The following is a 72,089-nucleotide window of genomic DNA, read 5'->3' on the forward strand; positions in this document are numbered from 1 at the left end:
AGGCTACTAGTACCCTCAAAAAGTGAACTAGGGCACGTTAGTAAAATAAAACTAGACAAAATTAATAACTCTATTCGGAAAAAATTAGGTTTACATCAGTGGAAAAATACCACTGATGTTATAGATTGGTTTTCTAAAATTAACAATAAAAATGAATGCACATTTATACAATTTGATATTATTGATTTTTCACCCCTCAATTACTGCTGAAATTTTAGATAAAACAATAGAATTTGAAAAATCCCATTTAGAAATTACTGAGGACACTATCCGTATAATTAAGCACTGCAGAAAAACTTTACTCTATTTTGAAAAGGAAACGTGGAAGAAAAAAACCACGCACGAATGCTTTGATGTAACAATGGGAAGTTACGACGGAGCAGAAATTTGCGAACTTGTAGGTTTATATATTTTAAATACCCTAGCTAAAATAATCCAAATTATTCAATTAGGTCTTTATCGCGACGACGGTTTAATAATAATGCATAAAAAATCAGGGCCACAACTCGATAAAATTAGAAAAGATATTATTAAAGTTTTTAAAAATATTGGCTTCCAAATTGAAATAAATATAAATTTAAAAATAGTGAATTTTCTTTATGTCACATTTAACCTCTCAGAAAGTTCCTTTAAGCTCTACAAAAAACCTAATGACGAATTATTGTATATTAATGTGAATTCGAACCATCCCTCTCAAATTCTAAAACAAATTCCAATTTCAATTAACAATAGGCTAAACCAAAAACTCTTCTAATGAAAATATTTTTAACTCCTCTAAACGCGTTTATGAAGATGCCCTTAAAAAAGTGGCTTTCAAAATTTTGAGCAAAAATTTGAAAAGAAAATTGTAAAAAAGCGTAATAGAAATAGAAAAATAATTTGGTTCAACCCCCGTACAGCAAAAATGTTTCAACAAATATAGGTAAAATTTTTCTAATATTAGTAGACAAACATTTTCCTCCCTCTAATAAATTACATAAGATTTTTAACAGAAATACCATTAAAGTAAGTTATAGTTGTACAAAAAATTTAGAAAGAATTATAAAAGGCCACAACTACGCGTTAATTAATAAAAATGAACATATAATAGAAAAAAACACTGATTATTGTAGTTGTAAACAAAAAATAGATTTCCCTTTAAATGGAAAATGCCTTTCGAAAAATGTAATTTACAAGTGCATTGTTTCCTCACAAAATAACCCTGATAAACAATATATTGGCTTAACCGAGGGGAATGGAAAAAACGTTATGCCAACCACAAACAATCGTTTAAACACAAAAAATATTCAAAAGAGACTATGCTATCAAAATATATTTGGGATTTAAAATTTTAATTTACAATGGTCTATTCTAAAATCTGCCCCTGCCTATAATAACATTTCTAAAAAATGTAAGCTATGTTTGCAAGAAAAATTTGAAATAATTATTTATTTAAAATCAAGAAAATTTATTAAATAAAAAATCTGAATTAATTTCTAAATGTAGGCACGAAAATAAATACCTCTTAAAAAATTATAAAAACAAATGACCAAATTAAACTATCCCCATTCCAAAGAAAATTATTTAATAATTACTTTCTGTAACTTCCCATTAACAAAAAAATATATTAATTAAAAAATTTTTTAAATTAATTTATAACTTCCTGTAAAATATTTTTTTCTATAAATTGAATTTTTTTTGAGATTTAGTAACTCTTCCTGATGATCCAGCAATGGTGAAACTTAAAGTTGAAGATAAAAGTTAGATAAGTGTTTTTTACTAATTTATTATTGCTCTGTTCTTTAAGAACATTGAGCACTCTATTTGTAAAATACACTAGCATAATTTACATATACATATATATACATATATATATATATATATATATATATATATATATATATATATATATATATATATATATATATATATATATATATATATATATATATATATATATATATATATATATATATATATATATATATATGTATATATATATGTATATATATATACTTAATTACAGCAAAATATATATACTTTAGGGAATATTAAACAAACTTCATATTAAAAAGATTGTTATATTTTTTTCACTATTTTCCTTTAGATGCCTAAATATAAACGTAGTTTCCGGAATATTTGGTTAAATAATGATAGTTACACTTCTTGATCTCAGAAAGATAAATATACCAGCCTTGCAAGATGCAAAGTTTGTTTTAAGTTGTTCTCATTAGCAGGCATGGGTATAAAGGCTCCTGATGTACAGCGATTGCCTAAAGAGGGTTATGTTGTTGTGTTCAAAGAAACTTTGCAATCAGTACCACAGAAACCTACCTCATCAAAGTAATGTATCCTTTCAGATATGCTTCAGAAGGAAGCAGTTTTGAAAGCAGAATTAATTTGGTGTTTAAATATTGTTCACAGCAAATACTCTTTTAGATCAAGTGAGAATAAGTGTAAACAATTTGCTTTGATGTTTCCAGATAGCAAAATTGTCAGCGACTTTTCATGTAGACGAACAAAATCTGGCTATATTGTAACTCATGGTCTTGCTCTATATTTAAAAAAAATTCTGATAAATGATTTTTACCTGCTGGATAACTTTGCATGTCTTTTTGATAAGTCTTACAATAAAGTTGTAAAGAATGGTCAAATGGACTTACATGTGCGCTATTGGAATGAAGAGAGGAATACTGTTTGTACAAGATATTATAGTTCAGAGTTCATGGGAAAAGCTGCAGACCCAGATATTCTAAATATGTTTAAATCACTCATGACTGGTTTAAATGCTGAAAAAATGCTTCAGGTTTCTATGGATAGCCCTAATGTAAATAAACTGTTTTTGGAAATGCTCAACAAAGAACGTCATAACAATGAATTAAATACACTCATTGATATTGCCTGTGGTTTACATACTATCAATGGATCCTTACAAACTGGTGCTAAAGCTATAGATTGGAACTTAAAGAAGTTTATGTCTTCAATGTACCAAATGTCTTCAATGTACCAAAATCCATCAAGAGCAAGTGATTATGAAAGAATAGCCGAGGCAACAGATTTTCCTTACATATTTTGTGGCACTCAACGGGCTAAAAATCAAAGTGTATTGCCAAGAAAGCAATAGAGGTTTGGTCAAAAGTAGTCTTGTTGACTACTGGAAGTCTTTACCAAAGAGTAAGCAACCTGGACTTGGTAAATCAGGGAAAAACACCAACTTTGAACAATTAAGTGTTCGAACAGATAAAGTTTTAGTTCCTTTAAAGTTAAAGTTTTTTGAAGAAATTTGTGGCAATCTAAATACATTCCTTGGTAGGTAATATTTGATCCAGATACAATTTTATTGCTTTTTATGTAATATATTTTGTTTTATTTGAAAAGTATAGAAATATTCTGAGATATTCTTTTCATATTATTTTTTAAATTTTGAGAAAAAATCACAAAATGTTATTTTCAATCTTGCTATTTTTTTTTCTTCTAGTTTCTTTTCAAACTGATAAACCAATGACTTCTTTTCTGGTGGTAACTCTTGAAGAACTACTACGCAACTTTTATGCAAAGTTCATTCGGTTAGATGTTTCTTTTAAATGACAAAACTACAACGTCTTTGTTAAAAATAATTTCTTTAATTACACAAACTGACTTTCAACGAGCAAAATTAATTTTAGTTTTTCATTGAAGTATTATCTTCAGCAACTCTAGAGAAAGACAAAGATTACTGATGTTCAAATTGACAAGTTCAAAAAGGAAATATGTAATTTTCGTGTATCAATGTGAATTCATATTATTGGGAAAAGCCCTTTGTCTTCACTGGTTGCTTGCTGTCTGGTGTGCATTTCTCCATCATTTATAATTGAATATCACAGAAAAGTGTAATTATTTTTTTTGACAAACTATATGAGAAGCTATATGTTAAAAAAAAGAAACTTGTTGGAAAAAAAAAATGAACTTATATGTTGACGACGATGATATATATATGTGTATATATATATATATATATATATATATATAATATATATATATATATATATATATATATATATATATATATATATATATATATATATATATATATATATATATACATATATATATATATATGTATATATATATATATATATACATATATATATATATACATATGTAAATATATATATATACATATATATACATATGCATAAATATATATATATATATATATATATATATATATATATATATATATATATATAAATTAGTAAAAAACACTTATCTAACTTTTATCTTCTACTTGAAGTTTCACCATTGCTGGATCATCAGGAAGAGGAAGAGAACTCTTGCTGATGATCCAGCAATGGTGAAACTTAAAGCAGAAGATAAAAATTAGATAAGTGTTTTTTACTAATTTATTATTGCTCTGTTCTTTAAGAACATTGAGCACTCTATTTGTAAAATACACTAACATAATTTACATATATATATATATATATATATATATATATATATATATATATATATATATATATATATATATACATATATATATATATATATATATATATATATATATATATTCATTTATAATAGTTTATCTATTTATATTTAAAATTTATGGAAAAAAGAAAGATTCTGCTTTTAATATAATTGTTTTCTCCTTAATTCTCCTTACTTTTTCCTTCAAAAAGTTGTTGTTCGCGACCGAATCTCCTTAAATATTAGGAAAATATCACCTTAAATCTTCTTAAAATCCTTAATTTTAGCCCCAGTTTTAATAGTGGGAACCCTGAATGAGCATTAAAGTCACCGACAACAACTATATTAGCTGATGGATAAAGAGAGAGGGCTTGGTCAATATGATCAGAAATAACATTAAAAAGAGTGCAGTCTTGAGATGAAGGAAAACGATATAGAACAAATAGAAAGGCAATAGAGTGAAGTGATGCTAAGTGAAATCACATGAAAGAACATTCTGTGGATTCAAACCTAGTTTTACGACAAATGGGTGAATTCTTACGAATGTAAATCCCCAGGCCAAGCATGTGACTATTGGAGTCTTTACGAATTAAAGGAAAATAACCATCAACACTAAGATCGCTAGATGAGACAGCTGAACTCATATTAGTCTCACAAAGAGCAAGTAGGTCTGGTGAACTTTGTAAGAGATAGGACTCAACAGAAGAAAAGTTACTTCGAAGACCACGAATATTAGTGAATGATAGGTTTAGAGAACTTGGTGATGATGATGATCTTTTGTGTTTTATAGTTTTTGGTACTTCATTTATTTTAAAAATAGATTGAAGAACTTGACTCAAAGCATAGATAGTACTCAGAACACTGTTTAATAGCCCAAGCAATTGCCTCATTATTACTAATAAACCCTAAGCCGTAACAAAGGGCTCCAAATGTGACCTCGGCAATGCACACCAAAAATACAAACAGGGACACCATCCATGCGCAACATGATAATACTTTGTTATTTTACAAGTGTTGATGGAATCAGCCTCTCTGAGAGCTGCCACAGAGTTGGAGAAACCTGACTACCAGCCGGCCTCAGAACCATAAAACTGAGTTTCAGAGCTATACCCTCATTAAGAGAAAATAGAATGAGTTGCCTAGTCATAAAAACAGAGGCACAAGCAAAACCCATGATTGAGTCAAGAAGATCCAGCGTTCAACATCCTAAACTGAAAACAAGATATTAAAACTACATCAGCCTAATAGATAAAGAAGGGGTCAACAGATAAAATCTGTTTTTCTATAATTTTACTACGAAATTTTTTTCTATAAATTTTTTTGAGATTTAGTAACTCTTCCTGATGATCCAGCAATGGTGAAACTTAAAGTTAAAGATAAAGGTTAGATAAGTGTTTTTTACTATATATATATATATATATATATATATATATATATATATATATATATATATATATATATATATATATATATATATAGAACCCTTAGATGTTGTCCGAAAGTTTTTTCGATATTTTGTTGACAAAAAGTAAAAATTAAAATGCAAGACCGGAATTTTTTTTTTTTAATAATGATAGACTGCCTGCCCCAACCAAACCCTAAGTCGATGTAGCAGCACTCCCTTGCGGGTCAGGCTATTTGTCAGTCGATGTAGCAGCACTCCCTTGCGAGTCAGGCTATTTGTCAGTCGATGTAGCAGCACTCCCTTGCGAGTCAGGCTATTTGTCAGTCGATGTAGCAGCACTCCCTTGCGAGTCAGGCTATAAGATAGTCGATGTAGCAACACTCCGCGCATGATTTACAGTAAAAAAAATAAAAATAAAAACATTTTATTAAAAAAAATAAAAATAAAAACATTTTATTAAAAAATAAAAATAAAAACATTGTTTATATTGTTAAAAACATTCAAAATGTTATAAAAACATTCAGAATGTTTTTAAAAACATTCTGGTCAATTAAATTTGCGTTTTTGTGGTTTTTTTAAAAAACGATTAATTTGTAATTAAATTAATGGTTTTTACTTTCGTCCAACACGGAAATGTTGGACGAAAGTCAAAAGTAATTAAAAGTGACGTATGTGTTGGCGTAAGAATCACTTTTTTCCTTCCGCTCTTCCTAAAGCCAACAAACTATAGAACTATATATATATATAATTATATATATATATATATATATATATATATATATATATATATATATATATATATGTATATACAGCGGTGGCCAAAAATTAAAGACCACTCATTTTTTAGTTGGTTTCTAATTGACATATTAAATATTTTTTTTTTTAATATTTTGTTAATTAAAACATACGTATTAAAGTGGTATAAATTTTTTAATCTAATTCTAATTAAATAGCGTTTAACTTATTAAAAAACTGATGAGTACTTATAAATCTTCTTTAAATAAATTGGACAAAATTTAACGACCATTTGTCAAATTTAACGAAAATTTAACAAAATTTGCACTTATTAAAAATAATAATCCATTATTTTTTTTAACTGTCTTAATTGCTTATTACGTTGGCTATAAAATAAAATGTCGAAACCTGAGTTTCGATATCAAATAAACATTTATTTTTTGAATTGCAATAAGGATATAAAAATATTGCAAAAATGCGTGCAAAAATCGAAGAAAAAGACAGATACGCGGCTCTTGTATTAAAAGAAGAAGGCTATAGCATCAGACAAATAGCAGAAAAGCTCGGAAGATCTCACTCTTGCATTATTAACATAATTCAACGATACAAAGAGACCCGGTCAAATAATGATCGTCCTAGGACTGAACGCAATAAAATTTCAAATGACCGTGATGTTCGCTCGTTAGTGAGATTAATGAAAGAAAACAGACAAGCATCATCTACAGACTTGTCTACAAAATGGACACTGTCAAATGGTCTGAAAGCAAGCCCTAGAACTGTGCGAAGGGTCCTCCATAATTGAAATTATTTATGGCGTGCTGCTGCAAATAAACCACGCTTAAATAAAAAACAAAAATTTGCCAGGAAAGAGTGGTGCAAACTACATAAAAATTAGTCAACAGATCAGTGGAGTCTTGTGGTCTTTAGTGATGAAATGAACGTTGAGGTAGACAACAGAAAAGGTCGCGTAATGTTATATATATATATACATAATGATATATATATATATGTATATATATATATATATATATATATATATATATATATATATATATTTATATATAATGATATATATATATATATATATATATATATATATATATATATATATATATATATATATATATATATATAATGATATATATATATATATATAATGATATATATATATATATATATATATATATATATATATATATATATATATATAATGATATATATATATATATATATATATAATGATATATATATATATATATATATATATATATATATATATATATATATATATATATATATATATATATATATATATATATCATTATATATATATATATTTATATATATGTATATATATCATTATATATATATATATATATATATATATAATATATATATATATATATATATATATATATATATATATATATATATATAGATCTATAGTTTGTTGGCTTTGGGAAGAGCGGAAGGAAAAAAGTGATTCTTAGGCCAACATATACGTCACTTTTAATTACTTTTAACTTTCGTCCAACATTTCCGTGTTGGACGAAAGTAAAAACCATTAATTTAATTACAAATTAATCGTTTTTTAAAAAAACCACAAAAACGCAAATTTAATTGACCAGAATGTTTTTAAAAACATTCTAAATGTCTTTAAAAACATTCTGAATGTTTTTATAACATTTTGAATGTTTTTAACAATATAAAAAATGTTTTTATTTTTATTTTTTTTTATAAAATGTTTTTATTTTTTTTTTTTTTAATAAAACGTTTTTATTTTTATTTTTTTTACTGTAAATCATGCGCGGAGTGTTGCTACATCGACTATCTTATAGCCTGACTCGCAAGGGAGTGCTGCTACATCGACTGACAAATAGCCTGACTCGCAAGGGAGTGCTGCTATATCGACTGACAAATAGCCTGACTCGCAAGGGAGTGCTGCTACATCGACTGAGGGTTTGGTTGGGGCAGGCAGTCTATCATTATTAAAAAAAAAAAATTCCGGTCTTGCATTTTAATTTTTACTTTTTGTCAACAAAATATCGAAAAAACTTTCGGACAACATCTAAGGGTTGTATATATATATATATATATATATATATATATATATATATATATATATATATAGATCTATAGTTTGTTGGCTTTGGGAAGAGCGGAAGGAAAAAAGTGATTCTTACGCCAACATATACGTCACTTTTAATTACTTTTAACTTTCGTCCAACATTTCCGTGTTGGACGAAAGTAAAAACCATTAATTTAATTACAAATTAATCGTTTTTTAAAAAAACCACAAAAACGCAAATTTAATTGACCAGAATGTTTTAAAAACATTGTGAATGTTTTTAACAATATAAACAATGTTTTTTTTTTATTTTTTTTAATAAAATGTTTTTATTTTTATTTTTTTTAATAAAATGTTTTTATTTTTATTTTTTTTACTGTAAATCATGCGCGGAGTGTTGCTACATCGACTATCTTATAGCCTGACTCGCAAGGGAGTGCTGCTACATCGACTGACAAATAGCCTGACTCGCAAGGGAGTGCTGCTACATCGACTGACAAATAGCCTGACTCGCAAGGGAGTGCTGCTATATCGACTGACAAATAGCCTGACCCGCAAGGGAGTGCTGCTACATCGACTAAGGGTTTGGTTGGGGCAGGCAGTCTATCATTATTAAAAAAAAAAAAATTCCGGTCTTGCATTTTAATTTTTACTTTTTGTCAACAAAATATCGAAAAAACTTTCGGACAACATCTAAGGGTTGTATATATATATATATATTTATATATATATATATATATATATATATATTATATATTAGGGTCGCTCTTAAAACAACATTTTCGAACAAAACCTGTTCCTACCCCTTTACTTTGTTCTATATAATACTAAAACACAAGGTTTAAAAATTTTTTGAACAAAAAATTATTTTAGGGGTAGCTCAAGACCCTTAAAAATTTGACTGGTCCCTAAAATTTTGAAAATAAAAGTTCTTTTAAAGTATGTCAACCTGGTACTCAAAAGAAGCGAAATTATATAAAAGCTTCAAAAACAGAAATCACTTTACAAAAAAAGCATTCTTAAAAAACTATTTTTTTTAAAACTTAAAAATAATGACTTTTTTTATTTTCAGCTTAAAAGCAATAATTTTTATGCATTTATTTAAGAAAAAAGATTTTTTTTTTTTTGTAAATTGATTATTATTTTTAAAGTTTTAATATAATTTTGCTTCTTTTGAGTACCAGGTTGACGTACTTAAGAAGAACTTTTATTTTCAAAATTTTAGGGACCAGTCAAATTTTTAAGGGTCTTGAGCTACCCCTAAAATATTTTTTTGTTCGAAAAAATTTTAAACCTAGTGTTTTAGTATTATTTAGAACAAAGTAAAGGGGTAGGAACAGGTTTTGTTCAAAAATGTTGTTTTAAGAGCGACCCTAATATATAATATATATATATATATATATATATATATATATATATATATATATATATATATATATATATATATATATATATATATGTATATATATATATATATATATATATATATATATATATATATATATATATATATATATATATATATATATATATATATATATATATATATATATATATATATATATATTAGTAGAAAATCACTTAACAAAATTTTTTTTCCATTTTTACACTGTGTTTCATCAACAAAGATTCATCAGAAAAATTTTGTTAAGTGATTTTCTACTAATATATAATTGCTCTGTTCTTTTAAGAACATTGAGCACTCTATTGTGTAGAATACATTTTGAAGTTGTTTAAATATATATATATATATATATATATATATATATATATATATATATATATATATATATATATATATATATATATATATATATATATATATATATATATATTTAAACAACTTCAAAATGTATTCTACACAACAGAGTGCTCAATGTTCTTAAAAGAACAGAGCAATTATATATTAGTAGAAAATCACTTAACAAAATTTTTCTGATGAATCTTTGTTGATGAAACACAGTGTAAAAATGGAAAAAAAATTTTGTTAAGTGATTTTCTACTAATATATATATATATATATATATATATATATATATATATATATATTATATATATATATATATATATATATATATATATATAATATATATATATATACATATATATATATATATATATATATATACATATATATATAGTTCTATAGTTTGATGGCTTTAGGAAGAGCGGAAGGAAAAAAGTGATTCTTACCCCAACACATACGTCACTTTTAATTACTTTTGTCTTTCGTCCAACATTTCCGTGTTGGACGAAAGTAAAAACCATTAATTTAATTTCAAATTAATCGTTTTTTAAAAAAACCACAAAAACGCAAATTTAATTGACCAGAATGTTTTTAAAAACATTCTAAATGTCTTTAAAAACATTCTGAATGTTTTTATAACATTTTGAATGTTTTTAACAATATAAAAAATGTTTTTATTTTTATTTTTTTTTATAAAATGTTTTTATTTTTTTTTTTTTTAATAAAACGTTTTTATTTTTATTTTTTTTACTGTAAATCATGCGCGGAGTGTTGCTACATCGACTATCTTATAGCCTGACTCGCAAGGGAGTGCTGCTACATCGACTGACAAATAGCCTGACTCGCAAGGGAGTGCTGCTATATCGACTGACAAATAGCCTGACTCGCAAGGGAGTGCTGCTACATCGACTGAGGGTTTGATTGGGGCAGGCAGTCTATCATTATTAAAAAAAAAAAATTCCGGTCTTGCATTTTAATTTTTACTTTTTGTCAACAAAATATCGAAAAAACTTTTGGACAACATCTAAGGGTTGTATATATATATATATATATATATCATTATATATATATATATATATATATATATATATATATATATATATATATATATATATATATTTATATATATATATATATATATGTATATATATATATATATATATATATATATATATATATATATATATATATATATATATATATATATATAAACAACAGTATTCTACACAATAGAGTGCTCAATGTTCTTAAAAGAACAGAGCAATTATATATTAGTAGAAAATCACTTAAAAATTTTTTTCCATTTTACACTGTGTTTCATCAACAAAGATTCATCAGAAATGAATGATCAAATTAATATAACTTCAATTTATACCAAAAATTAAATTGCAGGAAGTTGCAAATGTCTTAACTACTGTAAATTTTCACACCTTTGTGGAATTTGCTGACACTATTATAAAAAGAATTCTTTAGAAATGATTACTTATGCAATTTTTCAAAACGCTTTTTTAAAAAGGGTTAGTTAATGTAAATATTAATTGAACTCATTTATTTTTATAGTTTTTTAGGAGAAACTTATTTTCGTGTCTACATTTAGAAATTAATTCCGATCTTTTGTTTAATAAGCATTCTTGATTTGCATGTGTAATTATTTCAAATTTTTCTTGTAGGCGTAGTATGCATTTTTTGGAAATATTGTTATATGCAGGCGCTGTTTTAAGGATAGACCAATTCAGTATAAAATCATCAATATTTTTTTCTTTCAATTCCCATATATATTTTGACAGCATGGTGTCTTTTGAATACTTTTTATTTTTGAAACATTGCTTATTATTGGCAAAACGTTTTTTCCATTCACCTGTACCTGATAAACAATATATTGGCATAACAGAGGGTGAATGGAAAAAACGTTTTGCCAATCATAAGTATACATATATATATATATATATATATATATATATATATATATATATATATATATATATATATATATATATATATATATATATATATATATATATATATATATATATATATATATATAGATGATTGGAGCCTTGGAACAAAAAAGCCCCCAATTTTGTGCCCCCCTCCTGCCCTAAACGTGAATTATGACCATATAAAATTAAAATATATAATAATCCCCCTCAATAAGAGGGGGCTGCAAATTTTAAATGATCATAGTTTTTAAACGCTGAAAAATTATACCATGAATTTTAATTTTCTGGATGAATATAAGGCTATTTAAAAATAGTACAAAAAATAATTCATCAACTTGTTGCTCTCGCATTTGGGTCAGGAAGGGGGGGAAAAGTTTGGGGCGTTTTTGTTTCCAGGCATTAATAACCGCAATTTTTTTGATAGCATCTTTGTTTGACATAAGTATAGACATATAAATGTTTGGAGTTAGCTCTATGTCTAAAAGTTAGATGTCTCGAAGACAAAAAAATGCAGGATCCGCCCTTGCGTTGATGCTCGTTCATTACAATACAAAAAAAATTTTCTAATTACCGATAATTATACATCAAATTGATTTTGAACAAAAATCAAATTAAATAACAATTACAAAAAAATTGTTCAAAGGTGATAAAGAGGCTCTTGCACTATAGTTAAATTTTAATTTAACGAACATTTTTTATCATTACATTTAAATAATGATTTAGAAAAATAAATTTTTATATATTTAGCATACATGCTTATACCTTTTTATAAATAAAAACCTCAGAACTGAAATCGAATTATACTATTCTTGTAACATATTAGTAAGTGATTATATTTATATTTCAAAATATTTCAAAATGTTTCAAAATATTTTAAACTTGTGAATGACTAGTAAAATAGTCTGAAGAAAAAGTTTTTCTGAAGAAATTGATAAAGCAGTACTGTATAAAAGATTTTTAACAATTGGCTTAACTATTCAAATTATTTTAGGTTAACTGTTCGAAAATATCTATAAACAAAAATAACCTGATAGCAGATCTCGCAGTTTAATATTATTATTTTATCATTTTATGAAAATTCTTTTTGTTATTTACCATTTGTTGTCAACATCTGAGTTAAAGAATAATATATATTGATGTAAAAAGTAAACTTAAAACGGAAAGAGCAAATTTGATTTCATTTTTTTTTTTGTATAAGAAATGCAAAAAAATTATATTATAAACCGTATTGAAACCACCACTTTAGGTAACTTTAGTCAGTCACTTTAAGTTTATGGATGTAAATTTAAAAAATGAATGAAATTGTTATAGATAATAAAATAAACCACACATTTGTATTATTTTAAAATTGACAGATATATATTAAACGTTACTGTTGGTTCAACATGCCATATAATATGCATAAGGTTTTGATACGAGGGTATCAAAACCTTATATAGTGAAAGGATTGCTTTTGTTTATGAGTGTAACATTAGAGAAAGTTCACGAGGTTCCTAATAAAGAATTAAGGACTGCCACCATACCGTACAAAAAAAAAAACAAAAAAAAAAATCATAACGCAATAAAGGTGTGGTAAATAAAATAAATTAAAAAAACAAATGAAAAATCTTTTTTTATTTGGAGTTTCAAAATATATACATTTCATTAAGATTTTTGTACATTCTGTAGATTAAATAAACTTTTTTAAACTAACAATTAATTCTTTAATTAAAAGCAATGATTACATATTTTTTTATAAAAGTCAAGTTTAAAACACATAACAATACAACAAGACATAAGTTTAGAACGCATAACAATACAACATGTTCAGAACGCATAACAGTATAACATAACATAAGTTTAAAATAAAAATAAATAAAAATGTTTCGAAGCAAGTTATCAATTGCGTGTAAAATTTTGACTTTTTAAACAACCAGAAAATTTTTTTTATACAAATTTAGTTACTTATAACAACAAAAGTAATACTTTGTGTAAGTGTATTTATTTCATATATCGAGTAACATCTGCTAAATGGAAGAACGGGACTTGAAGACAATTAACAATTTTAAAAGTCGTTAGTTTTTGAAAAACCTTCTCTCGTGAGACAACAATATAAATATCATAATGGTTTGATACCTAAATTGTAACAGCATTGTAAATATTATAATGGTTTGATACCTACATAGTAACAACAATATAAATATCATAATGGCTTGATACATGAGTTTTCAGTTTCCAATAAGAAAGTTGTAATAAAACAAAAATTCATAAGTCAGTTATCTGGGCCGATCCAGGGTAAGATGGTTTATAAAAGGATTTTCGTTCCAATATTTTTTAAATTTTAGAAGCTAATAATTTATGTTTCTAGGAAAAATCCCCATTAGAAATAATTCTCCGGATAAAATCCCCCAACAAAAAAATCCCTCAGGTAAAAATCCCCCAAGAATATAATAACTTTCCGGTGACAAAGTTACTCTTTATAACCAAAACTAAAAGTAAAAAAAACAAACTTGCCAACATATAAGTTGAAGAATCCTCCACTATATTTTTTGACTGCAATATCTTGAGCTTCTTTTAAAACCTGAGTTCAATTAAAATTAGATAAAAGAAAAAAATACAAAAATAATTACATTAAAATGCAAATCATTAGTTGTATGAAAACCATTGAATTTGGTTGAATACTAAAGTTTGTATTAAAGACATGTCTTAAATCATTTTTAAAATAAGGGGTTTGGTAAGGGTTAGGGTTAGGGTTATGGTTCTATCATATTTAACCCTGAAAGTATTTTTTCCGTGGGAATTTTTTCTTAAGAGATATTTTTTCGGAGAGATTTTTTCTTTGGGGGATTTTTTGAAAAAACCATTTATAAAAATAAGCAATTTGTTAGCATTTAAAATACCTTAAATTTTGTATGCTTTTTATTTTGGATAAACCTTGTTTCGTCGGGATACTATCGCAAATAGGTTCTTACTTTAAAATTAGTTTTTTAACCAAGACTTACATTTAAATTCACTTTTAAAAATCAAGGTTTAGTCCGGCTAAAATACAAAATTTTATAATTATTTATTAATTAGGAGCAAATTAGCAAAATTAAAGAAAAAAGTTTAAAAATTATACAAAATTATGTGCGATAAGAGAAAGCGTTTATAAAAATTATAAAGATTTAAAAAAAAAAAAACTAAAAAATAACTGGAGGTTTCAAAAGAAAATATTAGTAAGTTGATATCACCAAAGCTTGAAAATCAAAAAAAATTATATTTAGGTGAGACCGGTGAACTATTAAAAAATCAAAATATGAGAAAATATACACCACCAAGACGGGCTTTTGTCCCGGGTGCAATCAATTAGAGGGGCGCCAAAAAAAAAAAAAAATGAGAAAAAGTGAGAAAAAAATACTCGTTTTTTATAAAAAGCTTTTTTACTTAAAAAAAATTGATTTTTTACTATAAAAAAGCGCCTTTTTGCTATTTTGACCCCGGGTGCTTATGACCCTCATTTTGCCACTGATATAAACAAAGAATAAGAAACGAAAACATAAACTTATTTTCAAAAAATAGTTAATTTTAAATAATTAGTTTTAAAAAAGTTTACAATATATTAGAGAAAATAAAAAGATTTTTTTTTGAATCGTCATAAAGTGTCGTCCACAAATTATGTTACAAATTACAATACAATTACAAAATTAGAAAATTAAAAAATTACAAATTACAAAATACAAATTATGTCACGCAATTTTCAACCGTTTTACCCTCTCTCCCCCTTCCTCGTCACAACATCGTAACTCTTTAGTAACAAATTACGTTTAAGTCGTCACACAACCACTAAACTTCCTTACCCTCTAGAATGCGTCTTTACTTATGAACGACCCCTAACTAATCGTTTTAAAACAATAGACCTTATCGCAAATTCAACTTCTAGTTCGGCAAAATAATAAATGTTTGGTGCAATGTAAAGGTACATAAAAATTTCGAGCAACTAATGAAAACAATGTCAAGCTTTGTGCTAACTTGTATGACTTGCATAACTCTATAACTTCATAACGTGTAAGAAAATTGCATTTTGATATTGCGTAACGTATTGTAAAGAACGCATTGAAAATAATAAATAAGATACTCTCTTCGAGCAATTGCGGTTTAATTTGTTCAGACCATTATTCAAAAAAAATGTTGGCAAAAGTAAATAAATGATAAAATTCTTTGCCACAAGAATTTAAAGCTTTTTGTATGAACTCGTTGGAATGGAATCGTTTCCAAAATAAAAATATTAAAGACCTAAAAAGCATTTCATCGTTTAAACAACAAACTAAAATGCATCTCCTTATTTCCTGACATATATTATAGTTTACAGTATTTGTTTTCAGATTTTTTGTATTTTTTCTTTTTATTTTTTTTTATTTTTTTTTCTTCTTTTTATGTGTTTTAATTTTTTGTTTTGTTTTTTTGTTTTCAATTTTTTACGCTAAAAAAAAAAAAAAAAAAAAAAAGAATTTTTTCTTATTAAATTTTTACTTTACTTTAAAAATTAAAGTATTTTTTTATTTTTATTTTAATGAGTGACTAAAGGGGCTTTATGAAAAGGTTGTGAATATAAACGCATCATCCTTACCTTCTTTGAGTCCCTGACTGATTATAACAGTATATATATATATATATTATAAATTAAAAAGATTAAAAACGTTTTTTATAAAGGTTTTTTATGCTTACGATGTAATTTATTTTATATGAAAAATTGTAATATTGTTTAATCAGCGAAATAAAAGTTAATAATAATAACTATTTGCTAAGCATTGTGAAAAAGCACAACTTAGAGGTTCCTGCTGGTAGTATAGTATAAAATTTAAAAATTATATTCATACATACATATGTATTGGTGGGAGTATTTTAAATACCAAGTACTTAAAATACTATTTTAAATACTTTCGCTGTATTTGTACTTGTATTTTATATACTTTTGTTGGAAGTAGTTAGAATTCGTACTTTAAAATACTTTTTATTAATATTTTGTATTTTATACTCATCGAAAATACTTATTGAAAATTATAATTCAAATATTGCTTAAAGCATTTATAATGCATATTGTTCACTTTGTCGCTGTTTATTCTGAAGTGTCACTTAGCCGCTATTTGTTCTGAATTATTTCTTGTTTTTTTTATCTACCTTGGTTTCATTAGGGTAATTATTAAATTATATTGCGGGAATTATTTTAAATTAAAGATGGCTGCGGTTAACAGCGAAAATAAAAAGACTTTTATTGAGCCGTCGACAGCGACCAATCTCAATGTGACCACTGACAGCATAACTCAAAATTTTGTTGTATATAATGATGATACTCCAAATGCTGGTGCAAAAAATGGTGCTCATCAAGAGATGCTTGTTGTATTTGAATGATAAAGATACAAGATTGAATGCTCTGGATACTGAATACTCTGAATAAGCGTAAGACTGTTCGGTCACTGTTTGTCAAATTCAATACCACTGTACCATCGTGGGCTCCAGTTGAACGACTGTTTAGCACACCGGGACAAATACAAACGCCTTGGCGTAACTGTCTAAGTGATATGATGTTCGAAAAACTGCTGCTGCTAAAAACAAATGTGGACGACTGAATGAATGATTTTTTATATAAATGTAGTATAATGACTAATAATTCCTTTCGAGCAATGACAAAAATAAATTTTGAAAATTACCGTAGATGTAAATTTTGGTAAAGTTTTTGTATTTAGTATTTTAAATACTTTTTTAAAAATATTTTTATTTTAAATACTTATATTATTTGTATTTGTATTTTAAATATTTTTATAAAGTATTTTACCCAGCACTGCACATATGTATAAACATAGCAAACACACACATATATATAATTTTTCAGGTATTTCCATGTTATATATTTCCGCATGTTTTTTCAAGTGCAGTTTCAATTGATAGCTGATTTATGTATGTAATACAAACTAGTTTACGTTTAAAAGCGAATAATATACTTTCACAAAAATAAATAATATTAAGTCTCCATTAGCTTACGAAAACCTAAAACGCTATATAAGTTTTATTTTTGTTCCAAGATTACCGTAAAAACGGGGCTAAGCTAAGATGTTAATAATTTTAATACAAGAGTATTATTTATTAACATTTGCACTTTAAATAGAGAATTATTATATTGTATGTTTATATAATTTTTTATGAAGTAAACAAAATCATAATTTTTAACATTTAACATTTAAAGAAAAACACATTGCTATTATACGTCATTCTATAATTTGCGGAGGTTAAAAATCAAATAATGCTATACCGTTTATTCTATTTTAAAGCACATTTGGCCCCTGATATTTTTAACTTTTTTTTCGTTTGCTCAAAAAAATATATTCCGTTGTTCGGCAAACTTTGAGTTTGCGAATAGGTCTATTAACTTTAAAAAGTTGAGTTTTGACGTATTTAAAACAGCAAATATTATTTAGCAAAAGAATATATAAAGGGCGCAAGAGAAAAGCAGAGAATGTCAGTTTTTGAAAATATTGAGATTTTTTTATTAACATGTTGTGCAAATCATAAACTACCTTCAGTGTTAAATTTGAAGCAAATAAATAAAAATTAACGGTCTAATTTATTGATAAGGAAAGGAAAAAACATAATGACTTCGAAAAATAATTTTGATTTATCTCAGTTTGTGAAAAACTGACATTCCCTGTTCTTACCTTGCACCCTTCATATGTTTAAATCTATTTATAACGGAAAAACGAAGACACCTTTAAAGCCTTTGTTTAGTCTATTATAATTTTTCGGTAATACACATAAACATCAGAAGCGTAATAATAAATATTGATAAATTTTTTTTTTTTAATCATTACTACTTTTTTATTTATGGTGCTTTATTTGAAAACTAGAAACCTTTTTTATAGACATTTCATTTTAGATTATTTTTGCTTTATCAAACTTTACCAAATTTATTGAACTCTTTCTTGCCAAACAAATTGAAATTGAAACTCTTTTAGATTTATTAAACAAAAAGTTTTGATAAAACGTTTTTTTATTTAAAAGAATTTTAAAAGTCAAACATCAATAACAACAGCGTACAGTGGTCTGAAAAACTAAGGGTATAGCACTAAAAGAATCTTTAAAAGGAGACAACGGGCGCTTTACGTGTTTATTCTAACCTTATTATCGACTATGGAAGTTTCAAAATTTAATTGAATGAAGCCTTGGCATATAACTTTCAGGCTAAAAAAAGTAGAAACAAGATATCTTTTATCTGTGCAAAGATCTCGCCTTTGAAAAAACGGTGTTTTGTGGTTTTTATGCTTTTTAAAGATTCAAAGTTACATCAAATAACAAATTTAGTAACAATATCATGTGACTAGTGGATTTGGGATTCTATGGTTGTTAGACTTCACATTTGTGTGTACTTTGTCTGCAGAAAGAGTACTTTTTTTGCCCAAGTTTGTATAAAATATGCGGCAGAAAACACATAGTTAGAAACATTTTTTCTAATTGTTCTGGATTTAAAACACATAAAAACCTCTTCATATTTTAGTTGTTAAACCCACAGGTTTACTTTGTCGTTTTTGTTTAAAATGATTGACCAAATATTGGAAAAACACACAATAATAACAACTTTTTTAAATTTAAAAAAGCAGTATATCTTTACTGAAATGGGTTTTAACAAGATATCATACAAAAAAACATCCCATTTAACCTTAATTTCCCATTGAAAAAAATAAACTTAATTTTTTTTTGACATTTTCTTAAGTTTCTGAAACATTTTCAGCAACAGCAACAAGTAGCTGACGTTTGGCACTTGTTTCTTTCTAATGTTCTACAGTCAGTAAGCTTTTGTCATTTGAGGCTGAACTTGTTTTTACATTTTGACATCCACCATTAGAGATAGCACTCAAGCTGAACTTGAGGAAAGATCCTTCACCATCAATACCTAGTTTGATAAGAGGCGGTGAAGTGATTGCTCTAACCCTGAGAATTGAGTTATAAAAATCTCCTAAACTCTTGCAGTGAACAACCTTCGCCAAATAACCAGTTTTTGCTGATGACTGTGTCTTATTATTATACATGTATATATATACAGCCCTATCTTATATATTGGCGCCGGTCTTAAGGTATAATATATTATGAACACAATATGGCGCTACGAGTATATAAAGAAACGTGTGGAAACTAACTGTTTTTTGTTTAAAGATTATCTTGTTTAGTCTTTTGAATCGTTAATTAAAAATAAATAAAAAAATGACAGAAAGTGGTAAGGGAGGCGTTTTTCCTCTAATGTTAGATTTAACTGTAGATAGATTCGCTACATTTTGCTTATGGGTTGAGAAATGGCATGATTATGTTTTATCATCAGATTTAGAAAAGAAACCACCAGCATATCAAGCTGCAATGTTAAGATATACAGTTTCTTCAGAAACTCGAAACATTTACGAATCATTAAACCTAACCGAAAATGAAAAAACAGATCCAGTTACTATGTTGAAAAAAATGAAAGTGTTTGCTAAAGGTATTATTAATGAGACTTTAGAAAGACATAAATATTTTAAACGTTTTCAAGAAGATGGTGAATGCTTTGATGATTTCTTAACCGTAGTAAAATTATTAAGTAAAAAATGCAACTTTTGTAAAACTGAAGATTGTTTTGGCAGTTTATTAAGAGATAAAATTGTATATGGAATACGGTGTGATAAAGTACGTGAGAAATTACTTTCTGAAAAAACTTTAACACTCAATAAAGCAGTAGAAAATTGTAGTTCTTCAGAAAAGCACAAGATGGTTCATCTGAATTGCGAAATAATAACAGTGAAAGTATAGATCTTATACAGTTAAAACCAATTTAATTCACCCACACAGAACAGTGATAATAGAGATTTTAAATTGAGTTCATAGGTATGTAAATTCTGTTTAAAAAAGCATCTTTTTATTCGGGGATCATGTCCAGCATGGGGTAAAAATTGCAGTGACTGTAGCATTATGAATCACTTCTTAAATAGTTCAGTTTGCCCAAAAGCAAAACCAAATATTTCTGATAGATATGTTGATCAACAGAACGATAGCAAAAATTCGTCAAGTATGCAGCATCTAGGTGAGTTGCTTTTAGGAAGAGTTGGAGCAGATTGTGCAAAGAGACCTTGGGAAATTCAATTAAAAATAAAATATGAAAAAAATAATATTTAAAATTGACACAAGTGTTAAGGTCACAGTTATAGAAATTAACCATTTAAAAGAGTTTGGAATTAAAATTGAACATTTATACACTACTAATAAACAACTATTAGGTCCTGATTATAAGCAACTCAACTTTCTTGGATACTTTCAAAAATCATTCTCTATAAACGGTCAGAACAGTGAATTAATTACTATATATGTTTGTGATAATGTGCAAACTGCTTTATTAGAAAGACCTGCCATACAAAAGTTTAGCCTAGTTAAAGTAGACATTCCTGAACAATTCATGTGTGCTATGGTTTCAAAATGAAAAATTAACATTATAGAAAAGTTTCCTTCAGTATTTAAAGGGTTAGGGACTATTAAAGGTCATCCTGTACATACAACAACATAAGAAAGTACAACACCATACCACATTGGAGCGCCACGACAAGTAGTGTTCCCACTACTAGAACGGTTGAAGCTAGAGCGTATGAAAGAGATGGGTGTTATCAAAATAGTTGATCAACCTACAGACTGGTGTCATCCAAGAGTAGTTGTGAAAATCCAAATGGACTACTTCGTATCTGTATTGATTTAATACAATTAAACAAAGACACCAAGCGTGAATTCTATGAACTGCCATGTGTAGACAATATATTGGCCCAACTTGGAAATAGATGTATATATATGGCAAAATTTGACGCTAACTCAGGATATTGGCAACTACCAATGGATATTGAAAGTCAGTTAAAATGTACATTTACGACACCTTTTGGGCGGTTCTGCCCAACGAGGGGTCTATTTGGGTTAACGTCACTCCCTGAAATTTTTAGAAAAAAAATGGATCAAGTTATTGATGGTCTAAAAGGAGTGGTCAAAAGTATGTTTTTTTTTTTAGTTTTTTGAAATTTACAGTAATGGAATATAAGAAAAATCTTTTAGAGTTGCTAAATAGATTTGCTGAAAATGGAATTACCCTTAATGTAGAGAAATGTTTATTTAATCAAACAGAAGTGGAATTTTTAGGTCATAAAATTTCAGCTGAGGGAGTAAAACCATTGACCAAAAAAGTTGAAACAATAAACAATTTTCTAAAACCAACAAATATTACGTCTTTACGTACTTTTCTAGACATGGCCCACCAATTATCAAAATTCAATCCATCACTTGCTAAAGTAGTTTAACCCTTGCGAGATCTTTTGAGTTCAAGATCAGCGTGGCTTTGGACTGAAAATCATACTAGAGCATTCAATGAGGTAAAAAATAGTTTAACCAATCCACCCATTTTTGCAAACTACAAATTTAAAAAACCTGTAAAAGTAAGAACAGATGGAAGTTTATTAAATGGACTGAATGTAATAGTTTACAAGAATTATAATGGTATATACAAACAAATTGGTTGCGCATCTAGATTTCTCACGACAACTGAAAAAAATTAGTTGTAGCAATAACATGAAGGTGCACAAGCATCTCAAAATACTTGTTTTGTTTGTCAAATTTTATATTAGAAACAGATCACAAATCATTAATTCCAATATTAAATTGTCGTTCAGCTATTGATATGTCTCCAAGAATTCAACGTTTGAGAATGAAGTTATTAAGATTTTCATTTGCTGAAAAGCATGTTGCGGGCAAGTCTATTACTGATGCAGATACAATATCTTGTGCACCTGTATCTAATCCTACAAAAGAAGATGAGGTTGCAAAAAATGATCTTAATGTGTATGTTAATTCAATAATAAAAAGTATGCCTGCTACAGAGAGTCGTTTAGAAGAAATTAAGCAAAAAACTGCAGAAGATGAACTTTTAAACCAATTGCAAGAAAGTATCATTTATGGATGGCCAAATTCCAAAAAACACTGTCCGGCAAAACTCCAACCTTATTGGGATTTTAAAGATCAAATAGTTAAAATTGATGGACTCTAGTTATATCAAAATAGAATAATAATCACAGTTAGTACGCGAAAAGAAGTTCTTTCAAAAATGCACGAAGGTCACTTGGGAATAGAGAAATGCAAACGTCGTGTACGTCAGAGTATTTTTTGGCCAGGTTTAAATAACTAATTTGAACAGTTAATTCAAAAGTTTGAGGCATGTATGAAGTACCTCTTATCAAAGCCAAAAGAACCTCTGCTAACTCCTGATGTCCCAACACGGCCATGGCAAAAACTTGGAACTGATTTGTTTCAACTATTTAATTATTGTCGATTATTATAGCTTGTGGACTGAGGTGTTTCTGCTTTCATGCACTGGATCGGCAAATGTTATACAAGCATGCAAAGAATATTTTTCCAGAAATAGTATCCCTGAGGAGTTAAAGTCAGATAAGGATACATAATATAGTTCGAAAGTGTTTTGTCAATTCTCTCAACGGTGGCAATTTAAGCGCATAACAAGTAGTCAACACTATGCACAATTGAATGGTTTAGCAGAGGCAACTGTAAAATCAATAAAACTGTTGATAAAGAAATGTTATATGAGGACATTTATAAAGGAATCTTAATTTTACGTAATACTCCAATAAAATGTGGTTTATCTCCAGCGGAACTATTACATGGGTGTCAACTGAGAGATAAATTAGCCAGGTTTCAATCTCGAAATAAGGAACAGTAAAAATTTGCAGAAGAAATAGTCAAAGAGAGAGTTCAATCTAAAAAATACTATGATAAAAATATTGGTGCTTTGAACCATACGTCTATAGACAAGGTCAAACTGTTGCAATTCAAAATGAAGTAACTCGTGATGGAGTCTTAGAGGTAAAATAATGAAATGCGTTGCCCCTAGATCATATGAAGTAAAATCACAATAGGTATACCCTTTGTTGAAATCGGATTCAACTTTTATGCTATATTTGCTCCATGCCGGACTCAAGATAACGTGGTTTTAATGCACAGAAGACAAGCTACTCTTTCGTTTGAAGAATGCAATAGTGGTACCACGTCATTGGAATTGGAGAGCGAGAATAATAAAATAAATAAAGAGAACAATTTAGTTGAAAATACAAAAGAAGATCAAAGAATTTGATTATCAAGTCGTGAACGAAGAATAAAGAATAAAATACCACTCAATTATTTAAGAATTATCAATTAATTTGATTTCTTGACATTTATATAAATAGTTTGTTTATTAGGGACATGTGTCATATTATTATACATGTATATATATACGGCCCTATCTTATATATCGGCGTCGGTCTTAAGGTAGAATATATTATGAACACAATAGTGGCCTTTTAAGTGAGATTTTGAAAAATTTGAATAAATTTTCAACCTTTCGACCAGCCATTGTAAAATTTTCCCTAAATTTTGTTTCAACAATTTTTGAATTTGTAATATTTTTTAATGTTACATCCAGTTCTTGAATCTTTTTATTTGAAAGACCAATATTCATTTGAACTTGAACCATGTCTATAGTAGTTAAAGAGGTTCTTGATATGCACTGAGCTCTGGAGGTACCTGAAGTAATAGTTAAAGCTTAATCACTTTCTCTGTTCAACCTAATTGTGCCCTGTGGAGAGGATACCTTTTGAATTATTACAGAGGACGCAGTTTTTTCAGCAGTTCTGGAATCAGATGCTACCATTTTCTTTAAGTTTTCAAACTTGGTAGCTTTTGAACAACCATGTGTTATTCCTCTTTAGCTACACTGAGACAGTTTGAGCATAGTTTATCAAAGATACTTCATGGTTCTTTCAAATATTGATCGGTTGAAAAAGTGAGCTTTGTAGAATGTCCTTTTAGTTGGCCAACCTGGCAAATTAAACAATTACAAGAATCAAATCCTCTGATCTGTGGTCTAATAATCACTTTATTAAAGTCATGTAGCTTGGGAAGAGGCAAGTATGTATTTCCTTTGCCATGCTTTTGTACCTTGCTCTGCAGGAATTGTATATTCCCAATGGAACTTTATCATCCTTAAAATCAATGGAATTTCCAGAAAAAAATACCTAGTATTCTTTTCTTGATGAAATCAGAAATATGCCTGTCACATTTTGAGAAACAAAAAAAGCATACAGATTGCCGACAATCTTGATGAGTTTTTCTTTCATATGGCATTTCAGTGGTTAAAACCTGATCTTTGAAAAATAACTTCAGTACATGCTTGTGTTGGTAAAAAATCTTTTTAGTTGTTTAGGCTGTTGACTGCTTAAATGTAATTACTTTTATAACGTGGCTATTCCCAGAAAATAAGAAACATTTGTTTTCACATTTTTAAATAAAAAATAGAAAAAAATTGGTCAAAGCAATAAAAGATTTTAGGAGATACATCCATACAAGAAAAAATAGCACAACAAGGTTGTTCATATTTGATTTATATAAAAAAAACTTGATTCTAACATTAATTTTGAAATTATTTTATAAATTACCAATAAATATTGAATTTACAACTCTAAAGCAATTTTTACAATATGAAAAAAAGTTTTTATTATATCCAATATTTGGTCAATCATTTTAAACAAAAACAACAAAGCAAACCTGTGGGTTTAACAACTAAAGTATGAAGAGGTTTTTATGTGTTTTAAATTCAAAACAATTTGAAAAAATGTTTCTAACTATGTGTTTTCTGCCGCATATTTTATACAAACTTGGACAAAAAAAGCACTCTTTTTGCAGACACACGTAAACACAAATGTGAAGTCTAACAACCATAGAATCCCAAATCCACTAGTCACATGATATTGTTACTAAATTAGTTATGTGATGTAACAATTTTAATTTTTAAAAAGCATAAAAACCAAAATAAGCTGCTATATTTTGACCGTTTTTTCAAAGGCGAGATTCCTACTTTAGGAACTATATCTTTGCACAGATAAAAGATATCTTGCTTCTATTTTTTAGCCTGAAAGATACATGCCAAGGCTTCATTCAATTAAATTTTGAAACTTTCATAGTCGATAATAAGGTTAGAATAAAAACGCAAAGCATCCGTTGTGTTTTTTTAAAGAGGCTTTTAGTGCCATACCCTATACTTTAGGTCCCTGTAAACAAACCACAAGTGTTAAAGAGCTGATTTTTTGCCAGGTTTTAGCAACACATATATGTAAAGAGTGATTGATATTTTTTTAAAACTCCATAACCCAAAGTGAAAAAAAAAACTAAATAGATTTACAACGGGGCTACAAGTGCCATCAGTAGAGCAAAGTGCTATAAAACTTTATAGTGTGTTTTTCTCCTTCGGCTATAGAGATTAGATTTTAATTTTTACATCTGGTGATACCCGAGACCTTGCAGATTAATGCCCCATTAGTCACTTTTTTTGGTCCTCAAAATTGATCTAGTCAAATATATGGAATATTTTATAAAGATAAAATAAAAATAAATAGTTGAACTATTATTAACAATTTAGGTAGCAAGTGCGATTGTATAAGGAAAAATAAATGTTTTTGAACATGTGTTTATAGAAATAAAACAAAAATAGAGACATAAGTATTTTGATAACATAAAATAAGTATATTTTGGGAGCTTTAAAGTTGGTTTAAATAATTATATCTGCAGCTGATTTTTTTTTTTTGATAATTATATGCAAATTAGGATTTAATAAAATCATATCGATCAAGTCCATGCATGCGGACTTTAATTTAAGGAAGAAGTTGCAATTGAAGCAAAAACTTTTGTTTTATGGTAGTTTCAAACATAAATAACTCGTGCAAATATACAATAATAAAAAATTATTATTATTTCAAATTAAACTCTATTCTATAAAATTTGTTATAATAAAAAAATCTATACACATGTGCATATATTTTTAAATCTATACACAAAAGAAAATGTTGTATTTTTCAAGAAATTATTCATCGAATTTTAATCGCTCTTGGATACGGTTATTGACTTTTCTTTCAAGAAAAAATATCAAATATTTATTTTGGAAAAGCCTGGATAATGTTGTGTTTAAAAATGATAACAATAAAAAAAATTACAAAATTTTTTTTTTTTAATTTTGGCCAAAAATTAAATTTTTCAGACCACGGTGCAGCGTTTTAATCTAATCATTCAATAATAACTTTTTCAGTGGCTTCTTGTAAGTATGCGGAGTGTTTATTTCTAAATAATTAGCTAAAAAATATTTTTCAAATATTCATAACTTTATGGTTAACCTTTATGGGCTTGTACATGGGCCCCACATGGGGCCCATGCAAAAGTGTCCGCGGGGCGCAGATGGGCCTGATATGGGCTGCCCCAGTGGGCAGCCCATGTAGGGCCCATATGTCGTCCCCAAACACTTCGCACGGGTCCCAGATGGGCAGCCCAAGTGGGGCCTATATAGTTTTTTGAAAACTTTGTACGAATTTAGGATAGCCTATATAGCATATTAAATATCAAAATTTTATAATTATTACATTAAATTGTGATAGTCATTAAGTTACAAGTTTATTTAACAAGATCACATTGCATATACGTATGTATACAGCTTTAGCCACCATAGGAAAATAAGCATCATATTAGTAATACCAGGTGATACATAATGCTTACAGGCAGAACAAGTCATTAAAGTTAGCTGCATGTTATAACAATATATATGCAGGTAATACAATTGCAGAAACAAAACTTGTGTTGTACTGTTACATTTTGAAATAAAGCATTTATAATGGGAAAACAGAAAATAATTTGACTAAATAGTTTTTTTATGTATTTACTCAACCAAGTTTGCTTCATATATAACAATATATTACAGCTAGATTATGCATAAAATCCAGAAATATTACAACTAACAAGTACTCTAAAAACAAAAGTTGTTTTTAGAGTACTTGTTAGTTGTAATATTTCTGGATTGACATCACGGCTTAGAATACTAGCTATTGTTGTGCACTCGTTGGCTACAGATTTATTTAAAATTTGCAATTTTCAACAAAGTAGTTCCTTAAAAATATAACTTTAGAAAAAACAAATAACAGATAATCAAAATAATTTTATAGACGCAATTCTAATAAAATGACACTAAACTTAAAATTGGCTGGACTGTCACTTTAATGCTCAATACAATTTGTATCTATTACTCGTAAAGAAAGCATAATAATTGTTCATAATGAACATTGAACAATAAAACGAAATAATAGTATATATCTGCATGTGCACGTAATAAGATCAAGTCCAATCTGCATCAACACTATTTGTTTTCTTTTGTTTTTCTCTCTTATCTCTTTCTGTGCGACCACCGTCCCGGTCTCTGACACCTCCCAACCATTTTCCCATTTGTTGTTCAACATCTTTTCGGTTACAGTCCCTTGTGCAAGCACTTTTCTTGATGGCTTCTAACATTAATAATAAAACAAATAATTAAAATGTAAACAGCAAAAATTAGTAATAAAATGAAAATATTACATTCATGTTCAACAACCAAATAATAAAAATAAATTATTATTTTTATTATTTGGTTGTTGAACATGAATGTAATATTTTCATTTTATTATATGAATATTAACTTTAGCAATTATTATTTATTTAAAGTGTAAAATAAGTATTCAAATTCTGACATTTAACTGATATTCTAATTCAATAACAAAGCTAAAGAATGTAACATCAGTTAGAAGCAAGTATAACTACATTGCTGAACGATCTTTTGCCTTTAGTTCCCTGCATGTTAAACAAGATAGCCAAGTTTTTTACCATGAAGAATTTCATAATCCTTTTTGTTGTTTCCCAAATATCACGCCCACCCAAATCACTCAAATAGCCAATCTATGCACAATATGAAATATATTGGGCAATATTTTTTATGTAAAAAAAACAAACAAATTTTTAATTATAAACAAAATCTACATAACTAGCGATAACTGTAAAACATCAATACATTGGATGGACAAATTTTAATATTAACTATATTCAGAATTGATTTAATGCAAAAAATTTCAAGCATTTTTTTAATAATATTTTAAAAAAATTTCTTAACTTACTAATGCATTAGCAAAGTCATTATTTTTCAGCCGTTCTTCTATTTCTTGAAAGTTATCCATTGATTGCATTGGAAAGACTACATCATCGGGAAGCTCTGTCTTATCTGCACTCTTGTTGTAATGTTGCAGCAATATTTGCAGCATGTTGGTCTGAATGCGTTGAGTCTCCTGAATTTCCTTTTGAGTTTGCTTCATCTCCTCCATTGACGTTAAAATTCGTAATATTAATGGAGTCAGTATTTGCCGATTTTGCTGCTATATTTGAAAAAAAAGCATAATAGTAATGAATTCGTAAATTTTGTCTTACATATAGATACACTGCTAAATGGAAAAACAAAACAAAAATTTTAATGCTAACATTGAACAATGTTCTGACGCTTCTGGGTCAGTATATTCTTTTGGTGCCCCGCTGGTGTAGTTTGGTTTGATAGTAGTGGTGATGTTTGGTCTGCATGAACTATTCTTCGCAATACACCACCAGAAGCTGTTCATAAACAATAATATTATATAATCAAAACTATGCATCTCAACATTAAAGTTGTATGCCATAACAATTACTTTTTTAGGCATTAGTAAAAATAAAATGTAATCGAAACCGTAAAATAAACATACACTTAACATGTTCACTTTGCTGCAATAAAACTGTAATAATTTCATAAATGGTAACACGCTTAAAGAGGTAGTCTAGAAAATTTTAAATTTCAGTGAAGTAAAACTATTTAAGTGTTAGATTAATGTAATGTAATTTAACACAGAAATAATTATTTCTTTTAGTGTCATCACCAGACCAGATCGATAATAATCATTTCAAAGTTTGGTTTATAAATATTACCTTTTGGATGACCTTGAATTAAAAAGTAGTCAATTAAAAAAGAATTAAAAAAGCCATTATCTTGTTTTCGTTAGCATATTACATCTTTTTTGCATATTCAATAATATGTGTGTATATATATATATATATATATATATATATATATATATATATATATATATATATATATATATATATATATATATATATATATATATATATATATAAATAAAGTATAATTAAATTATAAATGTCTGGATTAGCCATTCAAAATTACAAATTATGCCAAGGTAAAATGTTACATCAATATATTAATTAATATTCCGTAACTTCAACAATGCAGAATTTATGTACACTCTTGTTATGAGAAATCTAATTAACAAAACTGACCTTGTGAGGTTTGGTGTGGCTGCACGGATAATTCAGCAGCAGATATTGTCTTAATAAATTCAGTGGGGGGTGCTGGAGGTAAAAATTCAGTTTGCCGGTCAGATAATTTATGACATTTTTTCTGTTTTTTTGATGTCATTTTTGAACTTGTATCACTATCACTGTTAGTATCATCTGCCGGTGCAATAATTTTTCTAAAAAGTACAAAGTGTTTGTGAAAAAATGAGACGGTACAGAAACTTGATACAAAGCTAGTTTAGTGATCAAATCAATTCTGCTATAGTTTTACTAATTCGGTTAACAAACCTTTTGCCTTGTCAGTTATTTTATAATAGCTCTAATATATAATTTATACGACACTTGAAACATGCCGACTGTCTCGATACCATGCGAATTGCAATATATAATTACATTAACCTTTACCACTGGCCTATGGTAGTAACACGTTTGTAGGTATTATACTAGACAGCACATAAGAAATAAACTTTAAAAAAGTAAATCAATTTAGTTTAGACTCTGAATTTATCATTGTTTGCTCTGTAATATATTACTTCAATTAGTTAAATTGTAAATTTAACTAATTGAAATAATGATGTGTAATTGAAATCTTGTGATGTATTTCACTAATGTGAAATACATCACAAGATTTCTTTTATATAATATGAATGCAGAAATGTACCTTTTATGTCTTTTACCATCTTCTCGATCTGTCTGCAAATCAGACAAATATTCAGCTACTTTGCATTTTTCCACCGCTCTCTGATACGTAACTAAAATTATTGTAAAGTATACCATGCATGCGTTTCATTTCTATAAAATTTTATATTTATATTATTATATAATTAATTTAACTGCAATTTATAAATAAGTACAAAAAATTTGTATCACTTCGAAAAATAATTCTGTATTACAATTTCATTAATAAACTATATATACAATATTACTACATTCAGTTATGTAAACCTGCTTTTCCAAGTGTTCTAATTTTGTACTTATTCCAATTCATATTGGGATTAGCACTGGTCTGCACTAACTTCGAAACCATGTTTTGCCTCTATATATATATATATATATATATATATATATATATATATATATATATATATATATATATATATATATATATATATATATATATATATATATATATACATATATATATATATACATATATATATATATATATATATATATATATATATATATATATATATATATATATATATATATATATATATATATATATATATATATACAGATATATGTATATATATATATATTTTTTTTTTATTTTTTATTTTTTTTTATATATATTCGTCATTATTAATATAAGTTTGTACAACATTTTACCATGAAATATATGACTGGAGCAGTAGAAGACAATAGTCTTATCATCTTGCCCCATTTTTGTCGTTGACAAAATATAACAAAAATATAAACCAAATACAAATATAATAAAATATTTATAATACATATAATTTTTCTTTTTTACTTCTTTTACAATGAACATCATTAAATAACCAAGCAAGTAATATAATAGAATTTCAAGAAAAAAGGAAGATTTAAATTGAAAAAGTAATTTGTCAGGGTTAATATATATATATATATATATATATATATATATATATATATATATATATATATATATATATATATATATATATATATATATATATATGTATATATATATATATATATATATATATATATATATATATATATATATAGTATATAGATAATATACAACCATAACCCTGACTTGCGACGTTCAGACGCCGTTTCTTTCAAAATAAAATTGTCTGTAAACAGAATTGCTAAAAATGCAGGCCTCAATCACTTTTGTTAAACATAGACAAACACTTGAACGAATCATGTATTTCAGGTGAGCGGGATTTCTACATCAATAAAATTTAGTCTACAATGGATTTCACAAAAAAGTGCAAAACATACTTTGATTGATAATACTAAAACTGTATCTTATTTATAATATTATTCTATTTTTAATATTTAATATTTTTAATTGAAAAATAGCTATTGAGTTTAGTGACCAAAACTGAGTTTTAGGGTTATTTTTAAAAAACTAAAAATTTAAAGACCAGAAGCATTTCCAGATATAACAATTTGCCTCACTTTATTAATAAATCCAAAACATTATTTAATGATTTGTATGAAACATAAGGTTCTCAAGTTGATTGAAATTTGAAATGGTTATTCAGCAAATCTAAAAACCTTTGAATTGTAAAAATTTGTTATAGAAAAATAGTTCTCAAATTTTGTATAATTTTTCCTTTGAAGAATTGTGCTTAGTACGAAGGATTGTGCTTAATGCGAAGGATTGTGCTTAATGCGAAGCATTCTGTTTAATGCAAAGTTAAAATAAAAAATCTTTGAAATATTTACTCATATAGTAAAAATCGAAAAAAAAGTTCAGGAAACTTACACAAAGTGTTTGTTGTATTTTGTGCCAAGTGTTAAAAAATGTAATGTTAATATCTTAAAAAAAGCCTTCAAAACTAAGTTTGTATTCTATTAAAATTTCCAAGAAAGTTTAATTAACTATAAACTTTTCTAAGAATAAAACTTTTTAAAAGTAAAAATTTACTCATAAAGTAAAAACAATTTGATTAAATTATTAATATATAAAAATTTATTTATTATTTTTTATTAAGTTGTTAATAAACACAGAAATTTGCAGCTTGTAGATTTTTTTCTTTTAAATGAATAAAATCTGGTCTGACCAATTCATTTATTGCTGATGTCAATAAAAATAAGCGCTTTTGTAGAAGAGACATTTTAAGTTTTGCATTTTTCCTTATTTTAGTTTAAAAAAAGAGTTAATTTATAAAAACAACAATCAATATTTGCAAAAAAAACTAACAAATGTATAAATATCCAATATTAATATTGCCAACAACAAATATATAAATATATATTATTATTATTATTGTCATTAAATAATAATAATAGTAATAATAACTTGTTTCAATAAATTTTATTGAAACTAATGATTAATAAATAAATTTTTTATTATAAGTAAAAAAATATCAAAAATATGCTGAATATATAAGGTGACCAACATCCTCATGTAGAATTATGCTGTAAAAACCATATATATAACTACAATTAAAATCTTATAATTGTAAAGTAACACTTAAAAAGTCTTACTTATATTTGTTTTATTTTCAAAACAATGCTATTATTAGTGCTATAAAAATCTAATATGAAAAAAGTATATAAATTTAAAAATCATCCAGAAATTTTTAAAAACAAATTGCTCTAATAAATCTAAAAATTGACAGTTTTTTTTTGGATTTAGTGAAAATAAATACAAAAAAATAAATAAATTTAACTTGCTTATTGCCATTGAAAATAATATACAGTGTATGTATTTTTTTAAATAAAAGTGGTTTTTTAAGAAAAGCTTTATTTAAATTTTTATAATATTTTTTTACAACTATCCAGTGATAGCACAAACTCAAACACTTTATAAACTGAAATGCAGTGCAAATCTTTTTTTATAATCAAAACAAATTAAAAAAGGTTAAACAAACTTGTGCATAAATTTATTTGTTTGTGCAGTGGAAGCACACTGATTAATCAAATCAAATATATTTATTACAAAAAATAAACTAATAATATAAAAATTAAAATTGTAAACTTAATATTAGGCTGAGAACAGAGAAGTTAGTTAACTTAAACAGAGAAGTTAAACAGTACAAACATAAAATATATTATAGTAAACATCTCTATAAATATTGTTTTGATAATTTTAATGAACAAATTTTTATTTTTATTTTGTAAATAAACACAACTTGTCACAACTAAATGCTATATGGACTTTATTTATTAGTCATATATTGTTTCAGTAATTTTAAGTATTTTGTTTGTATTTTTGCAATTTGCAATTTGCATTGTTTGCACATAACAATTTTAAAGTATTTATGTTTGTCAAGGCTAGTGTCTCAGAATTAAAAAGTTTAGAATTTCAATCAGGAATTTTAAAATTAAAAATAAATTAGCCGTTTTGACTGTGATGGCCCTTTGGCCATGGGAAGGTGAAAACAGTAAAAAATAAAAAATGTTTAAAATAAAAATAGCCCACCATCATTGCTGCAACAAAGATTGCAACTAACAGGATACAATCAGTTTTGGATGCTTTAGAAATGGTCAATTTAAGAGTGCTAAACGCAATTTTATGCAATAATTAATCATCCTAAAATAAGGTCTAGCAACTGTAGTGGAACTGCTCATGATCGAAAATTGACTTTGAGATGTGAAACAGTACGCTTCACTTGCTTCTCTTTGCTGCCCTTATTTATCTTTGCTACTTAAAAAAGTAAAAATTACCAAACCTTTTTTTTAGTGATTTGAAGCGATGGCTCATATGTTGAGAGTTGTGCGAACCCTTTTCGAGGTGACTTTTTTATCTGGTACATTTCCTAATTTGTCATAAATTTGTCTTTTGCATAAATTTATAAGTTTAATTTTTTTCTATAGTTTGCAAGAATCACTACATTTATCTACATATTTTATTTACTTATTTTTATACATATCATTTTATATTTTAATACATTAGGGATTTTTATTTATTTTTTTTATCAAAGATATCATTTTTGGTTTCTTTTTTCAGTTTAAGTACCTAATATACTACTACTTCCTTAAAAGCTTTAAAAGTTTAAACCAGGGTAAATTTAGTAATAAATTGGAAACTTATTCCACTTTATGTAGCAATCAAATAGATTATTGTTAAATTAAATTATACAATTAAGTTCAAAACTGATTTCAATGTTAAATATGATTTAAAGTAAACAAGATAAAAATGATTTAAAGTAAACAAGCCCTGATTAGATTTTAAACGCTGCTATTTCACCAAGTAATAGCGACGATAACAGTAATAAATTAAACCAACTATTTTTACTTTTAAAATAACAATAGTTAAATAATAGTTTAAAATTTTTAAATAATAAAAATAACCATGAGCGAGACTAGATTTTTTCAAACCGAGGCGAGACCGAGACGAGAAGTTAGTACTTCTCGCGAGACAGAGAACGAGACGAGACGAGAAATTTAACAATTTTTGAAAACAAGTTTATTAAAATCCAAGTAAAAAAAAAAAAAATGTAAACATGGTTTTGACAAATAGACACAATTGACATTTGTCAAATGTAAACAACTTTTTCAAATATTAATTCAGAATTTTTTTGCCAAACTTTTCCAACAAGACAATGTTTTCACTGATTAAGATGATTTGTTCTACTTTTTCTGGGTGTAAGTTGTGTCTGGATGATCGGACGACATTTCCACCTGAGCTAAAAACTCTCTCTGATTTAGTTGAACTTGCTGGAATAGCTAAAATTTGTCTAGCTTATGATGAGAGTTCTGGCAATGTATTTGAATGCAATTTCCACCAATCAAGAATCGGAGTCTTTTTTGGCATTAGGGAGATATTCATACTGGCACATTTCGCTCAAAATAGGATTCAGTTCAGGTGTTGGCTCTTGTGTTTCAAGTCTGACATTTAACTTGCGCTTCAGTTTTGAATTAGGGGACAAACCTGCTGAAAGGACTCTGGCAACAGGTTGGCACTCAACATTATCCTTAACCTGTGAGGCTAACCATTTTTTTGTTGTTTGAAATTTTTTGAAGAGCTTCAAGTGAAGTCCCTTTAAAAGGATTTAAGTAGTTTGCTGCAGCACTCAATAAGTTTCCAGTGTGACAAAGAGGAAATCTTTTCTCAATGCAGCTTTTCAAGTTTTTTTGCATACAAGACATCGTACCCATTTTTTCCATCCGTCTCAACAAATTGATTAATTTTGTCATGAATTAAATAAAGAGAATCGGCGACAGTGTTAATTGTTGAAATAGACTCAGCCGACCACGTTTCTGTAGCTTTTTTAAGTGGTGCCAAAATTTCTACTGCTCCCTCGATAGATTTCCACTGTGATGCACTGATGGTCTTTGAAGAAAAAAAATTTTCATTTGCACATAAGCTGATAATTTCACTCTTTAGATGTAGGACAGAAGCCATGCAATCCAGTTCACTATTCCATCTTGTGTCAACAGATTGGCGTAACTGTCTAAAATTGATTCCTTGAGCATCTCATTAAAGCAACTCAGCTGCAACTGTTGACTGGTGAGTTAAAGAAGCCAAATCTTTGCATGTTTGCAACGCATCATCCATTCCAGCAGTCATTCCAAATAAGTCTCGAACTGCACATTGCAAAATATGATTGTTGCACAAGTATTGGTCAAGGCGCTTTGATAATTTGACTGCAAGTTTCATGTTTCTTGCCTGGTCGTTCACGCAGTACATTGGCAAATCAGCAAGCAAATTTAGTTCTTCTAAGAAAGAATCCAGCTTTTTTTTTTACAAATACGCACTTTTTTTGTAGAATTCCAAGTCATTAAAAGGTGCATCAATTGTGTTTTATATGTATAAGCCACCTTTTTACATAAAATAGCATTGTAAATTTACAAAACCATGATGATTTCTCTGCATAAATTTCTTCATACTTCGCCAATTCAGGAAAAAGAATTTTTTTTTTAATTGTACAAAATTGTACACACCCATCTAGCACGATAGAAAGCCCTAGGCTTGTGCCACTGTACATTTATTTGTTTTGCATTCAGTTATTTGTTATTAGCAAGTTAGTAACTTTCAATAATATTGGCAACAAAATATTAATCATCTCTTAATGTTTTTAGACATTTCCGGTCAAGTAAACCAGACAAAATAATTATTACTTCTGCTTGTTTGATCTTAAAGGCTGGATCCTCGATTTTAATTTTTCTAAAAGTGGTTAATAAAAGTTTAGGTTATACTTCATTTTTAAGGTGTCTAACAGGCATGTAATTTGGAGATTGGCATTCTCCTTAACAATTATTAAGAGATAATTATATTAAGTAAACAGACTTCTCTCTCTAGAACTCTTCTCTACAACCTTTAGAATAGAAGACTCTATATAAGATATGGTGTCTGCAGTCACACAGAAAGCAACTTCTTATTGAAATGTTCTTCAATCATCTTTGTAGAAACATTTATCTAGCCTGAATTTGATAGAGTTGAGTCAAAAATCAAGTGTTTTTCTAGTTTCCAGGTCTTTAAAGCATCTATGGTTGTTGTTGCTTGACTATGCCCAGTTGTATCAGAAATCTTGGACACACACAACAATTTTCTTTCAGACACCCTTTGTTTTCCTGTTGCTACAATAACCAAGCATTTTATTTTACCTTCTACCTCAGATATCAGCTTTGATTGTTCTTTAATGTCATCTGAAATTTGCTGTTAAATTTTATTACCTGATCTGCGTGCTGTGCTTTTTGAGATATTTATTATTTATATTTATTTCATTCAAATCGTGACCTAATGCTTAAGCTATAGCTAAAATGATTCCAGATCTTTCTCTGTTGAATAGATTCAATATATCAACCATTAAAAAAATTTAGGGTGTTCTAATATTTTTAATTTTTTCTTAAGTCTATTAATAGCACTTTCTTTTTATCAAAAATTTTGTCTTTATCATTAAATTTTGGCTGTACATTGAATCTATCTTTTTTTTTCTTTTCTTGATTTCTCATTTTCTAGATATTGGTTTCTACTTTTATTTTTATTGATTCTTCTTTTCTCCTTTTCACTTTCATAGTATAACATATATCTGATGAACCCTAAAATTATTTTTTCAATTGATGCTAATCTAAGAGAAAATCTAAATCTGATATTTGACTATTGATGTCATAAGAGGTATCTTTTCTAATCATGATGTCATGAGAGGTATCTTTTCTAATCATGATGTCGTGAGAGGTGCCTTTTCTAATCATGATGTCACGAGAGGTTTCCTAATCAAATCTTTTGCACTTAAGGCTACAATATCAAATAGACATGATAGTTTATTAGTAAAAATCAGATGTTTATTAACATTTTCATTTTACGTTTTTCAATCAAGTTCTCCTGAAGATGTATCAGATGCAGTATCATTTTAACAGTATTTTTTTCTGTTTTGTTTGAATTCCTGCTATTTTCCAAAATTTATTCCTTTTTTTTACAGATGCAACTTCTTTTTTTTATTGTTAGTTTCTAACAAACCTCGTATCATATAGACAATGGCATAAAACCTCCCCATTACTTGGCAATTGACTAAATATTTTTTTGCTTCTTTTCATCTTATCTAAAGGGTAGATAATTTTTTCCCAACAATTTTATCAATTATCTTATCACTTTTCTAAAATTTAATATTGTTTATATCAGATTGAATATTTATTATATATACTATGATACCTTTAGTAAAAAAATAACTACAATTTATTTAAAATATTTGAAAAAAAATAACTCAATTCATAGTAAACATTTTTCTTATTTCAAACTTTGCATATCATATTTTTAATTTAATTGTTTTTGATAATAATCAAATACTATGTGTATTTATATATATATATATATATATATATATATATATATATATATATATATCTATATATATATATATATATATATATATATATATATTTTACTGTTACCCGCAGTACCAGGAATTAGCTTATAGCTTATGTTTATAATGATATAGATAATATAGTTTTGCAACTCAGAATTTCATGTGTTTCCACAATCATCAGGCAAGTTGCAGAAAAAATTAATTTTGCTAAAATTAAAAACTAAATAAAAACTAATTAAAAATTAATTAGTTTGTATTTAGTTTTTGAACGGAAACTTGAAAATAGTTAGTTAGTTGGTGTAAGTTATTTATTAGTAATTGGTTTATAAAATTGATAAATAAAAATTTATAATTAAGGTTTTTTAATTTTAATGAGATTGCTAAAAAATAATTGGTATTTACAAATTTAAAACTTAAAGTAAGGTAAACTAACTTATGTTGAATGCATAATTTATAAATAATTTTAGATTTTTAAGAAAAAATAATGAAAGAATAAAAAAATTGTAAAAACTATTAGTGAATGTTATTCGATAATTAGGTTTGTAGCTAGCTATGTAATTTTTTAGTAGATATTTGTTTTCATAATAGCACTTTATTATAAATTCAGATTGTTTTAAGTATTAAGTTGTTCATCAGTTTTCGAATAAGAAATAATTGCAAGTTTTTCATTTAGGCAAAGGTGACACTTTTTGTGAAATATTTGAATAAGGGGGAACGGATTTTAAAATAGACCAGGCAAAAGTGGGGGTTCGTTAAGTTTGTTTTTCAAGTCCTAAACAAAGCTAGATAGGTCAGTTGCCTTTTGATATATTTTGTTCTTGAAGGACGACTTGTGGTTGTAATATCTTGTTTTCCACTCACCTTTTGTTAATCCGATATACACTTTTTTAGGCTGGTTTTTAGCAGTGACAATGCATTTGTATATCGCATTTGTAAATCTACATGTTCCATTCATTGGGCAATCTAGCTTATTTCTGCAGTTGCATTCTTGTTGATTACCTTTAACTCTTGGAGAAAGAGTTTTGCGATTATGGTTTCTTATGATTTTTTCGATGTTTTGTATCCTGATGTTTTTAGCGCCTTCTCATATTCAACTTTAGCTAGGTTGAACATTGTTTTCCTTTGAGGAATGTATATATATATATATATATATATATATATATATATATATATATATATATATATATATATATATATATATATATATATATACACTCCTAGTCGGCATTTACGGGGACATGTTTTTTTAGGTTCTCGTAACGTACTTTTTTTTCCCCTTTTTATCTACTATTTTTATAATATTTATATAACTTTTTAAATTTTTATTTTATTTCTTTTTTAATTTATATTTAAATTTATTATTTTATTATATATATATTTTATATGAAATAAAAATTACAAAAATAAAAAAAATATATAAATTTTTTATTTTTGTTATTTTTATTTATTTATAAAATACTATATTTCATTTTTATTTTCATCTATTTAAAAAAACAATTAAATACAGTAATATAAGAAATAGAAAATACCATTTTCAACTATTACAGTTATTAAATTTATATCACAACCCTAAATACTTTAACAACAAACCAATGTTATCTTATATGAAAATAATCTTGTTCATATTTGTTGGGTCTAGTAAACTTCTTCGAGAATCGACAACCAATCTAGCAGTTGAATACAAGCAAGGTGAAACTTTATGGTTATTTTTCCAAAAAATCTACAGGGTCTTTTTCTTCTTCTTCTGTTGGTAGACAATATAATTATTCACTTCCCTGGCTAAACTTTGATGGCTGCTTTAATTGTAATTTGGAAGCGCAGCTTTAATTTATTAAAGCAGTAATTTCTTTAGATAAGGATTTTCTTTAACATAATTTACATTAATCAACCATGCAAATAATTCAATGCAAACATTTTAATATAAATTATATACAACAAGCTATAATATAGAAATTGAATTAGAGTAATATAATTAAACATTTCTAATTTTTATTTTATTTATATCATATTTTTTTTATTTTTAACTTACCATCTTTCAATAGTTTATTGTCATTGTTATAATTTACATTGTTAACTGCTGCTTGTGAATTTAAACTTTCTGTAAAACTTGATAAAGTTTCTAATATTATATTAATTTCGTCATTATTCTGGATCTAACAGATATTATAATTTGGTTGTTTCTGAAAGTTTTAGGAGCATTTCTAATTTTGAGCTACAAGCTTTTTTTTAGCTTTTTTATCACAGGTAAATCATCAGCATTTGAGAAACAATGCAATTTTATGTTTGTCTAATGGTTGAGTAGAGGGAAAGTTCCCCTCATTCACAACTTCTGTCAAGTTTTGAAAAAGTTGGGATTAGTTCATCAAGGTTACTTCTTCAAGATTACTTCATGAAGGTTAGTTCATAAAGGTTCACTTCTGCAATTTTTCTTAATTTATCATAAAAATCATTTTTCTTAATTTATCATAAAAATCATCATTTGTACACAAAAATTTATTAATAAGAAAATTTGATTTAAAGCTCAAACATGTTACAATATTTTGACATTTTATTTAATCAATATTATGGCTTCAGGACATTTGTTGAGACCATCAGAAACTAATACTAAATTCAGCACATGAGTTAAGCAATGTTTAGATTTATCACAACCTAGCAGTCTAGAAGTCTTCATTATGTTTGTAGCACCATCATCATCAGGCTAGAAGTCTTCACCATGTTTGAACATTATGCAAACGCCACTCCCCATACTGTTTGCTCAATATATCTTAATAATATCCTTCATAAAATCTGCAATATTTTCTGCAGCATGGTTTTCCAGAAGGGCACAAGCTAAAATAAAAATTTGTCCATCCCATTTACTTGTTATTACTGAACACTTTACACCAAATTAATGATAGTCTTTAGTATTTATCTGTCAAGCTATCAAAGAGTTAGAAACCAGCATTTAAGTATTTCTAAGCATTCTTTACACTGGGCTGCTTTGAACATATCAATTAATTATTGACATAATACCACTAATTATTGACAGCTCCGCGTGTCAATAATTAGTGAAATTGAGTGACTATACCAAAGTTTTTTCAAAACATTTCTTCCTATAATGTTCAGTGACAACAAAGTGGTATGTCACAAGTAATAAAAAATTTTACTTTTTACCAAGTTCTTCAAATATTGTTATTTTTTTCTTTGGTAGAGATTTTATCAATGACAATTTTGTGCAATAAAAACAATTGATTTTTTATTTTCAGCGGCTAATACTATCAAATTACAAATGGAGCCAAATAAGAGCGTGCAAAAGTATGAAGAAAATCATTTCAGAATCAAGTTTAAGACTAACATGCCTGACCATGACTTCATCATGACCATAGTATTAAAATAAACAAAACTATAGGTTTTACACAAACCATTTAAGCCATATTTTCAGTGGCAGTTAGGTCTTAATTAAAATAGCGTTTAGTAATAGCCAGTAATCGTGGCTATTAGTAAACAACTGGCGGTAACTGGCTGGTAATAAAATTGGCAGCATAAGCAGTGGCGGCTTGCAAATCTTTCTCTATATATATATTTACACTTCTAATATACTAAAGTTTATACTTCATTGCTTCACTATTAACTTAAGTAAAAAATTAGAAATTTGTGCAAATCATTTTATTAATTAAAAATTAAGTACTATAATCACAGTGTCACAATCAAAGTCTCAGTCCACACAATTTTTAATTTTTAATAATAAAGAAATGTATGAAACAGCATACACAAAATTATTTACTTCTTAATTATATAGGTTAGTTAATTAACTGAATGCAGCAATTCTTTTGACACAATAAAAGTACACATTGGCTCTATTTTGGTCAAGAAAATGAATGTTTCTGGTAGAATGGGAAAATTAAGGTTAATGATCAAAGCTGTTATATACAGCATAGAGAGATATTTTAATGCATTTATTAAGTAAGCTAGTTTGAGGAAAAGGTAGAAAAGTCAACAAAATCTAAATATGAGTGTGACTATGAGAAACTGCCAGAATTGTTAATATGACATTGGTTTATAATGTAGTAATATGGCATTCAAATATTTGTATCCAGTCATATCATTAGCTGTGCATTCTTACATAAAGTAGATACGCAGCTACGAGTCTTTCATAAAGTAGATACGCAGATATGGGGAAGGAGGTTACCCTAAAATAAATGGATGCATACAAGGGAAACGTGGTGTTAAAGTCAGGAAGTATGTATGCGGTTTGACTATCTCTTGTTCTGTACCTCTCTTAAAACATGATACTTTTTTTTTCAAGAAACGCATTGAATTTCGCGATTTAAAAAAATCGATATTATGTTATGCAACGTAAATAAGTTAAATTAACCTTTTTGAATTAAGTTTTTTTGTTTTTATTGTTTTTAAAATTTATGTGTTGGAGAGGGGGTTGATTTTATAATTAATAATGCATAGGTACACTGATGGAGGGGGGGGATTGTTTAAAGCAAAAAGTTGCATACAAGATGGAGTTGATCCTAACTGGTTTTCAATGAGCAATGGTTACAGATACCAGAATATAAAGCTTGGCTAATGAATGTAAGTGTTAGTAAATTTGAAGTGCAAGAAATAAAATAAACTGTCTACTATGCAGATTAAAAAGTGGTACATTATGAAGGAAACATTGTAACAGAAAAGAAACAATTACTCAAAAAACGACACATATAATTAGTAAGTTTTATTACTTAGTCAGAAAACTTAGTTTAGTTTTCCACTTTTAATCATCAGGATGTCAGGATTGGTTATTTAATCATATGTTGTGTCAGGATTGGTTATTTAATCATATGTTGTGTCAGGATTGGTTATTGATGCAGATATTAGATGGACACTGATGATTACTCTCATTTTCTTTAAATTCTAGTTTCCATTTTGGAAAAATTTCAAAAACTTTCCATTTTTTTAAAATCAATGTTTCTTGATAGTTCTATAGCTGAAATGTTTTCTCTTCAAAACAGAAAGTGCTTGCATCAAGTTAATTTTGGACAAGCTCGAATTAACAACCAATTCTTGTTAAAGATCAGATAAATAAGATATAGATAAGTGAGTTGTATGTGTGTGTATATATATATATATATATATATATATATATATATATATATATATATATATATATATATATATATATATATATATATATATATATATATATATATATATATATATATATATATATATCAGGGCTTGTTACGAGATTTCGCTGCGTAGCGAAAACGCGTAACGCATTTTTAAGTAACTCAACTCAGCAAATATATTTTGCATCGTTAGAAGTTATATTGCGTCACTAGCGTCTTTACAAGTACCGCATTGTAATTAAAGTTATTTTATTATCGCGTTAAAAATCATACAAACAGTTTTTTTTTTCTCACTATAACAAAAGTTACAAATAAAATTAAAGTTCTTATTAAAAAAATCATTTTTATTATTTTTTTCAAATATAAACAAAATTTTATTTTGAAAAAAATATTTTTTTCATGAAACGTAAAATATTTGTTTATTTTCTTATGATTTTACATTTGGTTTTTGGTTATTTTATTAACTGGTAATAAATTTTTTCTTATTTAATTTGTGAACTCTTTTTAATAATGTTTTTAAACAATAGAGTTTTTTTTTTGTTATTTATCAGTTACCGATAACATATTTGTGATCATAATTTATTTTCATAAATTAAATGAACGTCATTAAAACTTTACGTTATTGAATTAACAATAAACAAAATATCTTATTAATAAAATATTTACATCAAAATAAATCGTGCATTTTTTAAACTATTATGACTAAAAATAATTTTTATATTTAAAAGGAATTTATATATTTAATTCCTTAAGATAAAACTTAAAACACTTTATTTTTTTTAACAAATTTTTAATAACAAAAAAAAAATTATGAAACAAACTGTTTCATAATTTTTTTTTAACAAAAAAAAATTAATTTACAATTGTGGTTAAATGCTTTTACTTACGACTTTATTTCTTCTGAATAAACATCACGTTAACGATAATCAAAAGATAATTTTAAATATTCTAAAAGACATAAGTTTTTGCGTAGCGCAAAACTGCTGAACGCATAGGCAAATCACCTTTTCGCAAGCAAAATGCGAGCTGCGTAACGCTTCTTAAAAAGGCCTGATATATATATATATATATATATATATATATATATATATATATATATATATATATATATATATATATATATATATATATATATATATATATATATATATATATATCTACTATAGCATATTTATGTGAGCACTTGCTCACTTTTTTTGCTTATCTAAATCAATACAGCTTTTTTAGAAAATGAAGAACAATGAATGAAAAGATTGTTGCCCAATCCCAAACGCTCAGTTGATGTAGCAGCACTCCACTGTGAGTCAGGCTATTTGTCAGTTGATGTATGTACTGAAGCCCCCGGCAGCAGGCTATTTCAGTATGACATCACACTGCTCACCTAAATGAAGAATGCTGTTACAGAAATCATTAAAAAGTTTAGAGAAACTGGCTCCCTTCAAGATAGAAAAAAAAGTGGTAGACTTCCTAAGCTCACAAAAGATGACAATAAGTATTTAAAAACCTGATCTTTAAGAAATACAAAAGTATCAACCAAGCTGGCAAAAGACATTAACACAGCAACTGGGAAAAATGTCAGTTCTTTTATTCGACGGTACCTACTTAAATCGGGATTATGAGGGTATTTTGCAATTCGAAAACCATTATTACGGTGTGGCAATAAAGAAAAATGACTTAAATATGCAAAACAACACAAAGATTGGGCCCCGGAAATGTTTAATCAGGTTCTGTACACCGATGAGTCCAAATTCAAAATTTTTAGAATGAAAGGATGCCAATATGTTTGAAGAAGAATTGAAAAAGTCTATCATCCTGAGTGTTTAAACTCTACTATTACACACAGAGGAGGCTCTTTACAAGTTTGGGGCTGTTTATCTTCATCTGGAGTAGGTGATTTGATCAAAAGAGGGGGGGGGGGTGACTCCCTGGGAAACTTTACGTGGATATAGGCACAATGCTGTATCATCCAGAATGAGACTAATAGGTCATAGTGTTATTCTGCAGCAGGACAATGACCCAAAACATTGTTCCCGAGTGGCAAAAAATTATTTAAATGAAATAGCAGAGGAAGGAGTACTGAAATTGATGACCTGGCCTCCCCAGAGTCCAGTTTTGAATATAATTGAGCATATTTGGGATTACCAGGACAGAAAGAAGGTCGAAAATGCTCCCCGAAATACTGAAAAATGTTTTGAAGTACTTCAAAGAGAATGGCACAATTACCCCAAGATTTTATAACTAATTTGTATGAATCTATTCCCCAGTGAATATTGGCTGGGACTGAGGCAAAAGGTGGACATAGTAAATATTAAGAGTTTTTAATGAAGTTTGGCATTAAAAAGTTTGTAATTGTTCCATATTTTGTGTGAAATACATGTGTTTTAATAAGTTTATAATTTAGAACTACAAACGTAAATATTAGGGAAGAATTTTCCGGGATTTTTTGAAAAAATGTAAGTGGTCTAAAACTTATTCACAGTACTGTATATATATATATATATATATATATATATATATATATATATATATATATATATATATATATATATATATATATATATACATGCATACATACATACATACATACATACATACATACATACATACATACATACATACATACATACATACATACATACATACATACATACATACATACATACATACATACATACATACATACATACATACATACATATATATATATATATATATATATATATATATATATATACACATATATATATATATATATATATATATATATATACACATATATACACATATATATATATATATATATATATATATATATATATATATATATATATATATATATATATATATATATATATATATATTAATAAGAAAACATCAAATAATACGAATTTTCTTAATACAAATAATAATTTATTTTGAGAAATTTCACTGGGTTATGGACACCAGCATCATCAACTCATAAAATATTACAAAAAAAGTTTTTTTGTAATATTTTACGAGCTGATGATGCTGGTGTCCCCAATAAAACCTGTGAAAATTTCTCAAAATAAATTATTATTTTTATTAAGAGAATTCGTATTGTTTGATGTTTTCTTATTAATATAACATACACTCTTATAAACCATGTCCACACTCAAATCATATATAAATGTATATATGTATATATATTTATGTATAATATATAATATTCACACACACACATATATATACATAGACACATTGAAGCTCTAGATATTATTTTAAGCATTTTGTCAACAAGTGTATTGTACCATCTGAGTGGCTTTATGCAAACACTTTACCCATTCCAAAAGGTGATAACTTATCTCTACCAAGTCACTACCAACTGGGGGATAAGTTATGGACTGCAACAACTGCAATGTTCAATAACTGCAAAAGTACCAATCAACCACATAATTCTCATCGAAAATATTGAGATCAACCTACTGTCATGGTTATCATCCTGGATTGCAATGTGACTTTCAAACCGTAAGCAAGTTGTATTCAACAACAAGCCTACTAAATGAAAAGATCTGTCATTTTTAATCTATGTATTAATAAATGACTACTTCCGAATTGCACACAAAAAATATGCATATGATATCTGGTCACTTATTACATATATCATATATGATATATGTAATAAGTGACCAGAGCCCTGGCCCTTGCTAAAATTAATACTTTTTGCAAACCCGGGTGGGGCTGGGTTTGCAAAATTTATAAAACTTTATATATTATAATTTTATACTTACATTTGCTATTTATTAAATACTGGCATATATTTATGTATTTTCAAACTTTAATTTACTCCCAACAAGGTTACAAGCAACCTCTATTAAGTTATGAGTTACTTTAAAATAGAGGATAGGTTAAAAATCTAAGAAATGGTTAACTGAAGACTTAAAATGTTGTAGGTTGTGTACAAGAGGAAAACATGAAGATGGGTACGAGTTGAAAGGTTTTTTTGATGCACAAAGAAAAAAACTGGATTAATAAAAGTTTTCATACCATAGAAGAGTACAATACAGTAAAAAGGAAAAAAAATTGTTGAATAAGAAGCTAAGAAAAAATAAGTTTTGCTTTATTATAATAGAGATGATAGCTTATTTGAGCATTGAATATGATTTGGGAAACAGCATAAAAGAGGAAGGCTAAAACCTGATGAAAATGAAGGTGGTTATGATAATGATGATGATGATGATGATGATGATGATGATGATGATGATGATGATGATGATGATGATGATGATGATGATGATGATGATGATGATGATGATGATGATGATGATGATAAGGAGGAGGAGGAGGATGGTGATGATGAATATGATGATGATGATGATCATATGGATATTCGGTATAGCAACGCAAAATTTGCATTACCGAACATTTTTGTTCGCTAATGCAACCTGACGTGGCCTATGTTCGTTTTTGTAACAATTTTGTTCGTTATTGCAACTTGTTGTTCGTTATTGCAACTCCGGGAACGCACGTTAAAGCCTTATAAGTTTTTTGTTTTTTAAGAATTTATTTGATCGTAATCCGGCAAAAATTTGTTCAAAATTTGTTATATATATATATATAAATATATATATATATATATATATATATATATATATATATATATATATATATATATATATATATATATATATATATATATATATATATATATATATATATATATATATATTTATATATATATATATATATATATTTTATATATATATATATATATTTATATATATATATATTTATATATATATATATATATATATTTAAAAAATTTTAAAATGTATTCTACAAGTAGAGTGCTCAATAGGGATATGACTTTTTTGCAACCTACTAGGCCTGTATCGTAATTCAATGAACTTTTATCTAAAAAGAACGAATAGATGTTTCATTTTGACATATTTTGAAAAAAGGTCACCCCAAAACCAAAAAATCGAATTTTCAATAGGTACACTTTTGTACAGTAAATGAATATTAAAGGCTGAAGATGTTGTAAGAGTCATACTCCTGTTGTTATTTTATTTATTTATGCAACATGTACTGTGATATAACAAAAAACATTATGTGATATATAATTATACAAGTATTACAAAATTAACAGTATCAAAGCGTCTAGTACAACAATATACATAACTGTCTGTGTCTATAGGCCTACTGTGTTTAGTACATGGGTCACATGATGCTCACGTCTCATAAAGAGTCTAGCGCTTATTACTTAGAATGAATCGAAGTTGCAGTTTGTCTTTCTTTCTGCATGAAGCATACAGGTCTTGCATCACCTTGATTGCACGTTCAGCTATCTGATTACTTCGTGGTATGTCGATGACGGATGGCTCTTTCTTCCAGTGATTTTTGAATGACTGCAATGCCTTTTTGTAACGCTTCAATACATCAGATAAATTCTTGAAGTCATTGTCATTGTACTTTTGACTACTAAACCAATGTTCTGCCCACTCATATGAAATGAACCTGCAAACCTTCTCCAAATTCTTTCTCGCTTGAGGCATAAGAATGAACGCCAGAATGGCGAGAATGGCTCTTGAGTTCCATCTGGCATTGCTCATATTAGGAATGTTCTGAAAGTGAATCAGAGGGAAGTTTCTTTGTTCTTCATAGAACCTAAACACTCTTGTTAAATGGTACAAAAACTTCATATCGTCTCTCCACCCTGATTTATCAAGAATTTCTACAGTTCCATTCACAAACTTATCCTTCAGTTCATCATACTTATTCAACAGTTCAGACACAAATGGGTATTCAATGTTTGGAGATTTGGTATCACCCCCAAGTTCTTCGTCCATCACCAGACGGAGAATCCTGTCTAGTACGTGATGCTGACAACCGATAAATTGTGGTATTGTGACACCCTTTAATTTAAACATACGTTGCAACTTCACAACAACTCCATTTCTCTTCCCAGTATTGACGTTTGTTGTATCAGTAATGATCATCTTAATTGAATTCCACAAATTGTATTCATCAATAAGTTTGGCAATTTTTTCAGCAACAGTTACAGCTTTGCCATCTTTTAAACGCAGTGCATCAAGTTTCACGTCAGTTCTTTCATTCTGAAGTACAACTACCTGATATTCCTTATCATCTATTCGTTTGCCGTCAAAGTGTAAGGACCACTGTTCCATTTTAAGTTGTTGTATCATTTCTTTTTTTAATTTACCTGCCTCTTTGAATATGGACTTGTAAATTGCTGATTGACTTGGAGTTGGAATATCAATACCTTGTTGTGATAATACATTGCATATTTTAGCAGCTTTCTTTGTGGAAACTCCACTTGATGTAACCATACTTACAGCAAATTTACTTTTGTAGTGCTTTCTAGTTTTTTTCTGAGTGTCCTCATCATCGTCTTTATCACCGTCGTCGTCTTCATCATCTTCACTCTTACTTTTGAAGTTTTCAGATTCAGTACCACTGTCTGTGGTAGACAGGACTTGTGATGTGGAAGGTATTGCTGTTCCAGACTGGACTTTCCTTCTCTTGGAAGGGTGAATGGTTTCTTTACTTGCCACTTGTCCTGTTGAGTACCCCACCTGTCCTTTACTTTCTTTTTGTAGGTGGTATAGACGTTTATCTTCCGAGGATAACCACTGGCCATTCACTTTCGTGATGTCAAATAATGCATTGAGAACATCATATTTTCCACGCTTGACACATTCATCATAGACCTTCAGCACCTTCATAAGCTTTGCTCTTATCACTTGATCAGACACACGTGGAAAATTCAGTTTATTGTCCCACAATTTTGTAAGTTCTTTTCTTCCTTTAACATATGCTCCGAGAAACTGGTATCTTCCTACGATCTGCAATTGAAGTGGTATTCTGGATTTTTCATCGAGTGAATGTTCTTCTACAGCCACGCTTCCTCTTCTTCTGTGTGACTCTTGAAATCTCACCAAATTTTTAGTCCAAGTCTTCTTGTTCTTTGTTACTGTGGTATGACTTTTCTTGTGAGACATCATATAATATTGTTACGACTTTACGGATAGCTGAGCGTAAATATCCGTTTAATAAAGTCGTTTAATTAATAAAATACTTTAACTGTATAGTAATCCAATTATAGTTCGATAATCCAGTCAATGTTGATAACAGTTCGATAATCCAGTCCGTATCCTAACGATAATGCTACAACTACTTATACTTCGTACACTTACAGCGTCTTTAGTTCGCTACAGTAGTTCCTTATTAGCTCAGTTACACGCAGAGTACTTCATAGAACTATTCACATTATCAACACTGAGCTCTGACAGCAGCTCGCTTATATAATTATTTAGAGCTTCCAGAATGTTCTACTAAGTTCTATAATCTTCTACAGTCTGTTACAGTCGTCTATATCACCGTGGTAACACAATGACGTCATCACATAACAATTCCAAGTATTTGCTGGCACACGGCCGTTTCGTTGCCATGGTAACGTGTGGCGTTATATTTATAAATTCATAACAAAATAATGAAATAAATAGAATTAAGCTGAGAATTAAGCTTAAGATTAAAACATCGGTCAAAAATGAATGTATAAAAATGGTAAATCAAATTTTTATTTTGGGGGTGACCTTTTTTTGTTGCAGAAAGCTATTTGGGCCTTTTTTCATGATTTTAGGTAAAAGTTCATCGATTTATGATACAGGAAACATTTTATTTGAAAAAAAATTAAAAAGTCATATCCCTAGTGCTCAATGTTCTTAAAAGAACAGAGCAATTATAAATTAGTTGAAAATCACTTAACAAAAATTTATCTCATTTAACACTGTGTTTCATCAATAAAGATTCATGATAAAATCATCATTTCTGATGAGTCTTTATTGATGAAACACAGTGGTTAATTTGATAATCACTTAACAAAAATTTATCAATGAGATAAATTTTTGTTAAGTAATTTTCTACTAATTTATAATTGCTCTGTTCTTTTAAGAACATTGAGCACTCTACTTATACTCTAAATATAAAGTTGTTGTTTTTCACTTTTTCTGTTTTCTGTTTAAAACAAAACGAAAATTCAAACTTGTCTAATAATTCTTTCAAGGTAGTTAAAGTGATATCGAAGACTTGGATACATTTGTTACAGCAGGTATACAATCTATTCATATTTGTATATAATTTTTGATACACATATTCGTGAATATTATATGTTATAAGTTATATATATATGTTAAAAATTATATATATGTTAAATTTTGTATACAATTTTTGATGTGTAAATATATGAGAAATAAAAGTGTTGTTCAATAAATATAGTCTTAATAAGGCATTAAGCTTGAACTCATAAAATTGGCAGTCAAAATAAAGCCAAAAAGTAAAGATTTTACTAAATGATGACTTATTAATAGATTTTTTATTTTTGGATCAGAATTTTTATGTTCGATAGATTCACAGGTGTAAGATTGCAATACAATCTAATAACTTGCATGAAATTCTTTTTAAATTTCAAGTCTAGATGTGAGAGAAAGATCCCTGATACGGTCTACCTTATTTTGTGGTAATATTTTTTTTATAACTGTTTGTAATAAAATAAGGATATAATTAAATGTTTATAGGATTGAATCTGTTTACAAAGAAATGTATGATTGAAATAGCACTTCTCAGTTGCTATAATCTATTTATTCTGGTCAAGTAAGTATCTTACTTAAATTTATAATTCACAGATACATTTTTATATAATATACTATTGAGTCGGGATAGCTCAGTTGTATAGTGTGCTGCTATTATTGTGTCGCAGCAGGATTGCAGATTCAAATCCCACCTTTGCCAGTTACTTTTTAATTATGAAGGGAGTTTGTTTTGAACAAATTTGAAGGTCCCTAGAGTTCATTAAATACTGTGTTCTTAAAAATATATTTTAGCATTTGTTTATTTATTGGGAGTTGTTTAAACATCAGTTTGGAAACAAAATGACGTGTAATATTTTAATGTAAATAAAATCTTTTGCATTATTTTATTTTTGAGTATTCAATTTTCAATACTTGAAGTCAAATAGTTTTGACTTCAAGTATTTAAAATCGACTTTTAGTCAAAGTAGATAACAACTTACTAAATGCTAAATCCATTAACATGTTTTTGCATTTCCGTTTATTTATTCAGAAAATCTTTGTAACAGAGATCTCCTTAGCCTAATGACAGAAGATCAATTGCATGATCTTTTTAAAGCTTTTGTTTTAGCTTTTAATAGTTTGAAGGTAATCATAATCTATAATATTAATCATATATTTATTTCTAATTATTTCATCTTAAAATCATCTATTTGGATAATATTCAACTTTCCAGTATTATTTTTGTTTTTTAAGTAATGATCTTTTTAGGATAGTGACTATGTATTTAAAGTTCTAGTGCCAGAATCTATTGTATTTATTTTTGCTAAAGCTAGTTATGTGTCAAGAATAAAGGTAATCTAAAAGCTTTTGTTTTTCAATTTTTTATTCTAGTAAATAATTACTTAAATAATTACATATTACTTATTTATATAATTAAATATTACTTATTTATATAATTAAATATTACTAATTTGTATAATTATATAAATAAGGGATTTTTTTTTAATAACTTTTATTAATATCATAACTATTTTTAATAATATTTTTGCATATTCTCGATTTAGGCTGAATTAGCTCTCTGTACTTACATTTCTGAAAGGAAATACAAACTTTTATATTTTTATTTTATTTTTCTTTCAACTAATTTACCATTATTAGTTATTACTACACAATTATTAATTTTTTTTAAGAGATAAAAAGCGTTTCTGTAGCTCACCAGAATCAACTTGTGGAACTGGTAAGACTGTAAGACTGGTATTCAATCAATATATATATTTTATTTAATGTTTATAGCAACAAGGTATAGAAATAAGTTATTTTTTATTATTATAAAACACCCAACCCTTGAAAATAAAAAAAACTGAAGTTGGCAAAAAATTGCAGACCTTGATATGTTTTAGGTCATCATCAGGTCAGCAAAAACATTTATTGACTAGTTCCATCATAAAAAGTAGAAACCTAAAATGTTCGGAAATATTTAGCAACCTCAAACGCTAAGTTCGGCAGTTAGGTTTGCATTGCCAAATGCCGACCCTAATTCCGAGGGCTGTACAGCAAAACTTTCAAAATTTTAAAAATGTAAAAGAATTGAAATATTTAGCTTTAATGTAATAAGAATAACGTTTTTATCTTTTTTTTTTATCTTTTAGATGTAGATTTTTCAGTATCAATTTATTCAGAAAATCAATGTGAGAATTTTAAAGTCAAATTTATTAAAGCAATTCAATAAAATAGTTTTAGATATTAAATAATAAATTGTAAAATGTGCGTTCTTTAAATTTGAAAAATAAATGTTTATTATATATAAATATATATATATATATATATTTTTTTTTTTTTTTTTTTTAGAAATCCTTTAAAGATATTGGCAAATTAAATTCATCTATAAGTACTAAGGATTTAAAAACAGATCCGACTATAATCATTGATGTACCACTTGGATGTCCAGCAAGTGTTCGTTGGGTGTTTATATATATATATATATATATATATATATATATATATATATATATATATATATATATATATATATATATATATATATATATATTAATATATACACATTAATTTTTTATGTTTTATTTATATTTTCAATATCGAAACCAATGTAGAAGATTGAAAAAGCTAAACTGACTTAGCCGATAGGATTAGTGGCAGAAATGGTTACGTTAACGTTCTTGATGTTTGCAGAAAATGTTGTATTCAATTTATTTTAGTTTTAGAAATACATTATTATTAATAAAACCTATAAATTATTCAATTTCGTTTTTATAATTGAAATAAAACTTGATATTTAAATTTCTGATAAAATATTTCGACATCGTTACATCATAGAAAGTACATCTATTGGAAAAAAAATAAAAAATACTGAAACATTTCAGAAAATAATAAAATAATCAAACAAATAAATACTGAAACATTTAGAGAAATTAAATTTGGGCTCCTCATATTAAGTACAACATATTTTCCTTAAGTTAGTGAAAATGAATGTAAAATATAATTTTTTTTAATTGATGCATTAACTATAAAAAGTGCTTCAATATAAATACAAGGTAAATTGCGAAATTGAATTGCGGACCATTATTCTATAGGTATTTAATGTTGCAACAGCTTTTTTAGCCGTTTTTAAACAATAAACATGACTACGCTGCTCCAACCAAAACCCTCAGTCGATGTATTTACATTTACCTGGATGCTCTCTCTAATAGTCAATAAATGCATTTACACTTAATAACATACATTACTAATATATTCATATTTATTTATATTAATAATATAATCATGGTCCTTAAAAGATGACATTTTGGTTTGCACAAAAGTTCGCATTTCACTAGTGTGTACTTTGCATTTTGCCGATTTCCTTATATTCAACAAATATTAAAGAGATATAGGGAAGCACTTGCACCCTTGATCCGTAAGCACCTTTGATCCTAAAGCGTTATCTCCATTCCTGCAAAACCTTTTAAAGAGGGTTGTTAGCCATCGTCGAATAATTATTTTACAATGAAAACCTTACTTGCCTAAGTTGCAAATCGAGCTTTATTATTATTAATGATTTAGATAATACTAAAATTAGTATTATGTTATTCTATTAGTCATTATAGAAATTGTGTTTCTGAATTTTTTAATTAAAAATAAAATACAAATCCTGAAAATGATTATTTTTAAAAAGATTTTATTTTTCAGTTTCTTGATTTTAATTCGGGGCGGGATTTATCATTCACTAACAAAGGCAGAGGCTGATCTTGCCTTTTTTTTTATGTTTGAGATAACTTTTAGACATGGAGTAAACTCCAAACATTTTTATGGTTATACTTACATTAAATAACGATGCTTTGCAAATACTAAAATAAAAATAAATATTATACCCAAATAAATTTAGTCCCCCTACCCCATGTGTGAGGGCAATTAGTTTGCAAAATATTTTTTATACTATTCTAAACTAATTTCAAATTTAACAATTAATTTGAAATTTCATGAAATAATCTTTTAGCGTTCAAAAATTATAGCGAGATAAATATTGTAACCCTCTCAAATTGTGGGGGATTCAAACCTTTTATGGACATAATTTTTAAACGCTAAGAGATTATTGCATATAATTTAAAATTGATTGATGAATATGTTTTTAGTTAACAATAGAAAAAAAATATTTTGGTAATTTGTTACCTTCATATTTGAGGTCACGGGAGGGGTGTTTTTTGGAGGCATTTTTTTTATCGGGCTCTAATAGTAATAAAAGGTGCTGTAACGACTATTGTCGTGGAGCATAAAATTTAAAATTTATACTTTAACAGCCGTTAACAAATGTTTATCTAGTCTACCTTTCAAAGAATTTACTGTCATTGCAGAAACCACTTTTTCAGGTAAAGCATTCCAATGAGGTATCACTCTGTTCGTAAAAAAATTGTGTCTAATGGTTGTTTTTGGAAATTCTCTTTCAAATTTCATTGAATGACCTCTTAGACTTTGGGAAGAAGCTTTATAAAGCTCTTTATACCACAATATCTTATCAATACCAGTTGTTATTTTGAAAAACTCAATAAGATCATCTCTTGTACGTCTTGTTTCCAGAGTTGTGAGACACAACTTTGCCAATTTTTCAGTATAACTTAGATGTTTTAGTTCAGGTGCTACATTTGTTGCTTGTCTTTGAATTTTTCTAGGTCATTGATATCGTTTTTATTACCTGGACTCCACACTGGAACTGCGAATTCCAGGTGTGGTCTAACCAGCGATGTGCATAATTGCCTTACCAATTCAGTGTTAAGATAAGTAAACCTTTTCTTATTAAACATAAGATTCTTTGTGCTTTACTTGTAGCTGCTTGAACCTGATGATTTCATTTCATATTGGATGAAACTATTACACCTAAGTCTAATTATTTTGTTGTCATTTTTAAAATAAAACTTTGATTGTCGTGTTTCATAGTGTAATTATAGTTAATATTTTTTCTTCCAATGTGCATAACACTGCATTTGCTTATGTTAAAATCCAATAACCATACATTTGACCATTCAGTTAACAAATCAATGTCATTTTGCATATTAATTAGATCATTATGTTCTTTTATAACAGATATGATTTTAATATCATCAGCGTATAGTTTTGTAATTGAAGAGATACATTGGGGAAGATCATTGATATGTAAAAGAAAGAGAAGAGGACCCAATACAGAACCCTGTGGCACACCGCTATAAATCTCTCACCAATCTGATACAGCTTCACTTATTACCACTCTTTGTTTTCTGTTTTTTAAAAAAAAATCAATCCAATTTAAAATATTGCCTTTTATTCCAAAGTTAGAAATTTTATATATAAGTCGATGGTGCGGCACCTTATCGAACGCCTTTGCAAAATCTAGGAATAATATATCAACTGGATAATCATCTTCAATTTCAGTTGTAATAATATCGAAAGTTTCTAAAAGGTTAACAGATTGTTTTCTGTTATATAAATTATCAGCTTTTTTCTAATTATTTTCTCTATTATCTTACATTGTATCGATATTAAAGAGATAGGTCTGTAGTTGAGCGGATCTTCCTTGTCTCCTTTTTTAAAAAGTGATGCAATGTTTGCAGATTTCCATAATTCTGGCATCTCTCCTGAATGAATCGATTTCTTGAGTATTAATGACAAAGGTTTAGATAATCCTTCTGTACAATGCTTTAGCACATAGGGACTGATGTTATCACAACCAAGTGACTTGTTTCATTAAGTTCTAATAAATAATTATGTACAATATCTTCTTTTAGTTCTTGGTCCCAGTCACATTCAAATAATTGCATTGTTTTATTGATGAAATGTGGTAGATCTTGATTTTCTTTGACAAATACTGATTGGAAACTACAATTTAGTAGATTAGCAATGACTTTTTTATCAGTTATTATTTTATTGTCTCTAGTTTTAAGTGCTAGTAGTTTTGTATGTGTTTGATTTTTTTGTGCATATGCATAGAAGAGTTTTGGGTTACGTTTTTGCTAAGTTTATTTCATGATCAAGAGTAGATTTTTTAATTTGCTTTTTAATTATTTTATTAACTAGTTTGTATTCATTATTTAGGTTTGTATTTTTGAAGTCTGTCGCACGCACTCTGCACCATAGATTACGTTTTTTTCCAATTAGATTCTTGATTTTTATGTTGATGCATGGATTTTGGATAGAACTAGTGGGTTTGAAGTGGTGAGGAATATATTGTTTGCAAGCTTTTTCATAAATTTTTAAAAAGTATTTATAACATCGGTTTGTATTTATTTTATCAAATATTTCATCCCAATTCACTTTGTAAAACATGATATTCATTTCTTGGTATTTTCCTTTTCGAAAAATAAATCTCTTATTGTTGAACTTTTTTTTACATGAATTGAGTAGGGGAGACCGGGGCTAGTTGGCTCGGTTTTTACTCTATGAGCTCTGTAGCCCTAACAGTACATTTTTTTAAAAATATTAAAGTGTAGTCTTAAAGAGTATGGATTAGGGTATCTTATAAAATTTGCATTCATTTACAAAAAAAAAATCTTGGGGCCTTTCCGAACCCTCAAAAAAAAAAAAAAAATTTGCGCTAACTTACCCCACCACGGGGTAAGTTGGCGCAAACTATAAAAATGATTATTAATGCACTATTAAGTGCAAAATTAATAAAAAAAAATTTTTAAATTAATTTTTGCAACAATTTTATTCAAAAATTTAATATTACTTTTAGCTGGTACCAAATATTAGTCCGTATAAAAGCCAAACAGTAGCCCACCTTTTATCTGTGGAAAAAAAAACTAAAAAAAATTTTTTTTAAATTTTTATGTGAGAATAAATATTTTCAATATTGTAAAAAAATTAAAAAAAAAATAATAATAATTTTATAAAAATAAATATTTTTTTCCATATTAAATGCTATGAGCCAACTTACCCCATGAAAAATTTGTCAACTTACCCCGAAAGCTTTTTTTTTAATAAACAGTCTATAGATCCTGAAAAACGGCAGCTTTGAAAAAAAAGTCTGACTGGATATAGTAAACCAATTGTGACTGGAACTTTTGCAATAATTTTTTTTCATACGACTAAATATTTTCTTTGTAAAGTAAAAAGGAAGCGATGTTCTAAAAGTTACGTTTTTGTCCAAAAAACGCATAAATCTCAATATCTCCCATGCGCATGCGCGAACCCTGACAATACTACAGTAAATGATGAAATGATCAATAAGGAAGTTTCTGAGTAATTTTTGTCACTTCTTGTCTGATGAAAGGCTCTAAAGATAAACGCAGTTCGTCAACTTACCCCTGCGGCCAACTAGCCCCGGTCTCCCCTATGTTAGTTTTCCATTTTAAGATATAATGTCTTTTATTAATTTAACCATCGCAATTTTATTACATAGTAATTTAATCATCGCAATTTTTTGCAAAGCATCTTTAATTGACGTAAGTATAAACAAACAAATGTTTGGAGTTCCATGTATGGAAGTTATCTCTCCAACAAAAAAAACGCTGGTTCAGCCCTTGCAGCAAGGGAGGGTCTGAGAGCTAAAAAATAATTAAAAAGCTAATTGAAATTAAGACTTTTTTATAGTTAAGATAAATCAATAACCTTTACACAATAGTCTAGTTATTAAGTTCTGCACTCTATTATATTGATGTTATAAATAAATATCTTAATACTCGCCTTTGAAAAATATATAGCTTATCCCCAAGAGGTGTGCGAGGGGTGACGTGGGGGATGGGGCTTACTACCTTGATTCTCACCCTCAACGCGCTCTTCATTGAAATCAAACTCAAATCATAAAAGTAAGAAAGTAAAATGCCTTAAACTTTATTTTTCTTATTTAAAACTAGTATTAAGATGCATGTATGTATGTAAGAATACGAAATGATCATTGTAAACTTATTTACATTTATTATAAACTTAAAAATGCTAAATTTGTTTATTTTGGAAAAACGCCCACAGAAGGATTTTCAAAAAACGTATTGGTTTGGTATAGATACTAGTGTAATAAATTATTTTTATTTATTTGAGATTTATTTTTTGAAAAAAAAGTATAAACAAATGTAAAATGTAAAAAAATTTTAATTTCTTCTGTTTTCATTTTTCCATTAGTCAATTTCTTTTACCCAAAAAAACCCATTCCGCGGAGCATTCCTGCTTTTTTACGATGGAGTTTAGATTTTATAAAAGGATTTTGATTAAAGGAAAAAAAAAGGAATTAAACCTAAACAATAAATTAGAAATAACGAACCTTTTCTATTCGTCCATTATCAAAAAATAAGTGAGTTCGGTAATGCAACCTGGATAGTTTCGGTATTGCAACAATTACTGTTTAAAACCCTAATTCCCCGCAAAAAAAATAATGTCAAAAGCAAAGTAAATGTGTTTTAGACATTCCACATGATATATATTTCATCCATCAAGAAAAATAACTTTAAAAAAGTTTTTAAAAAAATTTTATGTAATGTCTTTTTTCAAAATCAAAGTAGGAGATTGCACATTAATATATTATAGAAAGTTTACTTGAACTCAGCAACTTAAAATCGCCATGATGATATGAAAAACCTCAAAGTTTAGGTAAGTGGATTTTTTTCGTTTATAGATTGATTTAAAGGGAATGAATAAAAAAGACATATCCGAATCATTTTTTGATGATCCCCATGCCTAAATCCTCTTTTTTAGATTTTTCGGTAATGCAACGCCTTTTTCGTTATGGGTCTTACCTGTAAGGTTTTTTTCTCAAAAATTTTTTTCGTAACTAACATATCTGAAAAATTTATATCTTTCTGATAAAAATGAAAAAAAAAAAAATTTTAAATCGCAAGCGATGCGGGTAAATTCTAAAATCCTGTGTGCCGATGACAGCGTTACAAAAGCGAACACAGAACCACATACTGATGACAATGATGATAATGATGATGATGATGATGATGATGATGATGATGATGATGATGATGATGATGATGATGATGATGATGATGATGATGATGATGATGATGATGATGATGATGATGATGATGTGATGATATAATGGTCATAATGATGTTTATATATGCATATATATACAAAATAAAACATGAATTTTGAATTAATAAAATATACTTTAGGATGTATAAATATTTATGCAGCTTTTCTTCTACAAGAAGTAATAAATAGTCTTTAAAGATAGTGCAATAGTAATAAAATGTTTATCAACATAACCAAATGCAAAGTTCTATATATTGGTCAAAGTGCAAAGCCAGTCATAACATTAAAAGACGAAGTTCTTGAAGTTATAAACTTGTAGAAATATCTTTGCATTAATCTTAACTTAACCCTCAAGTTTGACAGTGGACTATCCTATATATATATATATATATATATATATATATATATATATATATATATATATATATATATATATATTTATATATATATATATATATATATATATATATATATATATATATTTAAACATCTTCGCTTCCAACAAGGCTGCAAGCAGCCACTAATTAAAGTTGGAAGTTACTGAAAGAGAAAAGATGAAGATTGTAGGGCAAGATAACGATTGACAGACGACTTAAAAGATTGCAAGTTATATGAATCAGGAAAGCAAGATGATGGAAGCGAATTCCAAAAAACTGATGTTCGAGGAAAAAAACTAGACGAATAAGCGTTTTTGGAGCACTTAGGAACAGTCACAGTAAAAGGATGACACTTAACTGAATGACGAGTAACACGAGAATGAATTATAGTAGATGGCACAAGAGACGCTAGATCTTTAGAGCGGTGCCCTTTATAGTATTTGTAGAAAAGAGAAAGAGAAGCAACATTACGACGATGTGAAAATGGTTGGAGGTTGGCTGCAAGAGCAGGTCCAACTATGTTTACAATGCGTTTTTGCACCTTGTCTAAAAGAGAAAGGGCATCGTTAGAAGATCCGCTCCAGATATGGCAACAGTATTCCATACAAGGCCGGATTTGAGATTTATAGAGATAGAGAATAGAATCCGAAGTAAGAAAATGACGAGCTCGATAAAGAGATGCAACCTTAGCAGATGCTAATTTTGCAACTGATTTGATATATGGTTTCCAAGAAAGATTGGAAGTAAGAGTTAATCCTAGAAGGTGAAGAATAAGTGACACATCGAGTACATCACCGTTCGTAAATATAGGAAGATCTAAATTATTGCGATAACGATTGGCTGAAAAAAATTGAGTTTTATCTGAATTAAAGTTCAACAGCCACTGTGAGCCCCATGCTGTAGCAGAAGTGAGATCTTTTTCAAGCTTAAATGCCCCCTCCAAGCAATCAGAGTGTGTTGGTTTCTTATCACGACAAGAATAAATGGTAGTATCATAGGCAAACAATGCCACCTTAGATATGAGAATATCTGGAAGATCGTTAATGTAAATTGAAAAGAGTATAGGGCCAAGGATAGAACCTTGAGGAACCCCTGAAGTTACAGAATAAGAAGAAGAGTGTTGTCCATCGAGGACAACTTTTATGCCACGATTGGAAAGCAAAGGATTCAATAATCTTGAAGATGTTGCCAGATACACCATAAGAAGAAAGCTTATGGAGAAGACCAGCATGCCAAACTTTATCAAAAGCTTTTGAAATGTTAAGAGCGATGGCCTTAACCTCTCCACCTTTATCCAATGCACGATAAAACCTATCAGTTATTACTGTTAGCAAATCAGCTGTAGAACGAGAAGATCGAAATCCATATTGATGGTCAGAACGTAAGTTATTAGATTCAAGATGAGAAATTAAGTGTTTGTTAATTAAAGATTCAAAAACCTTGCTTAAGATAGGAAGAAGACTTATGGGACGGTAGTTAGACAAATCAGATCGCTCTCCAGAATTTTTGAAGATAGGGATAACAGATACCGCTTTCCAGCAGGCTGGAAAACAAGACTCTGATAAGCACTTGTTGAATAGTTTTGAGAGTATAGCCGACAGCTACGGAGAACACTTCTGCAAGACAATAACAGGTATGTTGTCCGGGCCACAAGCTGTAGAAAAGTCTAGGCAGGAAATCACTTTAGATACAAATGCTGGAGTGATATGAATGTCAAGCAATGGATCAACCTGTTTGTTGGCAATATCAGGTAGAACGCAACTAGTGGAATCAAGAGATGATATTGATGAAAAGTTTTTAGCAAACAATTCAGCTTTGTCTTTAGGTGATGTGACAAAGTCTGAACCATACAAGAGAGGTGGAATTATAGATTTGCCCTTATTATAGATATTATTAAAGATTCTCCAGAAGTCACGAGAACCTAATTTTTGAGAGGAGATACGAGATTTCATGACCTAAGAATAGCGGATTTTGGCGTTAGACAAAACCTTTTTACAATGGTTTCTGGCAGTAATAAACAGACATCTGTTTTCTGGAGAATTGTTTTGCTGATAAATATGGAAGTAACGGTTTCAATTGGCAATTGCAGCTGCACAGTGTGAGGAAAACCATGGAGGAGAGTGAGGCTTGACCTGGAATTCTTGAGAGGGAATAAAAGATTCCATTCCAGCCTGAATCCACGAAGTTATGTAAGAAGCACATTTGTCGACAGGAAGACGAAAGATTTCTACCCAAGGGCCATCACGAAGAAAGTCACGGAAAGAATCCCAGTCAGCTTTACTGTAGTTGTAAGAGGCTTTACAAAAGTTGTGGGCTTTAATGCCTGCAGAGTCACTGACACTAGGGCCAACCCATTCAGAGTGGTGAGCATTAAAGTCACCGACAACAACTATATTAGCTGATGGATAAAAAGAGAGGGCTTGGTTGATATGATCAGAAATAACGTCAAAAAAGAGAAAGGCAATAGAGTGAAGTGGTGCTAAACGAAAGCACATGAAAGAATAGTCTGTGGATTCAAACCTAGTTTCACGACAAATGGGTGAATTCTTATGAAAGTAAATGCCCAGGCTAAGCATGTGACTAATAGATTCTTTACGAATTAAAGGAAGATAACCATCAACACTAAGATGAGACAGCTGAACTCAAATTAGTCTCACAAAGAGCAAGTAGGTCTGGTGAACTTTGCAAGAGGTAGGACTCAAAAGAAGAAAAGTTACTTCGAAGACCACAAATATTAGTGAATGATAGGTGTAGAGAATTTGGTGATGATGATGGTTTTTTGTGTTTTATAGTTTTTGGTACTTTATTCATTTTTAAATTAGATTGAAGAACTTGACTCAAAGCATAGATAGTACTCAGAATACCGTTTAATAGCCCAAGCAATTGCCTCATTTTTACTAATAAACCCTAAGCCATAACAAAGGGCTCCAAATGTGGCCTCCGCAATCCACACCAAAAGTACAAACAGGGACACCATCCATGCGCAACATGGTACTGTTAATACTTTGATATTTTTCAGCTGTTGATGGAATCAGCCTCTCTGAGAGCTACCACAGAGTTCGGGAAACCTGACTACCAGCTGGCCACAGAACCATAAAATTGAGTTTTAGAGCTGTACCCTCATTAGGAGATAATAGAATGAGATGCCTAGTCATAAAACAGAGACACAAGCAACACCCATGCATTGAGTCACAAGCAAAACCCATGCACTGATATTAAAACTTCCCCAAAACTTCCCCAAAACAAAATGCACAAGCAAAACCCATGCATTGATATTAAAACTTCCCCAAAACGAATATCTATTTAAGCAGCTATGAATATTAGGTGGATGGTTTCAGTCTATGTTTATCTGTTTACTGTGCTTCTTGGTTTAAATTTTACCTACAATCTAGTTGTCCTTCATGTCCAATGAAACTAAATCTAAAATGCAAGTCTTTGAAACGTGCACTCTAAAAGCAGCTGGTATTGATCCTTGTGATGCACTCAACCATGGTATCCTTTCCATTGCGGAAGAATGAATTTCAATCAAATAAAAACAATCATTTGCATTGCACTTTCAAATTTTACAACGGATCCCCAAAAATATATTGTATTTAATCACTTATCTACAAAAGTTTATCCGCCACCTACGTAATGGCATAATTAAACCTAGTGCTAACTTTACCTAAATGTTATTTGAAAAGATTCCATCCCTTGTTAATAACTTTCTTTAATTTATATTGTAATAATAGCTTTTTTCGCAAACTCAATATTTGTTTGAATAAAAGATTACATATATTTAATATTTATTAAAGAATTTTAAGATTTCAGTGGTAATACTTTTTCAATGTTTTTCAAATTTGTTTAAACTTTTATCATTCTTTCTCAATTTATTGTTTCGATTTTTTATTGAACTGATTAGATAGCTATTTTTCTTATTTAAGTTTCTTATTTGATTTTAATTTCTTAGTTGATTTTGATTTAATAATTAGTTTTACATTACTTGTGATCAAATTCAGTTTTATTTTGTTCAAAGCAGTTCATAAAGAAAAGAAAAAAAAAATGAAGCATTGTTGTTTCATTATGCTTTTGTTAGTATTTAAATGTTCTTTTTAATTACTGACAACAAAAAATCTGGTAGAACATGCCGGATACCTCGAAAATCCGCCTTTATTACTAGACACTGGCAGGCACTGTGTATTAATCATTCTTATCAAATAGTTTTTATAAAAAGTTGTTATAAAAATAATTAAAAAATAATAATAATATTTATGAAAAATGTAAAGTTGTTCTTTTTTAACATATGCTATTTAAGATTAAACTGAACAAAATGTTATATTAATAGTATGAAATAAATATTAATATATTATATATATGAAATAATATAAATATTAAATAATACTTATATGTAATAATATATTAAATATTAATATATTATTAAATATAAATATTATTTAGTATTATTTTATAAATATAAATAATATTACATAGTTAGGTATAGTATAATTTGTATTAGTTTACTATAAATTATTAATTATTTATATTCAATTATAATTTATCCTTTTTTAATGATGACATATATCAAAACTTATTTTATAGATGACAGCAATGAGCAGTGAATTAAATGGCGAATCAGAGTAGAAAAAAAAATTAGAAAACGAAAAGAATTACTATTACTAAAATAAACTTAAGCATAGAGCGGTTTTACATAGTGGTTCTCCAGGTAAAGATTTGTGAGATTGCTGAACAAAACGATGTGACATTAATTTTAATGGGATTACGTGGATTAAATGAGTTACGACGAACTTTTCTTGGATCCGTCAGCGATTACGTTGCACAACATAGTTCTAGATCATTTATTGTAGTTCCTTATCCGAAAAGCTTGTTGTGATTTTTAAATAATTGCTGTGGTTTAAAATTACATTGTTTTATGTTCATAATGTTCACATTGCTACATAGTGACTTTAAACTTACCCAGTTTAAACACTATGCTTCATTGTCACACACTTTAGAGCGAGAAACTTTTAATATTTATTAGTAATTAGTAAATTAAAATGTAAATTTTAACTTAGTTGATTTTTTTGTATTGTAATTATATAATTATTTTTATTCTAATGTAAAGTTGTTCATTTAGAGTTAAACCTAAAATTACGACCTAGTTAAAACAATCGTGATGTTAAAATCTTTTATCAGTCAACTAGTTACAATAAATATGTTTAAATGTAGTTCTAATGCATAGTGATTTAGAAACATTTAAAATTTGGCAAAAATATAGTTTTTTGAGTTGCGCAGTTTAAATAGTGTTATTAGTTAACTATTTTCAACAGCTTCTTATGATTTTAACAGTAAAAAAAAAATAAGTCCTGAAATTATGGACTTAAACATTAATTTATGTTTGAAAGTGACTGAAAACAGCTTTTTCTATCATTAAAATTGTATCGTTATTAAAACTTAACTTTTTCCATTATAATACAAAACCTTTTATTTTAATTTTCATTATATACAAAGATAAAAAATAATTCTACCTTCATTTATAAAAATATTTGAATATGTATTTAGACATGTTGTAAAAAATGCAATTTTAACAAATTTAAACTGATTTTTACGAAGCTACCCTAGTCAAAAAGTCTTATAGGATATCCTATAAAAAAGATTCCTAAACAATCCTGTTACAAAATCTTATAGGAGTCTTATCCTATAAGACACCATATATAAAAGTCCTATAGGTATGGGGGTACAGGAATCCTGTTCAATCCTGTTCCGAAACCTTGTAGGAGTTTTATCCTACATGACACTGAATGAACAATATCCTATAGTTTTATATGTACAGAAATCCTACTTATTTGAGTAGGATTTCTGTACATATAAAACTTCATGATATCGTTTATTCGATGTCTTAAGATAAAAACTCTAATAAGATTTTGGAACAAGATTAAATTGGATTCCTGAACATATAAAAAGATATTGTTCATTTAGTGTCTTATAAGACATTGAATGAAAAAAATCTTATAGTTATATATATATATATATATATATATATATATATATATATATATATATATATATATATATATATATATATATATATATATAGAGAGAGAGAGAGAGAGAGAGAGAGAGAGAGATAGTAAGAGTAATCCTATTCAATCCTGTTTGAAGTTTTATCGGATTGCCCTTTGCACTTGTTAAAGGATATTTAATAGGAATATCCTCTATAAGAATATTATAATTTACAACAGGTGTGTATACAATGTTGGTAAATCTTTGGCGTTATCATTAGTTTTTAATTTAACAAAGGAATTAAATTCGTAAAAAAAAAAGAACAGAATATTAAGTCAGCAAATCAGTTACTGTTATTAATTTATTATTATTATTATTATTATTATTATTATTATTAACATGTTCACCATATACAATAGTCTTTTTGAAAACATCAATGCTTCTTTTTGCAAGGTTACTTTCTTCATTGCACTTTGCGTTATTTCCTTTTCTAAACATAGCATAAATTTCCTTGGAAATCGCTTAAGAAGTCTGAAAACAAAAATATGAATCAACTAATAGTTATATATTATATTCATTATACAAAACAAGGGGAAATAGTGTAGCCAAACAAAATATTATAATATATAATACATAATATGTCTTGGACCTTCTTCGGGCTTAGATATGCTGCCTTTAACAGAATTACATCTACCTCCTGTCAATTAATGACTAAATATAACTTCACCCCCAAAAACCGCAAATGCCAGATCTTTGATAGCTTGCCAACCGCTTTCTTAACTAATTGCATCAACTGGGTGATTTTTCGTATGTCTGCCTGAAAAAAAAAGCAATATTAGAATAGTGAATTTTATGATGAAAATGTCTTATTTTATCTTTTACTTTATATATTATATTAATTTCAATTTTTTAAATTAATGATAAAATAGTTTAGTTAGATAAATTCATTACTTTCAAAAATAATTTTATTAAATTATTTTTGAAAGTAATGAATTTGTAAAATAATAAAGTTTAGTTAAAAATAACATTACACAAAATATGTACTGCAATTTCGGTCTCAGGCGTGTTAGCTATAGGAGAAAAGAGTGTTTTTTTAACATTGCAGAAGATTGGCGCTGAACTAATAATATTGTAAGTGAGCTACAAGATTTATTAGAATTTAAACAGTTGAATGCTTCATTTTTTAAAGGAATGAATTGAGCATATTAATGATAATCATTTTTTCCTTTAATCGATTAACATTTTTGATAAGTTTCTGTACATCTAACATGATGAAAGTGCATTATAAATATATATATATATATATATATATATATATATATATATATATATATATATATATATATATATATATATATATATATATATATATATATATATATATATGTATGTATATATATAAACTAGGGCCCTGCGAATCGCTTCGATTCAATTCGATTCGCGAATCAAAAGTCGCTTTTTCATACAAACGGCGTTAAAATGTTTTCAAAATATCAATATTTATGTTATCAGAAAATTCAGCGGTTGAGTAATTTTGGAACCTGAACATACTTTTCATTAAAATTAATTGTCGATTAGAAATTTAAACAGTGCGGAACGCAAATTAGTAACGCAAAAGTTAGCTTTTATTTTTTGCGTTGTTAATGTTTGACTTCGCTTTTACTAAAGTAATTTTAAATTCGATACTTTCTGTTTGTGCTACATCAAGCTATTTTCGCATCAAGCTATAAAATGACTTCTAAAAAATCGGCAGTTAAAGAATTCTTCGAATAAAAAGGAGTATTTTGGCAATGCAAACAAGAAAATTGCAACAAAAAGTATTCTGTTCAGAAAACTGGAACTTTATCTCATCTATGGAACCATTTAAAACGTGACCATAAAAAACTTCACGTAGAAGCAACAAAAAAGCGCACATCTGCTACTAAAAGAAAAAAGAATTCCGATAATACAATCGAACAATCATCAAGTTCCTCGTTAAGTTCGTATTTTATTCGACCTCCAATAGATACAGTTATTGAAAAAAACTACGATCGTGCAGTAATTAGATTTATAATTGAAGATGGAAGATCATTTGAGACAACTTCTGGATCTGGCTTTATTAATCTGTGCTCGGTGCTTACTCAAGGGCAACATCATCGACCACACTCGACAACTTCATCTCGAAATTTAGGTGATATGGTCGATGATTTATATATTAACTTGCAACAAAGTATAAAAAGCCAGTTTATCTCCAAACCTAGCATCACTTTTGATCATTTTAAAGCCGACAATGGTGATCACTTTCCTGTTTCTACTCGTCACTTTATTTCATCCTCTTGGGTTTTAGAATCATGCTGTTTATCAGTTGTAAATCGTAATAAATAAGTAAGGAAGTAATAAATGCTTGTCACAAAGCTACTTCCACTGAAGAAATTTTAAGAAACGTGCTGTCAAAATTTGACTTGACTTCAGATAATATTTTCTGAGCTACAACCGATACTACTCCTAGTATGCCACGCACACTTAACCTTCTTGGGATTGATTGGCTAGGATGTTGTGCTTATAAACTCCAACTTTGTGTGAAATCAGCTATACACAACCAACCAATTCTTGTTGGTTCATAAAATAGTAGGATTTTTTCACTCATCATCAGTTGGACAGGCAGCTCTCAAAAATCAGATTTCTGAAGGAAAACCATTTTCCACATCCATTGGAGTCAAAGCCTCCAATGGATGTGGAAATGCGCTTTAACAGCACTTCTAACTTATTGGAATGGATTTTAAAAAATCATGGTTCTATAAAAATATCTCTAGTTGAGTGTTCACACAAAAAGAACTGTATGAAAGTGCCACCGACAAGTCTAACTGAAACACAAGTGCAATTATTAACAACAGTCACTCCTATTTTAAATGCAGTATCTGAAGCCACGACTATACAAAGTGCGGAAAAAAGCATAAGCATTAGTTTAGTTTATCCGTGCATAACAACTTTGAAAAATTATCTTTGCTAAATGGATAAAAGAGGGATAGGTAAATTTGTTGACAATCTTACTACGCAGTTGGAAATGAGGTTTGATTTAAGTGAAGACGTTTTTCTTACCGCTACTTTCTTAGACCCTCAATTTAAATCAGAAATGTTTACCTTGGCAGAGATACAAATCGTAAAATCTTATCTAATGACATCTGAAAAAAACATGATTTAAATATTACTATGATTCCCGCTAAAATTCAACTCGAAGTAGCAAATTTGTCATCTAAAGCAAATGGAATTTTGATAAAATGTTTGAACATATCACTAAAAATCGTACTCTACCAGAGAAAAGTACTTTAGATCAGCAATTAAATTTTGAAACTTCTGCATATATCGAAGAAAAAACGTTGGGACGTTCAGATTGTTCTATTATCTACTGGAAAAATAAACGTAACATTTTACTTTTATTATCCAATGTTGCAAGTGATTTTCTTGCTGTTCAAGCTACAAATTGTTCGTCTGAAAGAGTTAACTCTGCGGGAGGAGGAGTGATTGACAGTAAAGTCTTTCCGGGCAAAAAGCGGAACGGTTAATTCGGGCTAGAAGTAAAAAAAAAAAGTTTGTTCAAATAACATTCAAATTTTGTAATATTTTGTATAGTATACATAAAAATAAAGATGAAAAACTTAAATTTCTTTCAACTAGTGATTCGATTCGTGATTCGATTCGATTCGCGAATCAAGACCTGCTTCGATTCGAAACTAAAAATGCTGATTCGCAGGGCCCTAATATATATATATATATATATATATATATATATATATATATATATATATATATATATATATATATATATATATATATATATATATATATATATATATATATATATATATATTATAGATATGCTGGGGACCCGGTGATTCGGCGGTTTTACCGGGTACCCGGAATCGGCCATTTTGTTGAAGTACCCGGCACCGGGTATCTTTAAAAAAAATTTTAATTGACATAACCTTTAAGTGCTGCAACTAATAAATAATAGTAATAATACAACAAATTTTGCTTTAGTATCTTTTTAAATTTTGTAGAAATTTGTAGAAACCAGAGAAAAAATATTGCTTCAACCAACAAACTCTTGATAGTTTCAGAAGTTGATAATTCCTATGTACTAAATCTAGACGTGTCTCACTTAAATTACGTTTTCGAATATATTTTTGCTATATTATATTGCAAAACGTTGATAGCAGATAAAATTTCAAAAAAGATACTGATTTATACAGATATAAAAACCGTAAAGTAAAACGAAATAATATGAAAATACGAAAGAAATAAAAAGAAAAAGTAAGAAAAAAAAAAACTAATTGCTTATTTTTGTTGCTTAGAACGCAAAAGAAATGATCATTTACAAAAAATAAACGTTTAAACCAACAACCCTTTAACCAACAGACAATTTTCAACTGAACTTTTTTCGCAAAGTTTGGGAAGTCGGACGAGAAATCAATGGTTTTCGCAGGGCCGACGACACAGTTTTCAAAGTGGGGGGCACACTACCTCGTTTCAAAAAAATTCTTCGTTTTCTTATAAAAAAAAACATTAATATCTAAAAAAAAAAAAAAGCTAAGGGGAGGAGCGTACCCCCTCAGAAACAAGAGGGGGCGCGCTTCCTTCTGTTTCCCAGGCGAGCTATCTCAAGCAAAAAATCATAAAAGAAATTAAAATAAAATATAGCTAAAAAATG

At 27.8% G+C, this 72,089-nt stretch overlaps 3 protein-coding genes and 1 long non-coding RNA gene across 8 annotated transcripts; 3 read left to right on the forward strand and 1 right to left on the reverse strand.

The window, feature by feature from the left end:
- Positions 1 to 7,043: 7,043 nt before the first annotated feature.
- Positions 7,044 to 17,690, forward strand: LOC136081560 (uncharacterized). Its single transcript, XM_065798887.1, has 2 exons — positions 7,044 to 7,346; positions 17,517 to 17,690. Exons 1-2 carry the CDS (start codon positions 7,044 to 7,046, stop codon positions 17,688 to 17,690), a joined length of 477 nt encoding a protein of 158 aa, XP_065654959.1.
- A 10,621-nt stretch (positions 17,691 to 28,311) lies between these two features.
- Positions 28,312 to 35,447, reverse strand: LOC136082041 (uncharacterized). Of its 5 annotated transcripts, none has more exons than XM_065800602.1 (8): positions 34,889 to 35,447; positions 31,500 to 31,590; positions 31,216 to 31,346; positions 30,537 to 30,730; positions 29,694 to 29,819; positions 29,336 to 29,590; positions 28,986 to 29,120; positions 28,312 to 28,693 (listed from the first exon to the last, which is right to left on the reverse strand). In XM_065800602.1, the coding sequence occupies exons 3-6, from the start codon at positions 31,329 to 31,331 to the stop codon at positions 29,436 to 29,438; spliced, it is 591 nt and encodes a 196-aa protein (XP_065656674.1). In that variant the 5' UTR covers positions 31,332 to 31,346; positions 31,500 to 31,590; positions 34,889 to 35,447; the 3' UTR covers positions 28,312 to 28,693; positions 28,986 to 29,120; positions 29,336 to 29,435. The 5 variants fall into 5 exon arrangements, with proteins under 5 accessions (XP_065656674.1, XP_065656672.1, XP_065656671.1 ...); XM_065800600.1 differs by having other exon boundaries at positions 29,049 to 29,120; positions 31,216 to 31,306; positions 34,889 to 35,446; XM_065800599.1 differs by having other exon boundaries at positions 31,216 to 31,306; positions 34,889 to 35,446.
- Positions 35,448 to 51,964: 16,517 nt separating this feature from the next.
- On the forward strand, positions 51,965 to 54,576 carry LOC136082042 (uncharacterized). The gene is made up of 4 exons (XR_010639365.1): positions 51,965 to 52,150; positions 52,617 to 53,847; positions 54,260 to 54,298; positions 54,459 to 54,576. It is a non-coding gene; the product is annotated as an uncharacterized LOC136082042 (long non-coding RNA).
- A 6,330-nt stretch (positions 54,577 to 60,906) lies between these two features.
- Positions 60,907 to 69,766, forward strand: LOC136081561 (uncharacterized). The gene is made up of 2 exons (XM_065798888.1): positions 60,907 to 61,098; positions 69,233 to 69,766. Exons 1-2 carry the CDS (start codon positions 60,907 to 60,909, stop codon positions 69,764 to 69,766), a joined length of 726 nt encoding a protein of 241 aa, XP_065654960.1.
- The last annotated feature ends 2,323 nt before the right edge of the window (positions 69,767 to 72,089 follow it).

Source organism: Hydra vulgaris, chromosome 06 (assembly GCF_038396675.1).
Source record: "Hydra vulgaris chromosome 06, alternate assembly HydraT2T_AEP".
Classification (NCBI taxonomy): Eukaryota; Metazoa; Cnidaria; class Hydrozoa; order Anthoathecata; family Hydridae; genus Hydra; species Hydra vulgaris.

Coding starts and splice junctions, on each gene's coding strand:
- LOC136081560 (XM_065798887.1), top strand. CDS start 7,044: ATGCGTGCAAAAATCGAAGAAAAAGACAGATACGCGGCTCTTGTATTA. Junction 7,347..17,516: donor TGAAAGCAAGCCCTAGAACT/GTGCGAAGGGTC, acceptor TTTAAATTAAAG/ATGGCTGCGGTTAACAGCGA.
- LOC136082041 (XM_065800601.1), bottom strand. CDS start 34,972: ATGTACCAGATAAAAAAGTCACCTCGAAAAGGGTTCGCACAACTCTCA. Junction 29,820..30,536: donor GCCACACCAAACCTCACAAG/GTCAGTTTTGTT, acceptor GTTTATGAACAG/CTTCTGGTGGTGTATTGCGA. Junction 29,591..29,693: donor GCGTCAGAACATTGTTCAAT/GTTAGCATTAAA, acceptor TTTCAAATATAG/CAGCAAAATCGGCAAATACT.
- LOC136081561 (XM_065798888.1), top strand. CDS start 60,907: ATGCGGGTAAATTCTAAAATCCTGTGTGCCGATGACAGCGTTACAAAA. Junction 61,099..69,232: donor ATGATGATGATGATGATGAT/GTGATGATATAA, acceptor TATTCTGTTCAG/AAAACTGGAACTTTATCTCA.